The sequence below is a fragment of the Phyllobates terribilis genome, unplaced genomic scaffold, assembly GCF_046119375.1.
Source record: "Phyllobates terribilis strain yellow unplaced genomic scaffold, ASM4611937v1 Scaffold_12__6_contigs__length_324123572, whole genome shotgun sequence".
NCBI classification, from domain to species: domain Eukaryota; kingdom Metazoa; phylum Chordata; class Amphibia; order Anura; family Dendrobatidae; genus Phyllobates; species Phyllobates terribilis.
This window is the reverse complement of record NW_027362772.1, coordinates 25,716,944-25,789,032: the sequence shown is the minus strand read 5'-3', so window position 1 is coordinate 25,789,032 and position 72,089 is coordinate 25,716,944.

Here is a 72,089-nt window from a genome sequence, read left to right as displayed (position 1 = left end):
TATAGCACATCATAGTCCCTCACAGCATAGCGCTTTATATCACATCATAGTGCCTCACAGCATAGCGCTTTATATCACATTATAGTGCCTCACAGCATAGCGCTTTATATCACATCATAGTGCCTCACAGCATAGTGCTTTATATCACATCATAGTGCCTCACAGCATAGCGCTTTATATCACATCATAGTGCCTCATAGCATAGCGCTTTATAGCACATCATAGTGCCTCACAGCATAGCGCTTTATATCACATCATAGTGCCTCACAGCATAGCTCTTTATATCACATCATAGTGACTCACAGCATAGCGCTTTATATCACATCATAGTGACTCATAGCATAGCGCTTTATATCACATCATAGTGCCTCATAGCATAGCGCTTTATATCACATCATAGTGCCTCACAGCATAGCGCTTTATATCACATCATAGTGCCTCATAGCATAGCGCTTTATAGCACATCATAGTGCCTCACAGCATAGCGCTTTATATCACATCATAGTGCCTCACAGCATAGCGCTTTATATCACATCATAGTGCTTCACAGCATAGCGCTTTATATCACATCATAGTGCCTCATAGCATAGCGCTTTATAGCACATCATAGTGCCTCACAGCATAGCGCTTTATAGCACTTCATAGTGCCTCACAGCGTAGCGCTTTATAGCACATCATAGTGCCTCATAGCATAGCGCTTTATAGCACATCATAGTGCCTCACAGCATAGCTCTTTATATCACATCATAGTGCCTCACAGCATAGCGCTTTATATCACATCATAGTGCCTCATAGCATAGCGCTTTATATCACATCATAGTGCCTCACAGCATAGCGCTTTATAGCACATCATAGTGCCTCACAGCATAGCGCTTTATATCACATCATAGTCCCTCACAGCATAGCTCTTTATATCACATCATAGTGCCTCATAGCATAGCGCTTTATATCACATCATAGTGCCTCACAGCATAGCGCTTTATAGCACATCATAGTGCCTCACAGCATAGCGCTTTATATCACATCATAGTGCCTCACAGCATAGCGCTTTATATCACATCATAGTGCCTCACAGCATAGCGCTTTATATCACATCATAGTCCCTCACAGCATAGCTCTTTATATCACATCATAGTGCCTCATAGCATAGCGCTTTATATCACATCATAGTGCCTCACAGCATAGCGCTTTATAGCACATCATAGTGCCTCACAGCATAGCGCTTTATAGCACTTCATAGTGCCTCACAGCATAGCGCTTTATATCACATCATAGTGCCTCATAGCATAGCGCTTTATATCACATCATAGTGCCTCACAGCATAGCGCTTTATAGCACATCATAGTGCCTCACAGCATAGCGCTTTATAGCACATCATAGTGCCTCATAGCATAGCGCTTTATATCACATCATAGTGCCTCACAGCATAGCTCTTTATATCACATCATAGTGCCTCACAGCATAGCGCTTTATATCACATCATAGTGCCTCACAGCATAGCGCTTTATATCACATCATAGTGCTTCACAGCATAGCGCTTTATATCACATCACAGTGCCTCACAGCATAGCGCTTTATATCACATCATAGTGCCTCACAGCATAGCTCTTTATATCACATCATAGTGCCTCACAGCATAGCGCTTTATATCACATCATAGTGCCTCACAGCATAGCGCTTTATATCACATCATAGTGCCTCACAGCATAGCGCTTTATAGCACATCATAGTGCCTCACAGCATAGCGCTTTATATCACATCATAGTGCCTCACACCATAGCGCTTTATATCACATCATAGTGCCTCACAGCATAGCGCTTTATATCACATCATAGTGCCTCATAGCATAGCGCTTTATATCACATCATAGTGCCTCACAGCATAGCTCTTAATATCACATCATAGTGCCTCATAGCATAGCGCTTTATATCACATCATAGTGCCTCATATTATAGCGCTTTATATCACATCATAGTGCCTCACAGCATAGCGCTTTATATCACATCATAGTGCCTCACAGCATAGCGCTTTATATCACATCATAGTGCCTCACAGCATAGCTCTTAATATCACATCATAGTGCCTCACAGCATAGCGCTTTATATCACATCATAGTGCCTCACACCATAGCGCTTTATATCACATCATAGTGCCTCACAGCATAGCGCTTTATATCACATCATAGTGCCTCATAGCATAGCGCTTTATATCACATCATAGTGCCTCACAGCATAGCGCTTTATATCACATCATAGTGCCTCACAGCATAGCGCTTTATATCACATCATAGTGCCTCATAGCATAGCGCTTTATATCACATCATAGTGCCTCATAGCATAGCGCTTTATATCACATCATAGTGCCTCACAGCATAGCGCTTTATAGCACATCATAGTGCCTCATAGCATAGCGCTTTATATCACATCATAGTGCTTCACAGCATAGCGCTTTATATCACATCATAGTACCTCACAGCATAGCGCTTTATATCACATCATACTGCCTCACAGCATAGCGCTTTATATCACATCATAGTGCTTCATAGCATAGCGCTTTATATCACATCTTAATACCTCATAGCATAGCGCTTTATATCACATCATAGTGCTTCATAGCATAGCGCTTTATATCACATCATAGTGCCTCATAGCATAGCGCTTTATATCACATCATAGTGCCTCATAGCATAGCGCTTTATATCACATCATAGTGCCTCACAGCATAGCGCTTTATATCACATCATAGTGCCTCATAGCATAGCGCTTTATATCACATCATAGTGCCTCATAGCATAGCGCTTTATATCACATCATAGTGCCTCACAGCATAGCGCTTTATATCACATCATAGTGCCTCATAGCATAGCGCTTTATATCACATCATAGTGCCTCACAGCATAGCGCTTTATATCACATCATAGTGCCTGATAGCATAGCGCTTTATATCACTTCATAGTGCCTCACAGCATAGCGCTTTATATCACTTCATAGTGCCTCACAGCATAGCGCTTTATATCACATCATAGTGCCTCACAGCATAGCGCTTTATATCACATCATAGTGCCTCATAGCATAGCGCTTTATATCACATCATAGTGCTTCACAGCATAGCGCTTTATATCACATCATAGTGCCTCATGGCATAGCGCTTTATATCACATCTTAATACTGACGCGCCCCTGGGCCTGTGTCGCGCTGCGCTGCGCATGCGGGAGCTTACCCGGAGCCGGATCTGTGGAGGGTTGTAGTCTCGTGGCGGTGACCCGGTCCGTGCCCAGGGAGTCAAACTAGACGGCAGTCCATTAGTAGTAAATGGTTGATGACTACGCCACCCGTTGAGTGCAGCCAGGGGGCTGCTGCTGCAGGGCAGACCGCTGAGGCCGATGGTGGGATTGTGCAGCGTAGATGGTATAACCCCCAACGGGAGGGGTATGGCCTCAGGGCAGCAGATGTGGATGATGGGGGTAGCAGGAACCACTCAGAGACGGTACGGTGTAGTTCAGGGTCTTTACTGGTAACAACAAAAGACCCTCCCGGAGTACTTGCTAGCGGATGGGGCCTGGTCAGTCCTTGAGCAGATGGGATCTCCCCTGGCCAGGCGTAGTTGTAGGCCTCCCAAACTGACTGTACTCTTCTGGCTACCTTGCTAGGAGCTGATGTAAGTAGCCCACGTCCCTGAGTGTACCGTGTGGTGCTCACCCGTATGGCCGGTGACTCGGGGCCTTCTAATGGCTTCCGCTCCACGATGGCGGTGCTGGTCCCACGCGTGTGACCGTGCCTTCGGGCTTCTGGGCCAGAGGACCTGAAATCCCCTGCCTGACGGATTCTGCTGCTGGGCAGGAATTAGTCCCCACAGCCTCGGACTCCGGGTCCGGTAAAAAGTCTTCTTAGTCAGGGCGAACTCTGCAGCTGCCAGCCCCTGACTCCTTGTAACTGCTGTTTCTTCCTATGCTGTTTCTACTTCTTCTCTTCTTCTACTCACTCACCCTGCCTCAGCCCCAGGTTTATATAGGGGAAGTTCTTCCCCTCCCAAGACTGGGCAGGAGGTGTGGCATGCACAGGATCCCTGACTAAAGGACCTCCCACCTGCTCTCAGACATAACATTACGTTACTGTGGCAACCAGACCCCTGGGGTGTCACATTCCCCCCTAGTAAAATTTAGTACTCCGGGACTAAACACATTTAGAAAACATAACAAGGCAAAACATTAATAATACAATAAGAAAACACATAAAGATGGTTACGGCGTGTCCGCAACCGGGTGCAGTCTCTGAAGAAAGCAAGGTGTCCATTTCACCAACACAGGAAGACGTAACCAGGTAGGGGTCTGTTCTACCCCGAGTCCTTGACAGTCTTTAGTCCATCCTGGGTTACGCTCCAACTATATACAAGGATTCCCGGTAAATCCACCAAGGATTCCTAAAAACAACTAGAAATACAAAATTACACACAAGCAACTATAGACAGGTAAACATTATAAAATAGCTTAAACATTTAGATCCTCCAACGTGCGGGTAACTGGCCTCTAGTGGCCCTAGTGGACCTACGGAGCTGACTGTCTGGCCCTGAACTACAGGGTGTAGGAGCTGTCAAGGGTAAACTGGGCAGCTGTCTACCGGCTCTTTGTCTCACTAGGGGTACGGCAGGCTCACTATAAGCAGAGGGTTGATTCTCCTGTTCTACTTGTGTGGAGTCTTCTGCCTCCTGGACCGGCTGTTCTTCCAGCTCTACCCGTTGCTCCGTAGGTTCTTGGGATGATGGTTGGAGGAAGGTGAGTACGGGTACCACAACTGCACCATTGACTTGAGTCCAAGACCGAGGGAAGTCCCCGAGCACGGTACTAACCATATCTTCCCTTTCTCCCACGGGTCGATGGTCTTCTTGTTCCTCTTCAGGGTTCCTCAGTTGTTCGGGACACTTCTTCAGGTGGTCCCGGGATACAATGGCTGTGGTTTCCCCTCCGTCTTTACTGATGGTACAGACCTTCGGGTTCTCGTGGCTTGAGGGCAGTACGGTGTACGGGTCCTTCTCCCACTGGTCATCCAACTTGTGGAGCCGTCTTTTCCTCTTCAAGACCTGCTCTCCGGGTACCAGGGGAACAGCGGGAGCATACTGGTTGTAAGTCTTCTCTTGTCTTTCCCTAGCCTGACAGAGACTTCGCTCTACGCTCTCCTGTACTCTCCGGTACTGCTGCTGCCTCTCTGTGTCCCAGTCTGTTTCTGGTGAAGTGTCCTCAGGTGTCAGGACTCCCATTTCCAGGTCAACAGGTAACTTACCAGGTCTCGCCCTCATTAGGTAAGCCGGGGTACAGTTGGTGGAACCTACCGGGATGTGGTTGTATAGGTCCACCAGATCGGGCAACTTCTCAGGCCACAGACTGCGTTCTTCCAGGGGCAATGTTTTTAGAAGATCCATTACCACCTGGTTCATTTTTTCACAAAGTCCATTAGTTTGCGGATGGTAGGGTGTCGTCCTTATCTTCCGGCAGCCATACAGATTGCAGAATTCCTGGAAGACCTCCGCTTCAAAGGCAGGTCCCTGGTCCGTCAGCACTTGGTCCGGGTACCCGTGTGGACGGCAGAAGTGCTGCTGGAAGGCCCTAGTTGCTGTTTGAGCCGTTAAGTCCTTGACGGGGACGACAACCAAGAACCGGGAGTAATGATCCACGATGGTTAACGCGTAGACGTAGCCACTTCTGCTTGGGGTCAGTTTTACATGATCCAAGGCTACCAGTTCCAACGGTTGCCGGGTGACGATGGACTGCAGGGGAGTCTTCTGGCTGGCCCGGTCCTTCCTTCTCAGATTGCACGGGCCACAGTCTCTGCACCACTTCTCGATGGTTCCCCTCATGCCTACCCAGTGGAACCGCTCGCGCAGCAGGAACTCCAGCTTTTTCCACCCGAAGTGTCCAGCTCCGTCGTGGTATGCCTCCATCACCATGGCTGCGTCTCTTCGGGGCACCACTACTTGCCAGAGTAGTTCATGCGTCCGGGAGTTGACCATTCTGCGGCACAACTTCCCCTTGTAAAGGAATAGTCGACTCTTCTCCGCCCATAGTTGTTTGGCTTCCTCCGGAGCGTCTGGTTCAAGGCGAGCCTCCGGCCGAGTCAGCATCTCCTTCACCAGTCGGACGGCAGGGTCGCTGTCTTGCGTTTCCGCCCAGTTGTAGTGGGGTAAGGGGTTCAACGTAGCAGCCTGCTTACCCCTTACCCGGTGGGAATACTGGATAGTCCCATGACGGTGGAACGCAGGGAGTTCAACTTCTTCCAGTCCCTCCGGATCTTCTCCTTCGTCCGGCAGGTTGGGCATCCTGGACAGGGCGTCCGCGTTAGTATTGGAGCGTCCTGCCCGGTATTTGATTGTGAACTCGTAGTTGGACAGACGGGCCATCCACCTCTGCTCCAGGGCACCGAGTCTTGCCGTGTCCAGGTGTGTCAACGGGTTGTTATCCGTGTATACGGTGAACCGGGAAGAAGCGAGGTAATGCCTAAAGCGCTCGGTGACTGCCCATACCACGGCCAGGAACTCTAGCTTAAATGAGCTGTAATTTTCGGGGTTCCTTTCGGTGGGTCGCAGTTTTCGGCTGGCATAGGAGATTACTCGTTCTCTCCCCTGCTGAATCTGGGACAGTACGGCTCCTAGCCCGATGTTACTGGCGTCGGTGTAGAGGATGAAGGGCTGGCTATAGTCCGGGTACGCCAAGATTTCATCCCCCGTGAGGGCCATCTTCAGCTGGCGGAAGGACTCTTCTTCTAGCTTTTCCCATTTGAAGGGCGGCTTCTGGTTCTTGGCCTTCCTGGACTGGCCTATCAGGAGGTCCTGCATAGGTGCTGCCTTTTTGGTGAAACCGGGAATAAACCTTCGGTAGTAGCCTACCAACCCTAGGAACTGCCGCACTTCTTTTACGCTGGAGGGGCTTGGCCATCCCTTAATTGCGGTGATCTTATCGGGGTCGGGAGCCACTCCGTCAGCGCTCACCACGTGTCCCAGGTATTGCACCTTTGGTTTCAGGAGGTGACACTTGGAGGGTTTCACCTTTAGGCCGTAACTCGCCAGAGCTTCGAACACCTCCGCCAGGTGTTTCAGGTGGTCCTCATAAGTTTTGGAGTATACGATGACATCGTCCAGGTACAACAGGACCGTCTCGAAGTTTCTGTGGCCCAGACAGCACTCCATTAATCGTTGGAAGGTTCCTGGGGCGTTGCAGAGTCCGAACGGCATGCAGGTGAACTCGCTAAGTCCCATCGGGGTGGTGAATGCGGTCTTCTCCCGGTCCGCCTCTGCTACAGGAACCTGCCAGTACCCGCTAGTGAGATCCAAGGTAGAGAAGAAGTTAGCAGATCTTAAAGCAGCCAATGACTCCTCTATCCTTGGTAAGGGGTACGCATCCTTGTGTGTGATTCGGTTGATTTTCCGGTAATCTACACACATCCTCATGGTGTTGTCTTTCTTTTTGACTAAAACTAGTGGGGCTGCCCAGGGGCTACAGCTATCCCGGATTACCCCAGCCTCCTTCATGTCTCTAAGCATCCCCTTGGCGTGTTGGTAATGTGCAGGGGGTACGGGTCGATACCTCTCTTTTATGGGAGGATGATCTCCCGTGGGGATGCGGTGTTCTACCCCCTTGACTCGCCCGAAGTCTAACGGGTGTTTACTAAACACTCTCTCATACTCTTGAACCACCCGATAGACTCCTTGTTTCTGATGTGAGGGAGTGGAGTCAGTACCCAGATGTAGTTGCTGACACCAGTCCTCCATGTCTTTCTTAGAGCCGTTACCTTCCTCCGGGTGAGATGGAGGCAAGGGTTCCACAGATTGTATAAAATTTTGATTAGTGGTATATAATTTGGCTAGCGTGGCATACCGGGGCAGGTACACTTCCCTCTCCCCGATATTTATTATGCGAACGGGCACCCTCCCATGGCGTACATTGACCACCCCCCGTGCTGTCAAAATGGTGGGCCTACTGTCTGAGTAAACTGGTTCTACCATTGCCTGGTAATCTCTACCTCTCAGACCAATAGCTGCCCGGCACCAAATCATCATTTCACTTTTTGGGGGCATGGCAATAGGAAAAGGGTCACACATTCTTACGCTACCAATCTCACCGCCGGAGAGTTCCACTTGTTGCCGTTGCATCAGTGCCCGGATCTCTTTCTGGAGCACCCGCTGCTCGCCGGAGCTGGCGTTCTTGGCAACCTGCTGTAAAAGGAAAATCACCTCTGCAAGACAATTTTCAATTACGTTAGTTCCTAGAGTTATTTTTGGGTGACTCTCATGTTTATCAATATCTACAATGATCAGTCCCTGTGCGGCCAGTTCGACTCTACCGATTTTGAGGGTCACCTCTTTAAATCCGATCTGTGGCACGGGCTGGCCATTGCTGGCGATGATACTCAAGTCGTCGTCAGGGTAGCGGGTAATATCCGAGTCATTCCAGTACTGCTTGAAGAGCACGTACGGGATGGTGGTGACCTGTGACCCGGTATCCAGTAGGGCACTCATGGGAATGCCATCCAGTACCACAGGCAAGACTGGACGTCCTCCCACATATCTGTCGCGCCAGTTCGATGGGCCTGGTGATCTTTTTCCTGGGGGTTGGCCCTCTACCCCAGGTTGTGCCCGTTTAAAGAACAGTACCTTTCCATATGTCCGGGTTGATTGCAGCGGCGGCAGATGGGTCGTCCGTCCTCGCTGTATCGGTCACTGGGTCTTCCTCTGGCCGGTGGGGTCCTCCTTGGTCGACGCCACGGGATGTCCTCCGGTCCGGATGCCAGCTGGATCTTCCCTGGGGTGGAAACCTGTAAAGACTGCACAGTTCGGGTTAGCGCAGCAACGCTCTTAACTAGCTCTTGGACCTGATGGTGTAGGTCTGGAGCCGGGTCATTGTCCAAAGCCTGCGCATGAGCTCCCACAGGCCCTGTCGACAAGGGCGCCGCCTCCTGGTGGTAAGTGATAGCTGGGCGCCTGTGGGTCACAACGCCACCCGGTGCTGGTTCTCGGAGCACCCGGATAGCTCTATCCTTGAACTGTGCAAAGTCCAGATGGGGATCCTGTAAGGCCATTGCCTGCAACTGGGTTCGGTGGGCATTGCAATATAAACCCTCTATAAATTGTTCAGTCAACAGCCTGTCCTCGTTTCCCACCCCATCAGGGTCGGTCTGCTTTATGGCCCTCAGGGCCTCTTGTAGGTTTAGTGCATAGTCCCTTATACTCTCATGCGCTCGCTGCTTGCACCCGTAGAATCTAAGCTTGATCTCGGCTGAGGTGCGGGTATCGAAGGTGTCCCTCAGCCGGGTTAGTATCTCTGCGACAGTCCTCCTCCCAGGTGGCCAAGATTTTACTTCTCTTTTGGCTGCCCCGGTTAGTTGGGCCACCAGGATGCTCACTTTTTGCTCTTCTGTGAGGGGGTACACCTGGAAGAGGCTATCCAGCTTTTCTCTAAAGTCATGCAGGGTATGTGACTCCCCTGAGTACTGGGGTAGCCAAGCTGCTCCCGGGATATAGGGCATGGTGAAGGGCATAACTGCAGCAGCGGTAGCGCTGGTGGGGGTTGAGGCAGTGAAGCTCTCCTCCGTATCCGACATCTTCCTCCCCCCTAGTGGACCGTGGCCTACCTTGCGATGATCCTCTTCCGTAGGCCGCGGCTCCGCAGTGGATCGTCAGGGTTGAGGACCTTCCGTCGCGCTCCTGTGACGTCGGCGTCTGCTGGGCTCCTTCCAGGACCTTACGCAACGTCCGGACGTGAGGCGGGGCTTCAGTTCTCGCGCGCTTCCGGAGTCCACGCCCCTCTTCTTCCCGCGCGGCGTCCTCAAGATGGCGTCCAATGGCGGGAAAACTCCACGGATGGCGGGAAGAAGGTCGAAGATGGCGCCGGATGGCGGGAAACCTCCACGGATAGCGGGAATCTTCACCACTGGTAAGTTTGAACAGTCTTTGCTTTTCAGGCACGCAGTACCCGGTGGTTGCGGGCACGAGATCCTGCCGACTACGCCAAAGTTGACGCGCCCCTGGGCCTGTGTCGCGCTGCGCTGCGCATGCGGGAGCTTACCCGGAGCCGGATCTGTGGAGGGTTGTAGTCTCGTGGCGGTGACCCGGTCCGTGCCCAGGGAGTCAAACTAGACGGCAGTCCATTAGTAGTAAATGGTTGATGACTACGCCACCCGTTGAGTGCAGCCAGGGGGCTGCTGCTGCAGGGCAGACCGCTGAGGCCGATGGTGGGATTGTGCAGCGTAGATGGTATAACCCCCAACGGGAGGGGTATGGCCTCAGGGCAGCAGATGTGGATGATGGGGGTAGCAGGAACCACTCAGAGACGGTACGGTGTAGTTCAGGGTCTTTACTGGTAACAACAAAAGACCCTCCCGGAGTACTTGCTAGCGGATGGGGCCTGGTCAGTCCTTGAGCAGATGGGATCTCCCCTGGCCAGGCGTAGTTGTAGGCCTCCCAAACTGACTGTACTCTTCTGGCTACCTTGCTAGGAGCTGATGTAAGTAGCCCACGTCCCTGAGTGTACCGTGTGGTGCTCACCCGTATGGCCGGTGACTCGGGGCCTTCTAATGGCTTCCGCTCCACGATGGCGGTGCTGGTCCCACGCGTGTGACCGTGCCTTCGGGCTTCTGGGCCAGAGGACCTGAAATCCCCTGCCTGACGGATTCTGCTGCTGGGCAGGAATTAGTCCCCACAGCCTCGGACTCCGGGTCCGGTAAAAAGTCTTCTTAGTCAGGGCGAACTCTGCAGCTGCCAGCCCCTGACTCCTTGTAACTGCTGTTTCTTCCTATGCTGTTTCTACTTCTTCTCTTCTTCTACTCACTCACCCTGCCTCAGCCCCAGGTTTATATAGGGGAAGTTCTTCCCCTCCCAAGACTGGGCAGGAGGTGTGGCATGCACAGGATCCCTGACTAAAGGACCTCCCACCTGCTCTCAGACATAACATTACGTTACTGTGGCAACCAGACCCCTGGGGTGTCACAATACCTCATAGCATAGCTCTTTATATCACATCATAGTGCCTCATAGCATAGCGCTTTATATCACATCATAGTGCCTCATAGCATAGCTCTTTATATCACATCATAGTGCCTCACAGCATAGCGCTTTATATCACATCTTAATACCTCATAGCATAGCTCTTTATATCACATCATAGTGCCTCATAGCATAGCGCTTTATATCACATCATAGTGCCTCATAGCATAGCGCTTTATATCACATCATAGTGCCTCACAGCATAGCGCTTTATATCACATCATAGTTCCTCACAGCATAGCGCTTTATATCACTTCATAGTTCCTCACAGCATAGCGCTTTATATCACATCATAGTGCCTCGTAGCATAGCGCTTTATATCACATCATAGTGCCTCACAGCATAGCGCTTTATATCACTTCATAGTTCCTCACAGCATAGCTCTTTATATCACATCATAGTGCCTCACAGCATAGCGCTTTATATCACATCATAGTGCCTCACAGCATAGCGCTTTATATCACTTCATAGTTCCTCATAGCATAGCGCTTTATATCACATCATAGTTCCTCACAGCATAGCTCTTTATATCACATCATAGTGCCTCACAGCATAGCGCTTTATATCACATCATAGTGCCTCACAGCATAGCGCTTTATATTACATCATAGTGCCTCACAGCATAGCTCTTTATATCACATCATACTGCCTCACAGCATAGCGCTTTATATCACTTCATAGTTCCTCACAGCATAGCGCTTTATATCACATCATAGTGCCTCACAGCATAGCGCTTTATATTACATCATAGTGCCTCACAGCATAGCGCTTTATATCACATCATAGTGCCTCACAGCATAGCGCTTTATATTACATCATAGTGCCTCACAGCATAGCTCTTTATATCACATCATACTGCCTCACAGCATAGCGCTTTATATCACTTCATAGTTCCTCACAGCATAGCTCTTTATATCACATCATAGTGCCTCACAGCATAGCGCTTTATATCACATCATAGTGCCTCACAGCATAGCGCTTTATATCACATCATAGTGCCTCACAGCATAGCGCTTTATATCACATCATAGAGCCTCACAGCATAGCTCTTTATATCACATCATAGTCCCTCATAGCATAGCGCTTTATAGCACATCATAGTGCTTCACAGCATAGCGCTTTATAGCACATCATAGTGCCTCATAGCATAGCGCTTTATATCACATCATAGTGCCTCACAGCATAGCGCTTTATATCACATCATAGTGCCTCACAGCATAGCGCTTTATATCACATCATAGAGCCTCATAGCATAGCGCTTTATAGCACATCATAGTGCCTCATAGCATAGCGCTTTATATCACATCATAGTGCCTCACAGCATAGCGCTTTATATCACATCATAGTGCCTCATAGCATAGCGCTTTATATCACATCATAGTGCCTCATAGCATAGCGCTTTATATCACATCATAGTGCCTCACAGCATAGCGCTTTATATCACATCATAGAGCCTCATAGCATAGCGCTTTATAGCACATCATAGTGCCTCATAGCATAGCGCTTTATATCACATCATAGTGCTTCACAGCATAGCGCTTTATATCACATCATAGTGCCTCATAGCATAGCGCTTTATATCACATCATAGTGCCTCACAGCATAGCGCTTTATATCACATCATAGTGCTTCACAGCATAGCGCTTTATATCACATCATAGTACCTCATAGCATAGCGCTTTATATCACATCATAGTGCCTCACAGCATAGCGCTTTATATCACATCATAGTGCCTCACAGTATAGCGCTTTATATCACATCATAGTGCTTCACAGCATAGCGCTTTATATCACATCATAGTGCCTCATAGCATAGCGCTTTATATTACATCATAGTGCCTCACAGCATAGCGCTTTATATCACATCATAGTGCCTCACAGCATAGCGCTTTATATTACATCATAGTGCCTCACAGCATAGCGCTTTATATCACATCATAGTGCCTCACAGCATAGCGCTTTATATTACATCATAGTGCCTCACAGCATAGCTCTTTATATCACATCATACTGCCTCACAGCATAGCGCTTTATATCACTTCATAGTTCCTCACAGCATAGCGCTTTATATCACATCATAGTGCCTCACAGCATAGCGCTTTATATTACATCATAGTGCCTCACAGCATAGCGCTTTATATCACATCATAGTGCCTCACAGCATAGCGCTTTATATTACATCATAGTGCCTCACAGCATAGCTCTTTATATCACATCATACTGCCTCACAGCATAGCGCTTTATATCACTTCATAGTTCCTCACAGCATAGCGCTTTATATCACATCATAGTGCCTCATAGCATAGCTCTTTATATCACATCATAGTCCCTCATAGCATAGCTCTTTATATCACATCATAGTGCCTCACAGCATAGCGCTTTATATCACATCATAGTGCCTCACAGCATAGCGCTTTATATCACATCATAGTGCCTCACAGCATAGCGCTTTATATCACATCATAGAGCCTCACAGCATAGCTCTTTATATCACATCATAGTCCCTCATAGCATAGCGCTTTATAGCACATCATAGTGCTTCACAGCATAGCGCTTTATAGCACATCATAGTGCCTCATAGCATAGCGCTTTATATCACATCATAGTGCCTCACAGCATAGCGCTTTATATCACATCATAGTGCCTCACAGCATAGCGCTTTATATCACATCATAGAGCCTCATAGCATAGCGCTTTATATCACATCATAGTGCTTCACAGCATAGCGCTTTATATCACATCATAGTGCCTCATAGCATAGCGCTTTATAGCACATCATAGTGCCTCATAGCATAGCGCTTTATATCACATCATAGTGCCTCACAGCATAGCGCTTTATATCACATCATAGTGCCTCATAGCATAGCGCTTTATATCACATCATAGTGCCTCATAGCATAGCGCTTTATATCACATCATAGTGCCTCACAGCATAGCGCTTTATATCACATCATAGTGCCTCATAGCATAGCGCTTTATATCACATCATAGTGCTTCACAGCATAGCTCTTTATATCACATCATAGTGCCTCACAGCATAGCGCTTTATATCACATCATAGAGCCTCATAGCATAGCGCTTTATAGCACATCATAGTGCCTCATAGCATAGCGCTTTATATCACATCATAGTGCTTCACAGCATAGCGCTTTATATCACATCATAGTACCTCATAGCATAGCGCTTTATATCACATCATAGTGCCTCACAGCATAGCGCTTTATATCACATCATAGTGCTTCACAGCATAGCGCTTTATATCACATCATAGTACCTCATAGCATAGCGCTTTATATCACATCATAGTGCCTCACAGCATAGCGCTTTATATCACATCATAGTGCCTCACAGTATAGCGCTTTATATCACATCATAGTGCTTCATAGCATAGCGCTTTATATCACATCATAGTGCCTCATAGCATAGCGCTTTATATCACATCATAGTGCCTCACAGCATAGCGCTTTATATCACATCATAGTGCCTCACAGCATAGCGCTTTATATCACATCATAGTGCCTCACAGTATAGCGCTTTATATCACATCATAGTGCTTCATAGCATAGCGCTTTATATCACATCATAGTGCCTCATAGCATAGCGCTTTATATCACATCATAGTGCCTCACAGCATAGCGCTTTATATCACATCATAGTGCCTCACAGCATAGCGCTTTATATCACATCATAGTGCCTCACAGCATAGCGCTTTATATCACATCATAGTGCCTCATAGCATAGCGCTTTATATCACATCATAGTGCCTCACAGCATAGCGCTTTATATCACATCATAGTGCCTCATAGCATAGCGCTTTATATCACATCATAGTGCCTCATAGCATAGCGCTTTATATCACATCATAGTGCCTCAAAGCATAGCGCTTTATATCACATCATAGTGCCTCATAGCATAGCGCTTTATATCACATCATAGTGCCTCACAGCATAGCGCTTTATATCACATCATAGTGCCTCATAGCATAGCGCTTTATATCACATCATAGTGCCTCACAGCATAGCGCTTTATATCACATCATAGTACCTCACAGCATAGCGCTTTATATCACATCATAGTGCCTCATAGCATAGCGCTTTATATCACATCATAGTGCCTCATAGCATAGCTCTTTATATCACATCATAGTGCCTCATAGCATAGCGCTTTATATCACATCATAGTGCCTCATAGCATAGCGCTTTATATCACATCATAGTGCCTCACAGCATAGCGCTTTATATCACATCATAGAGCCTCATAGCATAGCGCTTTATATCACATCATAGTGCCTCACAGTATAGCGCTTTATATCACATCATAGAGCCTCATAGCATAGCTCTTTATATCACATCATAGTGCCTCATAGCATAGCGCTTTATATCACATCATAGTGCCTCACAGCATAGCGCTTTATATCACATCATAGTGCCTCATAGCATAGCGCTTTATATCACATCATAGTGCCTCATAGCATAGCGCTTTATATCACATCATAGTGCCTCAAAGCATAGCGCTTTATATCACATCATAGTGCCTCATAGCATAGCGCTTTATATCACATCATAGTGCCTCACAGCATAGCGCTTTATATCACATCATAGTGCCTCATAGCATAGCGCTTTATATCACATCATAGTGCCTCACAGCATAGCGCTTTATATCACATCATAGTACCTCACAGCATAGCGCTTTATATCACATCATAGTGCCTCATAGCATAGCGCTTTATATCACATCATAGTGCCTCATAGCATAGCTCTTTATATCACATCATAGTGCCTCATAGCATAGCGCTTTATATCACATCATAGTGCCTCATAGCATAGCGCTTTATATCACATCATAGTGCCTCACAGCATAGCGCTTTATATCACATCATAGAGCCTCATAGCATAGCGCTTTATATCACATCATAGTGCCTCACAGTATAGCGCTTTATATCACATCATAGTGCTTCATAGCATAGCGCTTTATATCACATCATAGTGCCTCACAGCATAGCGCTTTATATCACATCATAGTGCCTCACAGCATAGCGCTTTATATCACATCATAGTGCCTCACAGCATAGCGCTTTATATCACATCATAGTGCCTCACAGCATAGCGCTTTATATCACATCATAGTGCCTCACAGCATAGCGCTTTATATCACATCATAGTGCCTCACAGCATTGCGCTTTATATCACATCATAGTGCCTCACAGCATAGCGCTTTATATCACATCATAGTGCCTCATAGCATAGCGCTTTATAGCACATCATAGTGCCTCATAGCATAGCGCTTTATATCACATCATAGTGCCTCATAGCATAGCGCTTTATAGCACATCATAGTGCCTCATAGCATAGCGCTTCATAGCACATCATAGTGCCTCACAGCATAGCGCTTTATATCACATCATAGTGCCTCATAGCATAGCGCTTTATAGCACACCATAGTGCCTCACAGCATAGCTCTTTATATCACATCATAGTGCCTCACAGCATAGCGCTTTATATCACATCATAGTGCCTCATAGCATAGCGCTTTATATCACATCATAGTGCCTCATAGCATAGCGCTTTATATCACATCATAATGCTTCACAGCATAGCGCTTTATATCACATCATAGTACCTCATAGCATAGCGCTTTATATCACATCATAGTGCCTCACAGCATAGCGCTTTATATCACATCATAGAGCCTCATAGCATAGCGCTTTATATCACATCATAGTGCCTCATAGCATAGCGCTTTATATTACATCATAGTGCCTCATAGCATAGCGCTTTATAGCACATCATAGTGCCTCACAGCATAGCGCTTTATAGCACATCATAGTGCCTCACATATAATAATAGGAGAAACAGAGTACATATGGGCATAAAAACAGTATAGCTTTATTAGATATCAAATATAAAAAGGGCCACGACAGGTGGCGACATGAAGTAATAATAGATTACAAAATGCAGCACATAGTCATATGAATACAGGATATATATACTTTGAGAAAAATTTCCTCAGGAAAAAAGAGGAAAAGGGGGCAAGCACAAAAGGATATAAGACACACCATGCAAATGCACCGCTCCATACAAGTGTACGGGTAAATATGCAGTGTCAATGTAAATATCAGATGTCGCTTACCAAACGCAATAATAGATAAAAGTAAGAGACAGGCCAAGGACCAGGAGAGACAGAGATACCAGGTGGCCCTAATTGGAGCCTCGACGCGCGTTTCGCCCCTGGATAGAGGGCTTTCTCAAGAGGCATAGATGGGTAAAAGATCAGGACCTTTTTAAAGGTTGGTAACAGGTCACGTGACCGCATCGTAGGCCACGTGACCGGAAGTCCGGAAGTGATCAGCGCCGAGCGGCGCATGCGCCGGACGCCAGGCATCGTCGGCGCGGGCAGCGTCCGTCACCTGGCAACGCACATAGCGGAAGCACCTGGTATGTGCCCCGGAAGTACGTGGCGAGGAGCAAGACGGCCGTGCCCGGGCCGAGAACGGCGTGCCTCCGGCGCATGCGCACCGCAAACTGAGCACAAAAATGGAGATTGCCACTAGCAAAGAGAAAGCGAACCACGGGAAATAAACAGGGACCAGAGCAGAAGGGGAGAGGCATCATACATCACGAGTATAGTGCAACAAAATACAACATGAAATGATTCAATCCAATGTAAAAGTTGTATTAGAACAAACAGTGCTGTCACATATATGGCAGGCATCCAAATTCCGATGCATGACATCAGTCCCATAAGATCCAGCTTGGTCAACACGTGGGTCACAAATTGTTTTCTTTTATGGATTGTATCTTGGCAAAAATAAAAATAAGAAGAAAATAAAGTAAATAGGGTGAAAAGCACACACAAGTGATGTTAAAAGCAAAAAACAACAATTATTAGAAACAAAGAAAAGGAGGGCCACAAAAATAATACTAAAATAAAGTATAATAGCATAACATCTGAGGCGGAGAACGATCCATAGAAAAATTCATATCACAAAAAGGGAGCGAAACTGAGTGTCTCGTTAAGACCTAAAGGAGCACATCATAGTCCCTCACAGCATAGCGCTTTATATCACATCATAGTGCCTCATAGCATAGCGCTTTATATCACATCATAGTGCCTCATAGCATAGCGCTTTATATCACATCATAGTGCCTCACAGCATAGCGCTTTATATCACATCATAGAGCCTCATAGCATAGCGCTTTATAGCACATCATAGTGCCTCATAGCATAGCGCTTTATATCACATCATAGTGCTTCACAGCATAGCGCTTTATATCACATCATAGTGCCTCATAGCATAGCGCTTTATATCACATCATAGTGCCTCACAGCATAGCTCTTTATATCACATCATAGTGCCTCATAGCATAGCGCTTTATATCACATCATAGTGCCTCACAGCATAGCGCTTTATATCACATCATAGAGCCTCATAGCATAGCGCTTTATAGCACATCATAGTGCCTCATAGCATAGCGCTTTATATCACATCATAGTGCTTCACAGCATAGCGCTTTATATCACATCATAGTGCCTCACAGCATAGCGCTTTATATCACATCATAGTGCCTCACAGCATAGCGCTTTATAGCACATCATAGTGCCTCATAGCATAGCGCTTTATATCACATCATAGAGCCTCATAGCATAGCGCTTTATATCACATCATAGTGCCTCACAGCATAGCGCTTTATATCACATCATAGTGCCTCATAGCATAGCGCTTTATATCACATCATAGAGCCTCATAGCATAGCGCTTTATATCACATCATAGTGCTTCACAGCATAGGGCTTTATATCACATCATAGTGCCTCAGAGCATAGCGCTTTATATCACATCATAGTGCTTCACAGCATAGCGCTTTATAGCACATCATAGTGCCTCACAGCATAGCGCTTTATATCACATCATAGTGCCTCATAGCATAGCGCTTTATATCACATCATAATGCTTCACAGCATAGCGCTTTATATCACATCATAGTACCTCATAGCATAGCGCTTTAAATCACATCATAGTGCCTCACAGCATAGCGCTTTATATCACATCATAGTGCCTCACAGCATAGCACTTTATATCACATCATAGTGCTTCATAGCATAGCGCTTTATATCACATCATAGTGCCTCATAGCATAGCTCTTTATATCACATCATAGTGCCTCACAGCATAGCGCTTTATATCACATCATAGTGCTTCATAGCATAGCGCTTTATATCACATCATAGTGCCTCACAGCATAGCTCTTTATATCACATCATAGTGCCTCACAGCATAGCGCTTTATATCACATCATAGTGCCTCATAGCATAGCGCTTTATAGCACATCATAGTGCCTCATAGCATAGCGCTTTATATCACATCATAGTGCCTCATAGCATAGCGCTTTATAGCACATCATAGTGCCTCATAGCATAGCGCTTTATATCACATCATAGTGACTCATAGCATAGCGCTTTATAGCACACCATAGTGCCTCACAGCATAGCTCTTTATATCACATCATAGTGCCTCACAGCATAGCGCTTTATATCACATCATAGTGCCTCATAGCATAGCGCTTTATATCACATCATAGTGCCTCATAGCATAGCGCTTTATATCACATCATAGTGCTTCACAGCATATCGCTTTATATCACATCATAGTACCTCATAGCATAGCGCTTTATATCACATCATAGTGCCTCACAGCATAGCGCTTTATATCACATCATAGAGCCTCATAGCATAGCGCTTTATATCACATCATAGTGCCTCATAGCATAGCGCTTTATATTACATCATAGTGCCTCATAGCATAGCGCTTTATAGCACATCATAGTGCCTCACAGCATAGCGCTTTATAGCACATCATAGTGCCTCACAGCATAGCGCTTTATATCACATCATAGTGCCTCATAGCATAGCTCTTTATATCACATCATAGTGCCTCATAGCATAGCGCTTTATATTACATCATAGTGCCTCACAGCATAGCGCTTTATATCATATCATACTGCCTCACAGCATAGCGCTTTATAGCACATCATAGTGCCTCACAGCATAGCGCTTTATATCACATCATAGTGCCTCACAGCATAGCGCTTTATATGACATCATAGTGCCTCATAGCATAGCGCTTTATATCACATCATAGTGCTTCACAGCATAGCGCTTTATATCACATCATAGTGCCTCACAGCATAGCGCTTTATATCACATCATAGTGCCTCACAGCATAGCGCTTTATATCACATCATAGTGCCTCACAGCATAGCGCTTTATATCACATCATAGTGCCTCACAGCATAGCGCTTTATATCACATCATAGTGCCTCACAGCATAGCGCTTTATATCACATCATAGTGCCTCACAGCATAGCGCTTTATATCACATCATAGTACCTCACAGCATAGCGCTTTATATCACATCATAGTGCCTCACAGCATAGCGCTTTATATCACATCATAGTGCCTCACAGCATAGCGCTTTATATCACATCATAGTGCCTCACAGCATAGCTCTTTATATCACATCATACTGCCTCACAGCATAGCGCTTTATATCACTTCATAGTTCCTCACAGCATAGCGCTTTATATCACATCATAGTGCCTCACAGCATAGCGCTTTATATTACATCATAGTGCCTCACAGCATAGCGCTTTATATCACATCATAGTGCCTCACAGCATAGCGCTTTATATTACATCATAGTGCCTCACAGCATAGCTCTTTATATCACATCATACTGCCTCACAGCATAGCGCTTTATATCACTTCATAGTTCCTCACAGCATAGCGCTTTATATCACATCATAGTGCCTCATAGCATAGCTCTTTATATCACATCATAGTCCCTCATAGCATAGCTCTTTATATCACATCATAGTGCCTCACAGCATAGCGCTTTATATCACATCATAGTGCCTCACAGCATAGCGCTTTATATCACATCATAGTGCCTCACAGCATAGCGCTTTATATCACATCATAGAGCCTCACAGCATAGCTCTTTATATCACATCATAGTCCCTCATAGCATAGCGCTTTATAGCACATCATAGTGCTTCACAGCATAGCGCTTTATAGCACATCATAGTGCCTCATAGCATAGCGCTTTATATCACATCATAGTGCCTCACAGCATAGCGCTTTATATCACATCATAGTGCCTCACAGCATAGCGCTTTATATCACATCATAGAGCCTCATAGCATAGCGCTTTATATCACATCATAGTGCTTCACAGCATAGCGCTTTATATCACATCATAGTGCCTCATAGCATAGCGCTTTATATCACATCATAGTGCCTCACAGCATAGCGCTTTATATCACATCATAGAGCCTCATAGCATAGCGCTTTATATCACATCATAGTGCTTCACAGCATAGCGCTTTATATCACATCATAGTGCCTCATAGCATAGCGCTTTATAGCACATCATAGTGCCTCATAGCATAGCGCTTTATATCACATCATAGTGCCTCACAGCATAGCGCTTTATATCACATCATAGTGCCTCATAGCATAGCGCTTTATATCACATCATAGTGCCTCATAGCATAGCGCTTTATATCACATCATAGTGCCTCACAGCATAGCGCTTTATATCACATCATAGTGCCTCATAGCATAGCGCTTTATATCACATCATAGTGCTTCACAGCATAGCTCTTTATATCACATCATAGTGCCTCACAGCATAGCGCTTTATATCACATCATAGAGCCTCATAGCATAGCGCTTTATAGCACATCATAGTGCCTCATAGCATAGCGCTTTATATCACATCATAGTGCTTCACAGCATAGCGCTTTATATCACATCATAGTACCTCATAGCATAGCGCTTTATATCACATCATAGTGCCTCACAGCATAGCGCTTTATATCACATCATAGTGCTTCACAGCATAGCGCTTTATATCACATCATAGTACCTCATAGCATAGCGCTTTATATCACATCATAGTGCCTCACAGCATAGCGCTTTATATCACATCATAGTGCCTCACAGTATAGCGCTTTATATCACATCATAGTGCTTCATAGCATAGCGCTTTATATCACATCATAGTGCCTCATAGCATAGCGCTTTATATCACATCATAGTGCCTCACAGCATAGCGCTTTATATCACATCATAGTGCCTCACAGCATAGCGCTTTATATCACATCATAGTGCCTCACAGTATAGCGCTTTATATCACATCATAGTGCTTCATAGCATAGCGCTTTATATCACATCATAGTGCCTCATAGCATAGCGCTTTATATCACATCATAGTGCCTCACAGCATAGCGCTTTATATCACATCATAGTGCCTCACAGCATAGCGCTTTATATCACATCATAGTGCCTCACAGCATAGCGCTTTATATCACATCATAGTGCCTCATAGCATAGCGCTTTATATCACATCATAGTGCCTCACAGCATAGCGCTTTATATCACATCATAGTGCCTCATAGCATAGCGCTTTATATCACATCATAGTGCCTCATAGCATAGCGCTTTATATCACATCATAGTGCCTCAAAGCATAGCGCTTTATATCACATCATAGTGCCTCATAGCATAGCGCTTTATATCACATCATAGTGCCTCACAGCATAGCGCTTTATATCACATCATAGTGCCTCATAGCATAGCGCTTTATATCACATCATAGTGCCTCACAGCATAGCGCTTTATATCACATCATAGTACCTCACAGCATAGCGCTTTATATCACATCATAGTGCCTCATAGCATAGCGCTTTATATCACATCATAGTGCCTCATAGCATAGCTCTTTATATCACATCATAGTGCCTCATAGCATAGCGCTTTATATCACATCATAGTGCCTCATAGCATAGCGCTTTATATCACATCATAGTGCCTCACAGCATAGCGCTTTATATCACATCATAGAGCCTCATAGCATAGCGCTTTATATCACATCATAGTGCCTCACAGTATAGCGCTTTATATCACATCATAGAGCCTCATAGCATAGCTCTTTATATCACATCATAGTGCCTCATAGCATAGCGCTTTATATCACATCATAGTGCCTCACAGCATAGCGCTTTATATCACATCATAGTGCCTCATAGCATAGCGCTTTATATCACATCATAGTGCCTCATAGCATAGCGCTTTATATCACATCATAGTGCCTCAAAGCATAGCGCTTTATATCACATCATAGTGCCTCATAGCATAGCGCTTTATATCACATCATAGTGCCTCACAGCATAGCGCTTTATATCACATCATAGTGCCTCATAGCATAGCGCTTTATATCACATCATAGTGCCTCACAGCATAGCGCTTTATATCACATCATAGTACCTCACAGCATAGCGCTTTATATCACATCATAGTGCCTCATAGCATAGCGCTTTATATCACATCATAGTGCCTCATAGCATAGCTCTTTATATCACATCATAGTGCCTCATAGCATAGCGCTTTATATCACATCATAGTGCCTCATAGCATAGCGCTTTATATCACATCATAGTGCCTCACAGCATAGCGCTTTATATCACATCATAGAGCCTCATAGCATAGCGCTTTATATCACATCATAGTGCCTCACAGTATAGCGCTTTATATCACATCATAGTGCTTCATAGCATAGCGCTTTATATCACATCATAGTGCCTCACAGCATAGCGCTTTATATCACATCATAGTGCCTCACAGCATAGCGCTTTATATCACATCATAGTGCCTCACAGCATAGCGCTTTATATCACATCATAGTGCCTCACAGCATAGCGCTTTATATCACATCATAGTGCCTCACAGCATAGCGCTTTATATCACATCATAGTGCCTCACAGCATAGCGCTTTATATCACATCATAGTGCCTCACAGCATAGCGCTTTATATCACATCATAGTGCCTCATAGCATAGCGCTTTATAGCACATCATAGTGCCTCATAGCATAGCGCTTTATATCACATCATAGTGCCTCATAGCATAGCGCTTTATAGCACATCATAGTGCCTCATAGCATAGCGCTTCATAGCACATCATAGTGCCTCACAGCATAGCGCTTTATATCACATCATAGTGCCTCATAGCATAGCGCTTTATAGCACACCATAGTGCCTCACAGCATAGCTCTTTATATCACATCATAGTGCCTCACAGCATAGCGCTTTATATCACATCATAGTGCCTCATAGCATAGCGCTTTATATCACATCATAGTGCCTCATAGCATAGCGCTTTATATCACATCATAATGCTTCACAGCATAGCGCTTTATATCACATCATAGTACCTCATAGCATAGCGCTTTATATCACATCATAGTGCCTCACAGCATAGCGCTTTATATCACATCATAGAGCCTCATAGCATAGCGCTTTATATCACATCATAGTGCCTCATAGCATAGCGCTTTATATTACATCATAGTGCCTCATAGCATAGCGCTTTATAGCACATCATAGTGCCTCACAGCATAGCGCTTTATAGCACATCATAGTGCCTCACATATAATAATAGGAGAAACAGAGTACATATGGGCATAAAAACAGTATAGCTTTATTAGATATCAAATATAAAAAGGGCCACGACAGGTGGCGACATGAAGTAATAATAGATTACAAAATGCAGCACATAGTCATATGAATACAGGATATATATACTTTGAGAAAAATTTCCTCAGGAAAAAAGAGGAAAAGGGGGCAAGCACAAAAGGATATAAGACACACCATGCAAATGCACCGCTCCATACAAGTGTACGGGTAAATATGCAGTGTCAATGTAAATATCAGATGTCGCTTACCAAACGCAATAATAGATAAAAGTAAGAGACAGGCCAAGGACCAGGAGAGACAGAGATACCAGGTGGCCCTAATTGGAGCCTCGACGCGCGTTTCGCCCCTGGATAGAGGGCTTTCTCAAGAGGCATAGATGGGTAAAAGATCAGGACCTTTTTAAAGGTTGGTAACAGGTCACGTGACCGCATCGTAGGCCACGTGACCGGAAGTCCGGAAGTGATCAGCGCCGAGCGGCGCATGCGCCGGACGCCAGGCATCGTCGGCGCGGGCAGCGTCCGTCACCTGGCAACGCACATAGCGGAAGCACCTGGTATGTGCCCCGGAAGTACGTGGCGAGGAGCAAGACGGCCGTGCCCGGGCCGAGAACGGCGTGCCTCCGGCGCATGCGCACCGCAAACTGAGCACAAAAATGGAGATTGCCACTAGCAAAGAGAAAGCGAACCACGGGAAATAAACAGGGACCAGAGCAGAAGGGGAGAGGCATCATACATCACGAGTATAGTGCAACAAAATACAACATGAAATGATTCAATCCAATGTAAAAGTTGTATTAGAACAAACAGTGCTGTCACATATATGGCAGGCATCCAAATTCCGATGCATGACATCAGTCCCATAAGATCCAGCTTGGTCAACACGTGGGTCACAAATTGTTTTCTTTTATGGATTGTATCTTGGCAAAAATAAAAATAAGAAGAAAATAAAGTAAATAGGGTGAAAAGCACACACAAGTGATGTTAAAAGCAAAAAACAACAATTATTAGAAACAAAGAAAAGGAGGGCCACAAAAATAATACTAAAATAAAGTATAATAGCATAACATCTGAGGCGGAGAACGATCCATAGAAAAATTCATATCACAAAAAGGGAGCGAAACTGAGTGTCTCGTTAAGACCTAAAGGAGCACATCATAGTCCCTCACAGCATAGCGCTTTATATCACATCATAGTGCCTCATAGCATAGCGCTTTATATCACATCATAGTGCCTCATAGCATAGCGCTTTATATCACATCATAGTGCCTCACAGCATAGCGCTTTATATCACATCATAGAGCCTCATAGCATAGCGCTTTATAGCACATCATAGTGCCTCATAGCATAGCGCTTTATATCACATCATAGTGCTTCACAGCATAGCGCTTTATATCACATCATAGTGCCTCATAGCATAGCGCTTTATATCACATCATAGTGCCTCACAGCATAGCTCTTTATATCACATCATAGTGCCTCATAGCATAGCGCTTTATATCACATCATAGTGCCTCACAGCATAGCGCTTTATATCACATCATAGAGCCTCATAGCATAGCGCTTTATAGCACATCATAGTGCCTCATAGCATAGCGCTTTATATCACATCATAGTGCTTCACAGCATAGCGCTTTATATCACATCATAGTGCCTCACAGCATAGCGCTTTATATCACATCATAGTGCCTCACAGCATAGCGCTTTATAGCACATCATAGTGCCTCATAGCATAGCGCTTTATATCACATCATAGAGCCTCATAGCATAGCGCTTTATATCACATCATAGTGCCTCACAGCATAGCGCTTTATATCACATCATAGTGCCTCATAGCATAGCGCTTTATATCACATCATAGAGCCTCATAGCATAGCGCTTTATATCACATCATAGTGCTTCACAGCATAGGGCTTTATATCACATCATAGTGCCTCAGAGCATAGCGCTTTATATCACATCATAGTGCTTCACAGCATAGCGCTTTATAGCACATCATAGTGCCTCACAGCATAGCGCTTTATATCACATCATAGTGCCTCATAGCATAGCGCTTTATATCACATCATAATGCTTCACAGCATAGCGCTTTATATCACATCATAGTACCTCATAGCATAGCGCTTTAAATCACATCATAGTGCCTCACAGCATAGCGCTTTATATCACATCATAGTGCCTCACAGCATAGCACTTTATATCACATCATAGTGCTTCATAGCATAGCGCTTTATATCACATCATAGTGCCTCATAGCATAGCTCTTTATATCACATCATAGTGCCTCACAGCATAGCGCTTTATATCACATCATAGTGCTTCATAGCATAGCGCTTTATATCACATCATAGTGCCTCACAGCATAGCTCTTTATATCACATCATAGTGCCTCACAGCATAGCGCTTTATATCACATCATAGTGCCTCATAGCATAGCGCTTTATAGCACATCATAGTGCCTCATAGCATAGCGCTTTATATCACATCATAGTGCCTCATAGCATAGCGCTTTATAGCACATCATAGTGCCTCATAGCATAGCGCTTTATATCACATCATAGTGACTCATAGCATAGCGCTTTATAGCACACCATAGTGCCTCACAGCATAGCTCTTTATATCACATCATAGTGCCTCACAGCATAGCGCTTTATATCACATCATAGTGCCTCATAGCATAGCGCTTTATATCACATCATAGTGCCTCATAGCATAGCGCTTTATATCACATCATAGTGCTTCACAGCATATCGCTTTATATCACATCATAGTACCTCATAGCATAGCGCTTTATATCACATCATAGTGCCTCACAGCATAGCGCTTTATATCACATCATAGAGCCTCATAGCATAGCGCTTTATATCACATCATAGTGCCTCATAGCATAGCGCTTTATATTACATCATAGTGCCTCATAGCATAGCGCTTTATAGCACATCATAGTGCCTCACAGCATAGCGCTTTATAGCACATCATAGTGCCTCACAGCATAGCGCTTTATATCACATCATAGTGCCTCATAGCATAGCTCTTTATATCACATCATAGTGCCTCATAGCATAGCGCTTTATATTACATCATAGTGCCTCACAGCATAGCGCTTTATATCATATCATACTGCCTCACAGCATAGCGCTTTATAGCACATCATAGTGCCTCACAGCATAGCGCTTTATATCACATCATAGTGCCTCACAGCATAGCGCTTTATATGACATCATAGTGCCTCATAGCATAGCGCTTTATATCACATCATAGTGCTTCACAGCATAGCGCTTTATATCACATCATAGTGCCTCACAGCATAGCGCTTTATATCACATCATAGTGCCTCACAGCATAGCGCTTTATATCACATCATAGTGCCTCACAGCATAGCGCTTTATATCACATCATAGTGCCTCACAGCATAGCGCTTTATATCACATCATAGTGCCTCACAGCATAGCGCTTTATATCACATCATAGTGCCTCACAGCATAGCGCTTTATATCACATCATAGTGCCTCACAGCATAGCGCTTTATATCACATCATAGTACCTCACAGCATAGCGCTTTATATCACATCATAGTGCCTCACAGTATAGCGCTTTATATCACATCATAGTGCCTCACAGCATAGCGTTTTATATCACATCATAGTGCCTCATAGCACAGCGCTTTATATCACATCATAGTGCCTCATATTATAGCGCTTTATAGCACATCATAGTGCCTCACAGTATAGCGCTTTATATCACATCATAGTGCCTCATATTATAGCGCTTTATAGCACATCATAGTGCCTCACAGTATAGCGCTTTATATCACATCATAGTGCCTCACAGCATAGCGCTTTATATCACATCATAGTCCCTCACAGCATAGCGCTTTATATCACATCATAGTGCCTCATAGCATAGCGCTTTATAGCACATCATAGTGCCTCATAGCATAGCGCTTTATAGCACATCATAGTGCCTCATAGCATAGCGCTTTATATCACATCATAGTGCTTCACAGCATAGCGCTTTATATCACATCATAGTGCCTCACAGCATAGCGCTTTATATCACATCATAGTGCCTCACAGCATAGCGCTTTATATCACATCATAGTGCCTCACAGCATAGCGCTTTATATCACATCATAGTGCCTCATAGCATAGCGCTTTATATCACATCATAGTGCTTCATAGCATAGCGCTTTATATCACATCATAGTGCCTCACAGCATAGCGCTTTATATCACATCATAGTGCCTCACAGCATAGCGCTTTATATCACATCATAGTGCTTCACAGCATAGCGCTTTATATCACATCATAGTGCCTCACAGCATAGCGCTTTATATCACATCATAGTGCCTCATAGCATAGCGCTTTATATCACATCATAGTGCCTCACAGCATAGCGCTTTATATCACATCATAGTGCCTCACAGCATAGCGCTTTATATCACATCATAGTGCTTCACAGCATAGCGCTTTATATCACATCATACTGCCTCACAGCATAGCGCTTTATATCACATCATAGTGCCTCATAGCATAGCGCTTTATATCACATCATAGTGCCTCATAGCATAGCGCTTTATATCACATCATAGTGCTTCACAGCATAGCTCTTTATATCACATCATAGTGCCTCACAGCATAGCGCTTTATATCACATCATAGTGCCTCATAGCATAGCGCTTTATATCACATCATAGTGCCTCACAGCATAGCGCTTTATATCACATCATAGTGCCTCATAGCATAGCGCTTTATATCACATCATAGTGCCTCATAGCATAGCGCTTTATATCACATCATAGTGCCTCACAGCATAGCGCTTTATATCACATCATAGTGCCTCATAGCATAGCGCTTTATATCACATCATAGTGCCTCACAGCATAGCGCTTTATATCACATCATAGTGCCTCATAGCATAGCGCTTTATATCACATCATAGTGCCTCACAGCATAGCGCTTTATATCACATCATAGTGCCTCATAGCATAGCGCTTTATATCACATCATAGTGCCTCATAGCATAGCGCTTTATATCACATCATAGTGCCTCATAGCATAGCGCTTTATATCACATCATAGTGCCTCATAGCATAGCGCTTTATATCACATCATAGTGCCTCATAGCATAGCTCTTTATATCACATCATAGTGCCTCATAGCATAGCGCTTTATAGCACATCATAGTGCCTCATAGCATAGCGCTTTATATCACATCATAGAGCCTCATAGCATAGCGCTTTATATCACATCATAGTGCCTCACAGCATAGCTCTTTATATCACATCATAGTGCCTCACAGCATAGCGCTTTATATCACATCATAGAGCCTCACAGCATAGCTCTTTATATCACATCATAGTGCCTCACAGCATAGCTCTTTATAGCACATCATAGTGCCTCATAGCATAGCGCTTTATATCACATCATAGAGCCTCACAGCATAGCTCTTTATATCACATCATAGTGCCTCACAGCATAGCTCTTTATATCACATCATAGTGCCTCACAGCATAGCGCTTTATATCACATCATAGTGCCTCATAGCATAGCGCTTTATATCACATCATAGTGCCTCATAGCATAGCTCTTTATATCACATCATAGTGCCTCATAGCATAGCGCTTTATAGCACATCATAGTGCCTCATAGCATAGCGCTTTATATCACATCATAGAGCCTCATAGCATAGCGCTTTATATCACATCATAGTGCCTCACAGCATAGCGCTTTATATCACATCATAGTGCCTCATAGCATAGCGCTTTATATCACATCATAGTGCCTCACAGCATAGCGCTTTATATCACATCATAGTGCCTCATAGCATAGCGCTTTATATCACATCATAGTGCCTCACAGCATAGCGCTTTATATCACATCATAGTGCCTCACAGCATAGCGCTTTATAGCACATCATAGTGCCTCATAGCATAGCGCTTTATATCACATCATAGAGCCTCATAGCATAGCGCTTTATATCACATCATAGTGCCTCACAGCATAGCGCTTTATATCACATCATAGTGCTTCATAGCATAGCGCTTTATATCACATCATAGTGCCTCATAGCATAGCGCTTTATATCACATCATAGTGCTTCACAGCATAGCGCTTTATATCACATCATAGTGCCTCAGAGCATAGCGCTTTATATCACATCATAGTGCTTCACAGCATAGCGCTTTATAGCACATCATAGTGCCTCACAGCATAGCGCTTTATATCACATCATAGTGCCTCATAGCATAGCGCTTTATATCACATCATAATGCTTCACAGCATAGCGCTTTATATCACATCATAGTACCTCATAGCATAGCGCTTTAAATCACATCATAGTGCCTCACAGCATAGCGCTTTATATCACATCATAGTGCCTCACAGCATAGCACTTTATATCACATCATAGTGCTTCATAGCATAGCGCTTTATATCACATCATAGTGCCTCACAGCATAGCGCTTTATATCACATCATAGTGCCTCACAGCATAGCGCTTTATATCACATCATAGTGCCTCACAGCATAGCGCTTTATATCACATCATAGTGCCTCATAGCATAGCGCTTTATAGCACATCATAGTGCCTCATAGCATAGCGCTTTATATCACATCATAGTGCCTCATAGCATAGCGCTTTATAGCACATCATAGTGCCTCATAGCATAGCGCTTTATATCACATCATAGTGACTCATAGCATAGCGCTTTATAGCACACCATAGTGCCTCACAGCATAGCTCTTTATATCACATCATAGTGCCTCACAGCATAGCGCTTTATATCACATCATAGTGCCTCATAGCATAGCGCTTTATATCACATCATAGTGCCTCATAGCATAGCGCTTTATATCACATCATAGTGCTTCACAGCATACCGCTTTATATCACATCATAGTACCTCATAGCATAGCGCTTTATATCACATCATAGTGCCTCACAGCATAGCGCTTTATATCACATCATAGAGCCTCATAGCATAGCGCTTTATATCACATCATAGTGCCTCATAGCATAGCGCTTTATATTACATCATAGTGCCTCATAGCATAGCGCTTTATAGCACATCATAGTGCCTCACAGCATAGCGCTTTATAGCACATCATAGTGCCTCACAGCATAGCGCTTTATATCACATCATAGTGCCTCATAGCATAGCTCTTTATATCACATCATAGTGCCTCATAGCATAGCGCTTTATATTACATCATAGTGCCTCACAGCATAGCGCTTTATATCATATCATACTGCCTCACAGCATAGCGCTTTATAGCACATCATAGTGCCTCACAGCATAGCGCTTTATATCACATCATAGTGCCTCACAGCATAGCGCTTTATATGACATCATAGTGCCTCATAGCATAGCGCTTTATATCACATCATAGTGCTTCACAGCATAGCGCTTTATATCACATCATAGTGCCTCACAGCATAGCGCTTTATATCACATCATAGTGCCTCACAGCATAGCGCTTTATATCACATCATAGTGCCTCACAGCATAGCGCTTTATATCACATCATAGTGCCTCACAGCATAGCGCTTTATATCACATCATAGTGCCTCACAGCATAGCGCTTTATATCACATCATAGTGCCTCACAGCATAGCGCTTTATATCACATCATAGAGCCTCACAGCATAGCGCTTTATATCACATCATAGTGCCTCATAGCATAGCGCTTTATATCACATCATAGTGCCTCACAGGATAGCGCTTTATAGCACATCATAGTGCCTCATAGCATAGCGCTTTATATCACATCATAGTGCCTCATAGCATAGCTCTTTATATCACATCATAGTGCCTCACAGCATAGCGCTTTATATCACATCATAGTGCCTCACAGCATAGCGCTTTATATCACATCATAGTGCCTCACAGCATAGCGCTTTATATCACATCATAGTGCCTCACAGGATAGCGCTTTATAGCACATCATGGTGCCTCACAGCATAGCGCTTTATATCACATCATAGTGCCTCATAGCATAGCGCTTTATATCACATCATAGTGCCTCACAGCATAGCGCTTTATATCACATCATAGTGCCTCATAGCATAGCGCTTTATAGCACATCATAGTGCCTCATAGCATAGCGCTTTATATCACATCATAGTGCCTCATAGCATAGCGCTTTATAGCACATCATAGTGACTCATAGCATAGCGCTTTATATCACATCATAGTGCCTCATAGCATAGCGCTTTATAGCACATCATAGTGACTCATAGCATAGCGCTTCATAGCACATCATAGTGCCTCACAGCATAGCGCTTTATATCACATCATAGTGCCTCATAGCATAGCGCTTTATAGCACACCATAGTGCCTCACAGCATAGCGCTTTATAGCACATCATAGTGCCTCACAGCATAGCGCTTTATATCACATCATATAGCCTCATAGCATAGTGCTTTATATCACATCATAGTGCCTCATAGCATAGCGCTTTATATTACATCATAGTGCCTCACAGCATAGCGCTTTATATCACATCATAGTGCCTCACAGCATAGCGCTTTATAGCACATCATAGTGCCTCACAGCATAGCGCTTTATATCACATCATAGAGCCTCATAGCATAGTGCTTTATATCACATCATAGTGCCTCATAGCATAGCGCTTTATATTACATCATAGTGCCTCACAGCATAGCGCTTTATATCACATCATAGTGCCTCACAGCATAGCGCTTTATATCACATCATAGTGCCTCACAGCATAGCGCTTTATATCACATCATAGTGCCTCATAGCATAGCGCTTTATATTACATCATAGTGCCTCACAGCATAGCGCTTTATATCACATCATAGTGCCTCACAGCATAGCGCTTTATATCACATCATAGTGCCTCACAGCATAGCGCTATATATCACATCATAGTGCCTCACAGCATAGCGCTTTATATCACATCATAGTGCCTCACAGCATAGCGCTTTATATCACATCATAGTGCTTCACAGCATAGCGCTTTATATCACATCATAGTGCCTCATAGCATAGCGCTTTATATCACATCATAGTGCCTCACAGCATAGCGCTTTATATCACATCATAGTGCCTCATAGCATAGCGCTTTATAGCACATCATAGTGCCTCATAGCATAGCTCTTTATATCACATCATAGTGCCTCACAGCATAGCTCTTTATATCACATCATAGTGCCTCACAGCATAGCTCTTTATATCACATCATAGTGCCTCATAGCATAGCGCTTTATAGCACATCATAGTGCCTCATAGCATAGCTCTTTATATTACATCATAGTGCCTCACAGCATAGCGCTTTATATCACATCATAGTGCCTCATAGCATAGCGCTTTATAGCACATCATAGTGCCTCATAGCATAGCGCTTCATAGCACATCATAGTGCCTCACAGCATAGCGCTTTATATCACATCATAGTGCCTCATAGCATAGCGCTTTATATCACATCATAGTGCCTCATAGCATAGCGCTTTATAGCACATCATAGTGCCTCATAGCATAGCGCTTTATATCACATCATAGTGCCTCACAGCATAGCGCTTTATATCACATCATAGTACCTCATAGCATAGCGCTTTATATCACATCATAGTGCCTCATAGCATAGCGCTTTATATCACATCATAGTGCCTCATAGCATAGCGCTTTATATCACATCATAGTGCTTCACAGCATAGCGCTTTATATCACATCATAGTACCTCATAGCATAGCGCTTTATATCACATCATAGTGCCTCACAGCATAGCGCTTTATATCACATCATAGAGCCTCATAGCATAGCGCTTTATATCACATCATAGTGCCTCACAGCATAGCGCTTTATATCACATCATAGTGCCTCATAGCATAGCGCTTTATAGCACACCATAGTGCCTCACAGCATAGCTCTTTATATCACATCATAGTGCCTCACAGCATAGCGCTTTATAGCACATCATAGTGCCTCACAGCATAGCGCTTTATATCACATCATAGTGCCTCATAGCATAGCGCTTTATATCACATCATAGTGCCTCATAGCATAGCGCTTTATATCACATCATAGTGCCTCACAGCATAGCGCTTTATATCACATCATAGTGCCTCACAGCATAGCGCTTTATATCACATCATAGTGCCTCACAGCATAGCGCTTTATATCACATCATAGTGCCTCATAGCATAGCGCTTTATATCACATCATAGTGCCTCATAGCATAGCGCTTTATATCACATCATAGTGCCTCATAGCATAGCGCTTTATATCACATCATAGTGCCTCATAGCATAGCGCTTTATATCACATCATAGTGCCTCATAGCATAGCGCTTTATATCACATCATAGTGCCTCATAGCATAGCGCTTCATAGCACACCATAGTGCCTCACAGCATAGCTCTTTATATCACATCATAGTGCCTCACAGCATAGCGCTTTATAGCACATCATAGTGCCTCACAGCATAGCGCTTTATATCACATCATAGTGCCTCATAGCATAGCGCTTTATAGCACATCATAGTGCCTCATAGCATAGCGCTTCATAGCACATAATAGTGCCTCACAACATAGCGCTTTATAGCACATCATAGTGCCTCATAGCATAGCGCTTTATATCACATCATAGTGCTTCACAGCATAGCGCTTTATATCACATCATAGTGCCTCACAGCATAGCGCTTTATATCACATCATAGTGCCTCACAGCATAGCGCTTTATATCACATCATAGTGCCTCACAGCATAGCGCTTTATATCACATCATAGTGCCTCATAGCATAGCGCTTTATATCACATCATAGTGCCTCACAGCATAGCGCTTTATAGCACATCATAGTGTCTCACAGCATAGCGCTTTATATCACATCATAGTGCTTCACAGCATAGCGCTTTATATCACATCATAGTGCCTCACAGTATAGCGCTTTATATCACATCATAGTGCCTCACAGCATAGCGCTTTATATCACATCATAGTGCCTCACAGCATAGCGCTTTATATCACATCATAGTGCCTCATAGCATAGCGCTTTATATCACATCATAGTGCCTCATATTATAGCGCTTTATATCACATCATAGTTCCTCACAGCATATCGCTTTATATCACATCATAGTGCCTCACAGCATAGCGCTTTATATCACATCATAGTGCCTCACAGCATAGCGCTTTATATCACATCATAGTGCCTCACAGCCTAGCGCTTTATATCACATCATAGTGCCTCACAGCATAGCGCTTTATATCACATCATAGTGCCTCACAGCATAGCGCTTTATATCACATCATAGTGCCTCACAGCATAGCGCTTTATATCACATCATAGTGCCTCATAGCATAGCGCTTTATAGCACATCATAGTGCCTCATAGCACAGCGCTTTATATCACATCATAGTGCCTCATAGCATAGCGCTTTATAGCACATCATAGTGCCTCATAGCATAGCGCTTTATATCACATCATAGTGCCTCACAGCATAGCGCTTTATATCACATCATAGTGCCTCATAGCATAGCGCTTTATAGCACATCATAGTGCCTCATAGCATAGCTCTTTATATCACATCATAGTGCCTCACAGCATAGCTCTTTATATCACATCATAGTGCCTCACAGCATAGCTCTTTATATCACATCATAGTGCCTCATAGCATAGCGCTTTATAGCACATCATAGTGCCTCATAGCATAGCTCTTTATATTACATCATAGTGCCTCACAGCATAGCGCTTTATATCACATCATAGTGCCTCATAGCATAGCGCTTTATAGCACATCATAGTGCCTCATAGCATAGCGCTTCATAGCACATCATAGTGCCTCACAGCATAGCGCTTTATATCACATCATAGTGCCTCATAGCATAGCGCTTTATATCACATCATAGTGCCTCATAGCATAGCGCTTTATAGCACATCATAGTGCCTCATAGCATAGCGCTTTATATCACATCATAGTGCCTCACAGCATAGCGCTTTATATCACATCATAGTGCCTCATAGCATAGCGCTTTATATCACATCATAGTGCTTCACAGCATAGCGCTTTATATCACATCATAGTACCTCATAGCATAGCGCTTTATATCACATCATAGTGCCTCACAGCATAGCGCTTTATATCACATCATAGAGCCTCATAGCATAGCGCTTTATATCACATCATAGTGCCTCACAGCATAGCGCTTTATATCACATCATAGTGCCTCATAGCATAGCGCTTTATAGCACACCATAGTGCCTCACAGCATAGCTCTTTATATCACATCATAGTGCCTCACAGCATAGCGCTTTATAGCACATCATAGTGCCTCACAGCATAGCGCTTTATATCACATCATAGTGCCTCATAGCATAGCGCTTTATATCACATCATAGTGCCTCATAGCATAGCGCTTTATATCACATCATAGTGCCTCACAGCATAGCGCTTTATATCACATCATAGTGCCTCACAGCATAGCGCTTTATATCACATCATAGTGCCTCACAGCATAGCGCTTTATATCACATCATAGTGCCTCATAGCATAGCGCTTTATATCACATCATAGTGCCTCATAGCATAGCGCTTTATATCACATCATAGTGCCTCATAGCATAGCGCTTTATATCACATCATAGTGCCTCATAGCATAGCGCTTTATATCACATCATAGTGCCTCATAGCATAGCGCTTTATATCACATCATAGTGCCTCATAGCATAGCGCTTCATAGCACACCATAGTGCCTCACAGCATAGCTCTTTATATCACATCATAGTGCCTCACAGCATAGCGCTTTATAGCACATCATAGTGCCTCACAGCATAGCGCTTTATATCACATCATAGTGCCTCATAGCATAGCGCTTTATAGCACATCATAGTGCCTCATAGCATAGCGCTTCATAGCACATAATAGTGCCTCACAACATAGCGCTTTATAGCACATCATAGTGCCTCATAGCATAGCGCTTTATATCACATCATAGTGCTTCACAGCATAGCGCTTTATATCACATCATAGTGCCTCACAGCACAGCGCTTTATATCACATCATAGTGCCTCACAGCATAGCGCTTTATATCACATCATAGTGCCTCACAGCATAGCGCTTTATATCACATCATAGTGCCTCACAGCATAGCGCTTTATAGCACATCATAGTGTCTCACAGCATAGCGCTTTATATCACATCATAGTGCTTCACAGCATAGCGCTTTATATCACATCATAGTGCCTCACAGTATAGCGCTTTATATCACATCATAGTGCCTCACAGCATAGCGCTTTATATCACATCATAGTGCCTCACAGCATAGCGCTTTATATCACATCATAGTGCCTCATAGCATAGCGCTTTATATCACATCATAGTGCCTCATATTATAGCGCTTTATATCACATCATAGTGCCTCACAGCATATCGCTTTATATCACATCATAGTGCCTCACAGCATAGCGCTTTGTATCACATCATAGTGCCTCACAGCATAGCGCTTTATATCACATCATAGTGCCTCACAGCCTAGCGCTTTATATCACATCATAGTGCCTCACAGCATAGCGCTTTATATCACATCATAGTGCCTCACAGCATAGCGCTTTATATCACATCATAGTGCCTCACAGCATAGCGCTTTATATCACATCATAGTGCCTCATAGCATAGCGCTTTATAGCACATCATAGTGCCTCATAGCATAGCGCTTTATATCACATCATAGTGCCTCATAGCATAGCGCTTTATATCACATCATAGTGCCTCATAGCATAGCGCTTTATATCACATCATAGTGCCTCATAGCATAGCGCTTCATAGCACATCATAGTGCCTCACAGCATAGCGCTTTATATCACATCATAGTGCCTCATAGCATAGCGCTTTATAGCACACCATAGTGCCTCACAGCATAGCTCTTTATATCACATCATAGTGCCTCACAGCATAGCGCTTTATAGCACATCATAGTGCCTCACAGCATAGCGCTTTATATCACATCATAGTGCCTCACAGCATAGCGCTTTATATCACATCATAGTGCTTCACAGCATAGCGCTTTATATCACATCATAGTGCCTCACAGCATAGCGCTTTATATCACATCATAGTGCTTCACAGCATAGCGCTTTATATCACATCATAGTGCCTCACAGCATAGCGCTTTATATCACATCATAGAGCCTCATAGCATAGCGCTTTATATCACATCATAGTGCCTCATAGCATAGCGCTTTATATTACATCATAGTGCCTCACACCATAGCGCTTTATATCACATCATAGTGCCTCACAGCATAGCGCTTTATATCACATCATAGTGCCTCACAGCATAGCGCTTAATATCACATCATAGTGCCTCATAGCATAGCGCTTTATAGCACATCATAGTGCCTCACAGCATAGCGCTTTATATCACATCATAGTGCCTCACAGCATAGCGCTTTATATCACATCATAGTGCCTCATAGCATAGCGCTTTATATCACATCATAGTGCTTCACAGCATAGCGCTTTATAGCACATCATAGTGTCTCACAGCATAGCGCTTTATATCACATCATAGTGCCTCATAGCATAGCGCTTTATATCACATCATAGTGCTTCACAGCATAGCGCTTTATATCACATCATAGTGCCTCACAGTATAGCGCTTTATATCACATCATAGTGCCTCACAGCATAGCGCTTTATATCACATCATAGTGCCTCACAGCATAGCGCTTTATATCACATCATAGTGCCTCATATTATAGCGCTTTATATCACATCATAGTGCCTCACAGCATATCGCTTTATATCACATCATAGTGCCTCACAGCATAGCGCTTTATATCACATCATAGTGCCTCACAGCATAGCGCTTTATATCACATCATAGTGCCTCACAGCATAGCGCTTTATATCACATCATAGTGCCTCACAGCATAGCGCTTTATATCACATCATAGTGCCTCACAGCATAGCGCTTTATATCACATCATAGTGCCTCACAGCATAGCTCTCTATATCACATCATAGTGCCTCACAGCATAGCGCTTTATAGCACATCATAGTGCCTCACAGCATAGCGCTTTATATCACATCATAGTGCCTCACAGCATAGCGCTTTATATCACATCATAGTGCTTCACAGCATAGCGCTTTATATCACATCATAGTGCCTCACAGCATAGCGCTTTATATCACATCATAGTGCCTCACAGCATAGCGCTTTATATCACATCATAGTGCCTCACAGCATAGCGCTTTATATCACATCATAGTGCCTCACAGCATAGCGCTTTATATCACATCATAGTGCCTCACAGCATAGCGCTTTATATCACATCATAGTGCCTCACAGCATAGCGCTTTATATCACATCATAGTGCCTCACAGCATAGCGCTTTATATCACATCATAGAGCCTCATAGCATAGCGCTTTATATCACATCATAGTGCCTCATAGCATAGCGCTTTATATTACATCATAGTGCCTCACACCATAGCGCTTTATATCACATCATAGTGCCTCACAGCATAGCGCTTTATATCACATCATAGTGCCTCACAGCATAGCGCTTTATATCACATCATAGTGCCTCATAGCATAGCGCTTTATAGCACATCATAGTGCCTCACAGCATAGCGCTTTATAGCACATCATAGTGCCTCACAGCATAGCGCTTTATATCACATCATAGTGCCTCACAGCATAGCGCTTTATATCACATCATAGTGCCTCATAGCATAGCGCTTTATATCACATCATAGTGCTTCACAGCATAGCGCTTTATAGCACATCATAGTGTCTCACAGCATAGCGCTTTATATCACATCATAGTGCCTCATAGCATAGCGCTTTATATCACATCATAGTGCTTCACAGCATAGCGCTTTATAGCACATCATAGTGTCTCACAGCATAGCGCTTTATATCACATCATAGTGCCTCACAGCATAGCGCTTTATATCACATCATAGTGCCTCACAGCATAGCGCTTTATATCACATCATAGTGCTTCACAGCATAGCGCTTTATAGCACATCATAGTGTCTCACAGCATAGCGCTTTATATCACATCATAGTGCCTCACAGCATAGCGCTTTATATCACATCATAGTGCCTCACAGCATAGCGCTTTATATCACATCATAGTGCTTCACAGCATAGCGCTTTATATCACATCATAGTGCCTCACAGCATAGCGCTTTATATCACATCATAGTGCCTCACAGCATAGCGCTTTATATCACATCATAGTGCCTCACAGCATAGCGCTTTATAGCACATCATAGTGTCTCACAGCATAGCGCTTTATATCACATCATAGTGCCTCACAGCATAGCGCTTTATATCACATCATAGTGCCTCACAGCATAGCGCTTTATATCACATCATAGTGCCTCACAGCATAGCGCTTTATATCACATCATAGTGCCTCATAGCATAGCGCTTTATATCACATCATAGTGCCTCACAGCATAGCGCTTTATATCACATCATAGTGCCTCATAGCATAGCGCTTTATAGCACATCATAGTGCCTCATAGCATAGCGCTTTATATCACATCATAGTGCCTCATAGCATAGCGCTTTGTAGCACATCATAGTGACTCATAGCATAGCGCTTCATAGCACATCATAGTGCCTCACAGCATAGCGCTTTATATCACATCATAGTGCCTCATAGCATAGCGCTTTATAGCACACCATAGTGCCTCACAGCATAGCGCTTTATAGCACATCATAGTGCCTCACAGCATAGCGCTTTATATCACATCATAGAGCCTCATAGCATAGTGCTTTATATCACATCATAGTGCCTCATAGCATAGCGCTTTATATTACATCATAGTGCCTCACAGCATAGCGCTTTATATCACATCATAGTGCCTCACAGCATAGCGCTTTATATCACATCATAGTGCCTCACAGCATAGCGCTTTATATCACATCATAGTGCCTCATAGCATAGCGCTTTATATTACATCATAGTGCCTCACAGCATAGCGCTTTATATCACATCATAGTGCCTCACAGCATAGCGCTTTATATCACATCATAGTGCCTCACAGCATAGCGCTATATATCACATCATAGTGCCTCACAGCATAGCGCTTTATATCACATCATAGTGCCTCACAGCATAGCGCTTTATATCACATCATAGTGCTTCACAGCATAGCGCTTTATATCACATCATAGTGCCTCATAGCATAGCGCTTTATATCACATCATAGTGCCTCACAGCATAGCGCTTTATATCACATCATAGTGCCTCATAGCATAGCGCTTTATAGCACATCATAGTGCCTCATAGCATAGCTCTTTATATCACATCATAGTGCCTCACAGCATATCTCTTTATATCACATCATAGTGCCTCACAGCATAGCTCTTTATATCACATCATAGTGCCTCATAGCATAGCGCTTTATAGCACATCATAGTGCCTCATAGCATAGCTCTTTATATTACATCATAGTGCCTCACAGCATAGCGCTTTATATCACATCATAGTGCCTCATAGCATAGCGCTTTATAGCACATCATAGTGCCTCATAGCATAGCGCTTCATAGCACATCATAGTGCCTCATAGCATAGCGCTTTATATCACATCATAGTGCCTCACAGCATAGCGCTTTATATCACATCATAGTGCCTCATAGCATAGCGCTTTATATCACATCATAGTGCCTCACAGCATAGCGCTTTATATCACATCATAGTGCCTCACAGCATAGCGCTTTATATCACATCATAGTGCCTCATAGCATAGCGCTTTATATCACATCATAGTGCCTCATAGCATAGCGCTTTATAGCACATCATAGTGCCTCATAGCATAGCGCTTTATATCACATCATAGTGCCTCACAGCATAGCGCTTTATATCACATCATAGTGCCTCATAGCATAGCGCTTTATATCACATCATAGTGCTTCACAGCATAGCGCTTTATATCACATCATAGTACCTCATAGCATAGCGCTTTATATCACATCATAGTGCCTCACAGCATAGCGCTTTATATCACATCATAGAGCCTCATAGCATAGCGCTTTATATCACATCATAGTACCTCATAGCATAGCGCTTTATATCACATCATAGTGCTTCACAGCATAGCGCTTTATATCACATCATAGTGCCTCACAGCATAGCGCTTTATATCACATCATAGTGCCTCATAGCATAGCGCTTTATAGCACACCATAGTGCCTCACAGCATAGCGCTTTATATCACATCATAGTGCCTCACAGCATAGCGCTTTATATCACATCATAGTGCCTCACAGCATAGCGCTTTATATCACATCATAGTGCCTCATAGCATAGCGCTTTATATCACATCATAGTGCCTCATAGCATAGCGCTTTATATCACATCATAGTGCCTCACAGCATAGCGCTTTATATCACATCATAGTGCCTCACAGCATAGCGCTTTATATCACATCATAGTGCCTCACAGCATAGCGCTTTATATCACATCATAGTGCCTCACAGCATAGCGCTTTATATCACATCATAGTGCCTCATAGCATAGCGCTTTATAGCACATCATAGTGCCTCATAGCATAGCGCTTTATATCACATCATAGTGCTTCACAGCATAGCGCTTTATATCACATCATAGTGCCTCACAGCATAGCGCTTTATATCACATCATAGTGCCTCATAGCATAGCGCTTTATATCACATCATAGTGCCTCATAGCATAGCGCTTTATATCACATCATAGTGCCTCATAGCATAGCGCTTTATATCACATCATAGTACCTCATAGCATAGCGCTTTATATCACATCATAGTGCTTCACAGCATAGCGCTTTATATCACATCATAGTGCCTCATAGCATAGCGCTTTATAGCACATCATAGTACCTCATAGCATAGCGCTTTATATCACATCATAGTGCTTCACAGCATAGCGCTTTATATCACATCATAGTGCCTCACAGCATAGCGCTTTATATCACATCATAGTGCCTCATAGCATAGCGCTTTATAGCACACCATAGTGCCTCACAGCATAGCGCTTTATATCACATCATAGTGCCTCACAGCATAGCGCTTTATATCACATCATAGTGCCTCACAGCATAGCGCTTTATATCACATCATAGTGCCTCATAGCATAGCGCTTTATATCACATCATAGTGCCTCATAGCATAGCGCTTTATATCACATCATAGTGCCTCACAGCATAGCGCTTTATATCACATCATAGTGCCTCACAGCATAGCGCTTTATATCACATCATAGTGCCTCACAGCATAGCGCTTTATATCACATCATAGTGCCTCACAGCATAGCGCTTTATATCACATCATAGTGCCTCATAGCATAGCGCTTTATATCACATCATAGTGCCTCACAGCATAGCGCTTTATATCACATCATAGTGCCTCACAGCATAGCGCTTTATATCACATCATAGTGCCTCACAGCATAGCGCTTTATATCACATCATAGTGCCTCATAGCATAGCGCTTTATATCACATCATAGTGCCTCATAGCATAGCGCTTTATATCACATCATAGTGCCTCATAGCATAGCGCTTTATATCACATCATAGTGCCTCATAGCATAGCGCTTTATATCACATCATAGTGCCTCATAGCATAGCGCTTTATATCACATCATAGTGCCTCATAGCATAGCGCTTCATAGCACACCATAGTGCCTCACAGCATAGCTCTTTATATCACATCATAGTGCCTCACAGCATAGCGCTTTATAGCACATCATAGTGCCTCACAGCATAGCGCTTTATATCACATCATAGTGCCTCATAGCATAGCGCTTTATAGCACATCATAGTGCCTCATAGCATAGCGCTTCATAGCACATAATAGTGCCTCACAACATAGCGCTTTATAGCACATCATAGTGCCTCATAGCATAGCGCTTTATATCACATCATAGTGCTTCACAGCATAGCGCTTTATATCACATCATAGTGCCTCACAGCATAGCGCTTTATATCACATCATAGTGCCTCACAGCATAGCGCTTTATATCACATCATAGTGCCTCACAGCATAGCGCTTTATATCACATCATAGTGCCTCATAGCATAGCGCTTTATATCACATCATAGTGCCTCACAGCATAGCGCTTTATAGCACATCATAGTGTCTCACAGCATAGCGCTTTATATCACATCATAGTGCTTCACAGCATAGCGCTTTATATCACATCATAGTGCCTCACAGTATAGCGCTTTATATCACATCATAGTGCCTCACAGCATAGCGCTTTATATCACATCATAGTGCCTCACAGCATAGCGCTTTATATCACATCATAGTGCCTCATAGCATAGCGCTTTATATCACATCATAGTGCCTCATATTATAGCGCTTTATATCACATCATAGTTCCTCACAGCATATCGCTTTATATCACATCATAGTGCCTCACAGCATAGCGCTTTATATCACATCATAGTGCCTCACAGCATAGCGCTTTATATCACATCATAGTGCCTCACAGCCTAGCGCTTTATAGCACATCATAGTGTCTCACAGCATAGCGCTTTATATCACATCATAGTGCTTCACAGCATAGCGCTTTATATCACATCATAGTGCCTCACAGTATAGCGCTTTATATCACATCATAGTGCCTCACAGCATAGCGCTTTATATCACATCATAGTGCCTCACAGCATAGCGCTTTATATCACATCATAGTGCCTCATAGCATAGCGCTTTATATCACATCATAGTGCCTCATATTATAGCGCTTTATATCACATCATAGTTCCTCACAGCATATCGCTTTATATCACATCATAGTGCCTCACAGCATAGCGCTTTATATCACATCATAGTGCCTCACAGCATAGCGCTTTATATCACATCATAGTGCCTCACAGCATAGCGCTTTATATCACATCATAGTGCCTCACAGCATAGCGCTTTATAGCACATCATAGTGTCTCACAGCATAGCGCTTTATATCACATCATAGTGCTTCACAGCATAGCGCTTTATATCACATCATAGTGCCTCACAGTATAGCGCTTTATATCACATCATAGTGCCTCACAGCATAGCGCTTTATATCACATCATAGTGCCTCACAGCATAGCGCTTTATATCACATCATAGTGCCTCATAGCATAGCGCTTTATATCACATCATAGTGCCTCATATTATAGCGCTTTATATCACATCATAGTTCCTCACAGCATATCGCTTTATATCACATCATAGTGCCTCACAGCATAGCGCTTTATATCACATCATAGTGCCTCACAGCATAGCGCTTTATATCACATCATAGTGCCTCACAGCCTAGCGCTTTATATCACATCATAGTGCCTCACAGCATAGCGCTTTATATCACATCATAGTGCCTCACAGCATAGCGCTTTATATCACATCATAGTGCCTCACAGCATAGCGCTTTATATCACATCATAGTGCCTCATAGCATAGCGCTTTATAGCACATCATAGTGCCTCATAGCATAGCGCTTTATATCACATCATAGTGCCTCATAGCATAGCGCTTTATAGCACATCATAGTGCCTCATAGCATAGCGCTTTATATCACATCATAGTGCCTCACAGCATAGCGCTTTATATCACATCATAGTGCCTCATAGCATAGCGCTTTATAGCACATCATAGTGCCTCATAGCATAGCTCTTTATATCACATCATAGTGCCTCACAGCATAGCTCTTTATATCACATCATAGTGCCTCACAGCATAGCTCTTTATATCACATCATAGTGCCTCATAGCATAGCGCTTTATAGCACATCATAGTGCCTCATAGCATAGCTCTTTATATTACATCATAGTGCCTCACAGCATAGCGCTTTATATCACATCATAGTGCCTCATAGCATAGCGCTTTATAGCACATCATAGTGCCTCATAGCATAGCGCTTCATAGCACATCATAGTGCCTCACAGCATAGCGCTTTATATCACATCATAGTGCCTCATAGCATAGCGCTTTATATCACATCATAGTGCCTCATAGCATAGCGCTTTATAGCACATCATAGTGCCTCATAGCATAGCGCTTTATATCACATCATAGTGCTTCACAGCATAGCGCTTTATAGCACATCATAGTGTCTCACAGCATAGCGCTTTATATCACATCATAGTGCCTCACAGCATAGCGCTTTATATCACATCATAGTGCCTCACAGCATAGCGCTTTATATCACATCATAGTGCTTCACAGCATAGCGCTTTATAGCACATCATAGTGTCTCACAGCATAGCGCTTTATATCACATCATAGTGCCTCACAGCATAGCGCTTTATATCACATCATAGTGCCTCACAGCATAGCGCTTTATATCACTTCATAGTGCTTCACAGCATAGCGCTTTATAGCACATCATAGTGTCTCACAGCATAGCGCTTTATATCACATCATAGTGCCTCACAGCATAGCGCTTTATATCACATCATAGTGCCTCACAGCATAGCGCTTTATATCACATCATAGTGCCTCACAGCATAGCGCTTTATATCACATCATAGTGCCTCATAGCATAGCGCTTTATATCACATCATAGTGCCTCACAGCATAGCGCTTTATATCACATCATAGTGCCTCATAGCATAGCGCTTTATAGCACATCATAGTGCCTCATAGCATAGCGCTTTATATCACATCATAGTGCCTCATAGCATAGCGCTTTATAGCACATCATAGTGACTCATAGCATAGCGCTTCATAGCACATCATAGTGCCTCACAGCATAGCGCTTTATATCACATCATAGTGCCTCATAGCATAGCGCTTTATAGCACACCATAGTGCCTCACAGCATAGCGCTTTATAGCACATCATAGTGCCTCACAGCATAGCGCTTTATATCACATCATAGAGCCTCATAGCATAGTGCTTTATATCACATCATAGTGCCTCATAGCATAGCGCTTTATATTACATCATAGTGCCTCACAGCATAGCGCTTTATATCACATCATAGTGCCTCACAGCATAGCGCTTTATATCACATCATAGTGCCTCACAGCATAGCGCTTTATATCACATCATAGTGCCTCATAGCATAGCGCTTTATATTACATCATAGTGCCTCACAGCATAGCGCTTTATATCACATCATAGTGCCTCACAGCATAGCGCTTTATATCACATCATAGTGCCTCACAGCATAGCGCTATATATCACATCATAGTGCCTCACAGCATAGCGCTTTATATCACATCATAGTGCCTCACAGCATAGCGCTTTATATCACATCATAGTGCTTCACAGCATAGCGCTTTATATCACATCATAGTGCCTCATAGCATAGCGCTTTATATCACATCATAGTGCCTCACAGCATAGCGCTTTATATCACATCATAGTGCCTCATAGCATAGCGCTTTATAGCACATCATAGTGCCTCATAGCATAGCTCTTTATATCACATCATAGTGCCTCACAGCATAGCTCTTTATATCACATCATAGTGCCTCACAGCATAGCTCTTTATATCACATCATAGTGCCTCATAGCATAGCGCTTTATAGCACATCATAGTGCCTCATAGCATAGCTCTTTATATTACATCATAGTGCCTCACAGCATAGCGCTTTATATCACATCATAGTGCCTCATAGCATAGCGCTTTATAGCACATCATAGTGCCTCATAGCATAGCGCTTCATAGCACATCATAGTGCCTCATAGCATAGCGCTTTATATCACATCATAGTGCCTCACAGCATAGCGCTTTATATCACATCATAGTGCCTCATAGCATAGCGCTTTATATCACATCATAGTGCCTCACAGCATAGCGCTTTATATCACATCATAGTGCCTCACAGCATAGCGCTTTATATCACATCATAGTGCCTCATAGCATAGCGCTTTATATCACATCATAGTGCCTCATAGCATAGCGCTTTATAGCACATCATAGTGCCTCATAGCATAGCGCTTTATATCACATCATAGTGCCTCACAGCATAGCGCTTTATATCACATCATAGTGCCTCATAGCATAGCGCTTTATATCACATCATAGTGCTTCACAGCATAGCGCTTTATATCACATCATAGTGCTTCACAGCATAGCGCTTTATATCACATCATAGTGCCTCATAGCATAGCGCTTTATAGCACATCATAGTGCTTCACAGCATAGCGCTTTATATCACATCATAGTGCCTCACAGCATAGCGCTTTATATCACATCATAGTACCTCATAGCATAGCGCTTTATATCACATCATAGTGCCTCACAGCATAGCGCTTTATATCACATCATAGAGCCTCATAGCATAGCGCTTTATATCACATCATAGTACCTCATAGCATAGCGCTTTATATCACATCATAGTGCTTCACAGCATAGCGCTTTATATCACATCATAGTGCCTCACAGCATAGCGCTTTATATCACATCATAGTGCCTCATAGCATAGCGCTTTATAGCACACCATAGTGCCTCACAGCATAGCGCTTTATATCACATCATAGTGCCTCACAGCATAGCGCTTTATATCACATCATAGTGCCTCACAGCATAGCGCTTTATATCACATCATAGTGCCTCATAGCATAGCGCTTTATATCACATCATAGTGCCTCATAGCATAGCGCTTTATATCACATCATAGTGCCTCACAGCATAGCGCTTTATATCACATCATAGTGCCTCACAGCATAGCGCTTTATATCACATCATAGTGCCTCACAGCATAGCGCTTTATATCACATCATAGTGCCTCACAGCATAGCGCTTTATATCACATCATAGTGCCTCATAGCATAGCGCTTTATAGCACACCATAGTGCCTCACAGCATAGCTCTTTATATCACATCATAGTGCCTCACAGCATAGCGCTTTATAGCACATCATAGTGCCTCACAGCATAGCGCTTTATATCACATCATAGTGCCTCATAGCATAGCGCTTTATATCACATCATAGTGCCTCATAGCATAGCGCTTTATATCACATCATAGTGCCTCACAGCATAGCGCTTTATATCACATCATAGTGCCTCACAGCATAGCGCTTTATATCACATCATAGTGCCTCACAGCATAGCGCTTTATATTACATCATAGTGCCTCATAGCATAGCGCTTTATATCACATCATAGTGCCTCATAGCATAGCGCTTTATATCACATCATAGTGCCTCATAGCATAGCGCTTTATATCACATCATAGTGCCTCATAGCATAGCGCTTTATATCACATCATAGTGCCTCATAGCATAGCGCTTTATATCACATCATAGTGCCTCATAGCATAGCGCTTCATAGCACACCATAGTGCCTCACAGCATAGCTCTTTATATCACATCATAGTGCCTCACAGCATAGCGCTTTATAGCACATCATAGTGCCTCACAGCATAGCGCTTTATATCACATCATAGTGCCTCATAGCATAGCGCTTTATAGCACATCATAGTGCCTCATAGCATAGCGCTTCATAGCACATAATAGTGCCTCACAACATAGCGCTTTATAGCACATCATAGTGCCTCATAGCATAGCGCTTTATATCACATCATAGTGCTTCACAGCATAGCGCTTTATATCACATCATAGTGCCTCACAGCATAGCGCTTTATATCACATCATAGTGCCTCACAGCATAGCGCTTTATATCACATCATAGTGCCTCACAGCATAGCGCTTTATATCACATCATAGTGCCTCATAGCATAGCGCTTTATATCACATCATAGTGCCTCACAGCATAGCGCTTTATAGCACATCATAGTGTCTCACAGCATTGCGCTTTATATCACATCATAGTGCTTCACAGCATAGCGCTTTATATCACATCATAGTGCCTCACAGTATAGCGCTTTATATCACATCATAGTGCCTCACAGCATAGCGCTTTATATCACATCATAGTGCCTCACAGCATAGCGCTTTATATCACATCATAGTGCCTCATAGCATAGCGCTTTATATCACATCATAGTGCCTCACAGTATAGCGCTTTATATCACATCATAGTGCCTCACAGCATAGCGCTTTATATCACATCATAGTGCCTCACAGCATAGCGCTTTATATCACATCATAGTGCCTCATAGCATAGCGCTTTATATCACATCATAGTGCCTCATATTATAGCGCTTTATATCACATCATAGTTCCTCACAGCATATCGCTTTATATCACATCATAGTGCCTCACAGCATAGCGCTTTATAGCACATCATAGTGCCTCATAGCATAGCGCTTTATATCACATCATAGTGCCTCACAGCATAGCGCTTTATATCACATCATAGTGCCTCACAGCCTAGCGCTTTATAGCACATCATAGTGCCTCACAGCATAGCGCTTTATATCACATCATAGTGCTTCACAGCATAGCGCTTTATATCACATCATAGTGCCTCACAGTATAGCGCTTTATATCACATCATAGTGCCTCACAGCATAGCTCTTTATATCACATCATAGTGCCTCACAGCATAGCGCTTTATATCACATCATAGTGCCTCACAGCCTAGCGCTTTATAGCACATCATAGTGTCTCACAGCATAGCGCTTTATATCACATCATAGTGCTTCACAGCATAGCGCTTTATATCACATCATAGTGCCTCACAGTATAGCGCTTTATATCACATCATAGTGCCTCACAGCATAGCGCTTTATATCACATCATAGTGCCTCACAGCATAGCGCTTTATATCACATCATAGTGCCTCATAGCATAGCGCTTTATATCACATCATAGTGCCTCATATTATAGCGCTTTATATCACATCATAGTTCCTCACAGCATATCGCTTTATATCACATCATAGTGCCTCACAGCATAGCGCTTTATATCACATCATAGTGCCTCACAGCATAGCGCTTTATATCACATCATAGTGCCTCACAGCATAGCGCTTTATATCACATCATAGTGCCTCACAGCATAGCGCTTTATAGCACATCATAGTGTCTCACAGCATAGCGCTTTATATCACATCATAGTGCTTCACAGCATAGCGCTTTATATCACATCATAGTGCCTCACAGTATAGCGCTTTATATCACATCATAGTGCCTCACAGCATAGCGCTTTATATCACATCATAGTGCCTCACAGCATAGCGCTTTATATCACATCATAGTGCCTCATAGCATAGCGCTTTATATCACATCATAGTGCCTCATATTATAGCGCTTTATATCACATCATAGTTCCTCACAGCATATCGCTTTATATCACATCATAGTGCCTCACAGCATAGCGCTTTATATCACATCATAGTGCCTCACAGCATAGCGCTTTATATCACATCATAGTGCCTCACAGCCTAGCGCTTTATATCACATCATAGTGCCTCACAGCATAGCGCTTTATATCACATCATAGTGCCTCACAGCATAGCGCTTTATATCACATCATAGTGCCTCACAGCATAGCGCTTTATATCACATCATAGTGCCTCATAGCATAGCGCTTTATAGCACATCATAGTGCCTCATAGCATAGCGCTTTATATCACATCATAGTGCCTCATAGCATAGCGCTTTATAGCACATCATAGTGCCTCATAGCATAGCGCTTTATATCACATCATAGTGCCTCACAGCATAGCGCTTTATATCACATCATAGTGCCTCATAGCATAGCGCTTTATAGCACATCATAGTGCCTCATAGCATAGCTCTTTATATCACATCATAGTGCCTCACAGCATAGCTCTTTATATCACATCATAGTGCCTCACAGCATAGCTCTTTATATCACATCATAGTGCCTCATAGCATAGCGCTTTATAGCACATCATAGTGCCTCATAGCATAGCTCTTTATATTACATCATAGTGCCTCACAGCATAGCGCTTTATATCACATCATAGTGCCTCATAGCATAGCGCTTTATAGCACATCATAGTGCCTCATAGCATAGCGCTTCATAGCACATCATAGTGCCTCACAGCATAGCGCTTTATATCACATCATAGTGCCTCATAGCATAGCGCTTTATATCACATCATAGTGCCTCATAGCATAGCGCTTTATAGCACATCATAGTGCCTCATAGCATAGCGCTTTATATCACATCATAGTGCCTCACAGCATAGCGCTTTATATCACATCATAGTGCCTCATAGCATAGCGCTTTATATCACATCATAGTGCTTCACAGCATAGCGCTTTATATCACATCATAGTACCTCATAGCATAGCGCTTTATATCACATCATAGTGCCTCACAGCATAGCGCTTTATATCACATCATAGAGCCTCATAGCATAGCGCTTTATATCACATCATAGTGCCTCACAGCATAGCGCTTTATATCACATCATAGTGCCTCATAGCATAGCGCTTTATAGCACACCATAGTGCCTCACAGCATAGCTCTTTATATCACATCATAGTGCCTCACAGCATAGCGCTTTATAGCACATCATAGTGCCTCACAGCATAGCGCTTTATATCACATCATAGTGCCTCATAGCATAGCGCTTTATATCACATCATAGTGCCTCATAGCATAGCGCTTTATATCACATCATAGTGCCTCACAGCATAGCGCTTTATATCACATCATAGTGCCTCACAGCATAGCGCTTTATATCACATCATAGTGCCTCACAGCATAGCGCTTTATATCACATCATAGTGCCTCATAGCATAGCGCTTTATATCACATCATAGTGCCTCATAGCATAGCGCTTTATATCACATCATAGTGCCTCATAGCATAGCGCTTTATATCACATCATAGTGCCTCATAGCATAGCGCTTTATATCACATCATAGTGCCTCATAGCATAGCGCTTTATATCACATCATAGTGCCTCATAGCATAGCGCTTCATAGCACATCATAGTGCCTCACAGCATAGCTCTTTATATCACACCATAGTGCCTCACAGCATAGCTCTTTATATCACATCATAGTGCCTCACAGCATAGCGCTTTATAGCACATCATAGTGCCTCACAGCATAGCGCTTTATATCACATCATAGTGCCTCATAGCATAGCGCTTTATAGCACATCATAGTGCCTCATAGCATAGCGCTTCATAGCACATAATAGTGCCTCACAACATAGCGCTTTATAGCACATCATAGTGCCTCATAGCATAGCGCTTTATATCACATCATAGTGCTTCACAGCATAGCGCTTTATATCACATCATAGTGCCTCACAGCACAGCGCTTTATATCACATCATAGTGCCTCACAGCATAGCGCTTTATATCACATCATAGTGCCTCACAGCATAGCGCTTTATATCACATCATAGTGCCTCACAGCATAGCGCTTTATAGCACATCATAGTGTCTCACAGCATAGCGCTTTATATCACATCATAGTGCTTCACAGCATAGCGCTTTATATCACATCATAGTGCCTCACAGTATAGCGCTTTATATCACATCATAGTGCCTCACAGCATAGCGCTTTATATCACATCATAGTGCCTCACAGCATAGCGCTTTATATCACATCATAGTGCCTCATAGCATAGCGCTTTATATCACATCATAGTGCCTCATATTATAGCGCTTTATATCACATCATAGTGCCTCACAGCATATCGCTTTATATCACATCATAGTGCCTCACAGCATAGCGCTTTGTATCACATCATAGTGCCTCACAGCATAGCGCTTTATATCACATCATAGTGCCTCACAGCCTAGCGCTTTATATCACATCATAGTGCCTCACAGCATAGCGCTTTATATCACATCATAGTGCCTCACAGCATAGCGCTTTATATCACATCATAGTGCCTCACAGCATAGCGCTTTATAGCACATCATAGTGCCTCACAGCATATCGCTTTATATCACATCATAGTGCCTCACAGCATAGCGCTTTGTATCACATCATAGTGCCTCACAGCATAGCGCTTTATATCACATCATAGTGCCTCACAGCCTAGCGCTTTATATCACATCATAGTGCCTCACAGCATAGCGCTTTATATCACATCATAGTGCCTCACAGCATAGCGCTTTATATCACATCATAGTGCCTCATAGCATAGCGCTTTATAGCACATCATAGTGCCTCATAGCATAGCGCTTTATATCACATCATAGTGCCTCATAGCATAGCGCTTTATAGCACATCATAGTGCCTCATAGCATAGCGCTTCATAGCACATCATAGTGCCTCACAGCATAGCGCTTTATATCACATCATAGTGCCTCATAGCATAGCGCTTTATAGCACACCATAGTGCCTCACAGCATAGCTCTTTATATCACATCATAGTGCCTCACAGCATAGCGCTTTATAGCACATCATAGTGCCTCACAGCATAGCGCTTTATATCACATCATAGTGCCTCACAGCATAGCGCTTTATATCACATCATAGTGCTTCACAGCATAGCGCTTTATATCACATCATAGTGCCTCACAGCATAGCGCTTTATATCACATCATAGTGCTTCACAGCATAGCGCTTTATATCACATCATAGTGCCTCACAGCATAGCGCTTTATATCACATCATAGAGCCTCATAGCATAGCGCTTTATATCACATCATAGTGCCTCATAGCATAGCGCTTTATATTACATCATAGTGCCTCACACCATAGCGCTTTATATCACATCATAGTGCCTCACAGCATAGCGCTTTATATCACATCATAGTGCCTCACAGCATAGCGCTTTATATCACATCATAGTGCCTCATAGCATAGCGCTTTATAGCACATCATAGTGCCTCACAGCATAGCGCTTTATATCACATCATAGTGCCTCACAGCATAGCGCTTTATATCACATCATAGTGCCTCATAGCATAGCGCTTTATATCACATCATAGTGCTTCACAGCATAGCGCTTTATAGCACATCATAGTGTCTCACAGCATAGCGCTTTATATCACATCATAGTGCCTCATAGCATAGCGCTTTATATCACATCATAGTGCTTCACAGCATAGCGCTTTATATCACATCATAGTGCCTCACAGTATAGCGCTTTATATCACATCATAGTGCCTCACAGCATAGCGCTTTATATCACATCATAGTGCCTCACAGCATAGCGCTTTATATCACATCATAGTGCCTCATATTATAGCGCTTTATATCACATCATAGTGCCTCACAGCATATCGCTTTATATCACATCATAGTGCCTCACAGCATAGCGCTTTATATCACATCATAGTGCCTCACAGCATAGCGCTTTATATCACATCATAGTGCCTCACAGCATACCGCTTTATATCACATCATAGTGCCTCACAGCATAGCGCTTTATATCACATCATAGTGCCTCACAGCATAGCGCTTTATATCACATCATAGTGCCTCACAGCATAGCGCTTTATATCACATCATAGTGCTTCACAGCATAGCTCTTTATATCACATCATAGTGCCTCACAGCATAGCGCTTTATAGCACATCATAGTGCCTCATAGCATAGCGCTTTATATCACATCATAGTGCCTCATAGCATAGCGCTTTATATCACATCATAGTGCCTCACAGCATAGCGCTTTATAACACATCATAGTGCCTCATAGCATAGCGCTTTATAGCACACCATAGTGCCTCACAGCATAGCTCTCTATATCACATCATAGTGCCTCACAGCATAGCGCTTTATAGCACATCATAGTGCCTCACAGCATAGCGCTTTATATCACATCATAGTGCCTCACAGCATAGCGCTTTATATCACATCATAGTGCTTCACAGCATAGCGCTTTATATCACATCATAGTGCCTCACAGCATAGCGCTTTATATCACATCATAGTGCCTCACAGCATAGCGCTTTATATCACATCATAGTGCCTCACAGCATAGCGCTTTATATCACATCATAGTGCCTCACAGCATAGCGCTTTATATCACATCATAGTGCCTCACAGCATAGCGCTTTATATCACATCATAGTGCCTCACAGCATAGCGCTTTATATCACATCATAGTGCCTCACAGCATAGCGCTTTATATCACATCATAGAGCCTCATAGCATAGCGCTTTATATCACATCATAGTGCCTCATAGCATAGCGCTTTATATTACATCATAGTGCCTCACACCATAGCGCTTTATATCACATCATAGTGCCTCACAGCATAGCGCTTTATATCACATCATAGTGCCTCACAGCATAGCGCTTTATATCACATCATAGTGCCTCATAGCATAGCGCTTTATAGCACATCATAGTGCCTCACAGCATAGCGCTTTATAGCACATCATAGTGCCTCACAGCATAGCGCTTTATATCACATCATAGTGCCTCATAGCATAGCGCTTTATATCACATCATAGTGCTTCACAGCATAGCGCTTTATAGCACATCATAGTGTCTCACAGCATAGCGCTTTATATCACATCATAGTGCCTCATAGCATAGCGCTTTATATCACATCATAGTGCTTCACAGCATAGCGCTTTATAGCACATCATAGTGTCTCACAGCATAGCGCTTTATATCACATCATAGTGCCTCACAGCATAGCGCTTTATATCACATCATAGTGCCTCACAGCATAGCGCTTTATATCACATCATAGTGCTTCACAGCATAGCGCTTTATAGCACATCATAGTGTCTCACAGCATAGCGCTTTATATCACATCATAGTGCCTCACAGCATAGCGCTTTATATCACATCATAGTGCCTCACAGCATAGCGCTTTATATCACATCATAGTGCTTCACAGCATAGCGCTTTATAGCACATCATAGTGTCTCACAGCATAGCGCTTTATATCACATCATAGTGCCTCACAGCATAGCGCTTTATATCACATCATAGTGCCTCACAGCATAGCGCTTTATATCACATCATAGTGCCTCACAGCATAGCGCTTTATATCACATCATAGTGCCTCATAGCATAGCGCTTTATATCACATCATAGTGCCTCACAGCATAGCGCTTTATATCACATCATAGTGCCTCATAGCATAGCGCTTTATAGCACATCATAGTGCCTCATAGCATAGCGCTTTATATCACATCATAGTGCCTCATAGCATAGCGCTTTATAGCACATCATAGTGACTCATAGCATAGCGCTTCATAGCACATCATAGTGCCTCACAGCATAGCGCTTTATATCACATCATAGTGCCTCATAGCATAGCGCTTTATAGCACACCATAGTGCCTCACAGCATAGCGCTTTATAGCACATCATAGTGCCTCACAGCATAGCGCTTTATATCACATCATAGAGCCTCATAGCATAGTGCTTTATATCACATCATAGTGCCTCATAGCATAGCGCTTTATATTACATCATAGTGCCTCACAGCATAGCGCTTTATATCACATCATAGTGCCTCACAGCATAGCGCTTTATATCACATCATAGTGCCTCACAGCATAGCGCTTTATATCACATCATAGTGCCTCATAGCATAGCGCTTTATATTACATCATAGTGCCTCACAGCATAGCGCTTTATATCACATCATAGTGCCTCACAGCATAGCGCTTTATATCACATCATAGTGCCTCACAGCATAGCGCTATATATCACATCATAGTGCCTCACAGCATAGCGCTTTATATCACATCATAGTGCCTCACAGCATAGCGCTTTATATCACATCATAGTGCTTCACAGCATAGCGCTTTATATCACATCATAGTGCCTCATAGCATAGCGCTTTATATCACATCATAGTGCCTCACAGCATAGCGCTTTATATCACATCATAGTGCCTCATAGCATAGCGCTTTATAGCACATCATAGTGCCTCATAGCATAGCTCTTTATATCACATCATAGTGCCTCACAGCATAGCTCTTTATATCACATCATAGTGCCTCACAGCATAGCTCTTTATATCACATCATAGTGCCTCATAGCATAGCGCTTTATAGCACATCATAGTGCCTCATAGCATAGCTCTTTATATTACATCATAGTGCCTCACAGCATAGCGCTTTATATCACATCATAGTGCCTCATAGCATAGCGCTTTATAGCACATCATAGTGCCTCATAGCATAGCGCTTCATAGCACATCATAGTGCCTCATAGCATAGCGCTTTATATCACATCATAGTGCCTCACAGCATAGCGCTTTATATCACATCATAGTGCCTCATAGCATAGCGCTTTATATCACATCATAGTGCCTCACAGCATAGCGCTTTATATCACATCATAGTGCCTCACAGCATAGCGCTTTATATCACATCATAGTGCCTCATAGCATAGCGCTTTATATCACATCATAGTGCCTCATAGCATAGCGCTTTATAGCACATCATAGTGCCTCATAGCATAGCGCTTTATATCACATCATAGTGCCTCACAGCATAGCGCTTTATATCACATCATAGTGCCTCATAGCATAGCGCTTTATATCACATCATAGTGCTTCACAGCATAGCGCTTTATATCACATCATAGTACCTCATAGCATAGCGCTTTATATCACATCATAGTGCCTCACAGCATAGCGCTTTATATCACATCATAGAGCCTCATAGCATAGCGCTTTATATCACATCATAGTACCTCATAGCATAGCGCTTTATATCACATCATAGTGCTTCACAGCATAGCGCTTTATATCACATCATAGTGCCTCACAGCATAGCGCTTTATATCACATCATAGTGCCTCACAGCATAGCGCTTTATAGCACATCATAGTGCCTCACAGCATAGCGCTTTATATCACATCATAGTGCCTCATAGCATAGCGCTTTATATCACATCATAGTGCCTCATAGCATAGCGCTTTATATCACATCATAGTGCCTCACAGCATAGCGCTTTATATCACATCATAGTGCCTCACAGCATAGCGCTTTATATCACATCATAGTGCCTCACAGCATAGCGCTTTATATCACATCATAGTGCCTCATAGCATAGCGCTTTATATCACATCATAGTGCCTCATAGCATAGCGCTTTATATCACATCATAGTGCCTCATAGCATAGCGCTTTATATCACATCATAGTGCCTCATAGCATAGCGCTTTATATCACATCATAGTGCCTCATAGCATAGCGCTTTATATCACATCATAGTGCCTCATAGCATAGCGCTTCATAGCACACCATAGTGCCTCACAGCATAGCTCTTTATATCACATCATAGTGCCTCACAGCATAGCGCTTTATAGCACATCATAGTGCCTCACAGCATAGCGCTTTATATCACATCATAGTGCCTCATAGCATAGCGCTTTATAGCACATCATAGTGCCTCATAGCATAGCGCTTCATAGCACATAATAGTGCCTCACAACATAGCGCTTTATAGCACATCATAGTGCCTCATAGCATAGCGCTTTATATCACATCATAGTGCCTCACAACATAGCGCTTTATAGCACATAATAGTGCCTCACAACATAGCGCTTTATATCACATCATAGTGCTTCACAGCATAGCGCTTTATATCACATCATAGTGCCTCACAGCATAGCGCTTTATATCACATCATAGTGCCTCACAGCATAGCGCTTTATATCACATCATAGTGCCTCACAGCATAGCGCTTTATATCACATCATAGTGCCTCATAGCATAGCGCTTTATATCACATCATAGTGCCTCACAGCATAGCGCTTTATAGCACATCATAGTGTCTCACAGCATAGCGCTTTATATCACATCATAGTGCCTCACAGCATAGCGCTTTATATCACATCATAGTGCTTCATAGCATAGCGCTTTATATCACATCATAGTGCCTCACAGCATAGCGCTTTATATCACATCATAGTGCTTCATAGCATAGCGCTTTATATCACATCATAGTGCCTCACAGCATAGCGCTTTATATCACATCATAGTGCCTCACAGCATAGCGCTTTATATCACATCATAGTGCCTCACAGTATAGCGCTTTATATCACATCATAGTGCCTCACAGCATAGCGCTTTATATCACATCATAGTGCCTCACAGCATAGCGCTTTATATCACATCATAGTGCCTCATAGCATAGCGCTTTATATCACATCATAGTGCCTCATATTATAGCGCTTTATATCACATCATAGTGCCTCACAGCATATCGCTTTATATCACATCATAGTGCCTCACAGCATAGCGCTTTATATCACATCATAGTGCCTCATAGCATAGCGCTTTATATCACATCATAGTGCCTCACAGCATAGCGCTTTATATCACATCATAGTGCCTCACAGCCTAGCGCTTTATATCACATCATAGTGCCTCACAGCATAGCGCTTTATATCACATCATAGTGCCTCACAGCATAGCGCTTTATATCACATCATAGTGCCTCACAGCATAGCGCTTTATATCACATCATAGTGCCTCATAGCATAGCGCTTTATAGCACATCATAGTGCCTCATAGCATAGCGCTTTATATCACATCATAGTGCCTCATAGCATAGCGCTTTATAGCACATCATAGTGCCTCATAGCATAGCGCTTCATAGCACATCATAGTGCCTCACAGCATAGCGCTTTATATCACATCATAGTGCCTCATAGCATAGCGCTTTATAGCACACCATAGTGCCTCACAGCATAGCTCTTTATATCACATCATAGTGCCTCACAGCATAGCGCTTTATAGCACATCATAGTGCCTCACAGCATAGCGCTTTATATCACATCATAGTGCCTCACAGCATAGCGCTTTATATCACATCATAGTGCTTCACAGCATAGCGCTTTATATCACATCATAGTGCCTCACAGCATAGCGCTTTATATCACATCATAGTGCTTCACAGCATAGCGCTTTATATCACATCATAGTGCCTCACAGCATAGCGCTTTATATCACATCATAGAGCCTCATAGCATAGCGCTTTATATCACATCATAGTGCCTCATAGCATAGCGCTTTATATTACATCATAGTGCCTCACACCATAGCGCTTTATATCACATCATAGTGCCTCACAGCATAGCGCTTTATATCACATCATAGTGCCTCACAGCATAGCGCTTTATATCACATCATAGTGCCTCATAGCATAGCGCTTTATAGCACATCATAGTGTCTCACAGCATAGCGCTTTATATCACATCATAGTGCCTCATAGCATAGCGCTTTATATCACATCATAGTGCTTCACAGCATAGCGCTTTATATCACATCATAGTGCCTCACAGTATAGCGCTTTATATCACATCATAGTGCCTCACAGCATAGCGCTTTATATCACATCATAGTGCCTCACAGCATAGCGCTTTATATCACATCATAGTGCCTCATATTATAGCGCTTTATATCACATCATAGTGCCTCACAGCATATCGCTTTATATCACATCATAGTGCCTCACAGCATAGCGCTTTATATCACATCATAGTGCTTCACAGCATAGCTCTTTATATCACATCATAGTGCCTCACAGCATAGCGCTTTATATCACATCATAGTGCTTCACAGCATAGCTCTTTATATCACATCATAGTGCCTCACAGCATAGCGCTTTATAGCACATCATAGTGCCTCATAGCATAGCGCTTTATATCACATCATAGTGCCTCATAGCATAGCGCTTTATATCACATCATAGTGCCTCACAGCATAGCGCTTTATATCACATCATAGTGCCTCACAGCATAGCGCTTTATATCACATCATAGTGCCTCACAGCATAGCGCTTTATATCACATCATAGTGCCTCACAGCATAGCGCTTTATATCACATCATAGTGCCTCACAGCATAGCGCTTTATATCACATCATAGTGCCTCACAGCATAGCGCTTTATATCACATCATAGTGCCTCACAGCATAGCGCTTTATATCACATCATAGAGCCTCATAGCATAGCGCTTTATATCACATCATAGTGCCTCATAGCATAGCGCTTTATATTACATCATAGTGCCTCACACCATAGCGCTTTATATCACATCATAGTGCCTCACAGCATAGCGCTTTATATCACATCATAGTGCCTCACAGCATAGCGCTTTATATCACATCATAGTGCCTCATAGCATAGCGCTTTATAGCACATCATAGTGCCTCACAGCATAGCGCTTTATAGCACATCATAGTGCCTCACAGCATAGCGCTTTATATCACATCATAGTGCCTCACAGCATAGCGCTTTATATCACATCATAGTGCCTCATAGCATAGCGCTTTATATCACATCATAGTGCCTCATAGCATAGCGCTTTATATCACATCATAGTGCCTCATAGCATAGCGCTTTATATCACATCATAGTGCCTCATAGCATAGCGCTTTATATCACATCATAGTGCCTCATAGCATAGCGCTTCATAGCACATCATAGTGCCTCACAGCATAGCGCTTTATATCACATCATAGTGCCTCATAGCATAGCGCTTTATATCACATCATAGTGCCTCATAGCATAGCGCTTTATATCACATCATAGTGCCTCATAGCATAGCGCTTTATATCTCATCATAGTGCCTCATAGCATAGCGCTTTATATCACATCATAGTGCCTCATAGCATAGCGCTTTATATCACATCATAGTGCCTCACAGCATAGCTCTTTATATCACATCATAGTGCCTCACAGCATAGCGCTTCATAGCACATCATTGTGCCTCACAACATAGCGCTTTATAGCACATCATAGTGCTTCACAGCATAGCGCTTTATATCACATCATAGTGCCTCACAGCATAGCGCTTTATATCACATCATAGTGCCTCATAGCATAGCGCTTTATATCACATCATAGTGCCTCATAGCATAGCGCTTTATATCACATCATAGTGCCTCATAGCATAGCGCTTTATATCACATCATAGTGCCTCATAGCATAGCTCTTTATATCACATCATAGTGCCTCACAGCATAGCGCTTCATAGCACATCATAGTGCCTCACAACATAGCGCTTTATATCACATCATAGTGCCTCATAGCATAGCGCTTTATATCACATCATAGTGCCTCATAGCATAGCGCTTTATAGCACACCATAGTGCCTCACAGCATAGCTCTTTATATCACATCATAGTGCCTCACAGCATAGCGCTTTATAGCACATCATAGTGCCTCACAGCATAGCGCTTTATATCACATCATAGTGCCTCACAGCATAGCGCTTTATATCACATCATAGTGCTTCACAGCATAGCGCTTTATATCACATCATAGTGCCTCACAGCATAGCGCTTTATATCACATCATAGAGCCTCATAGCATAGCGCTTTATATCACATCATAGTGCCTCATAGCATAGCGCTTTATATTACATCATAGTGCCTCACACCATAGCGCTTTATATCACATCATAGTGCCTCACAGCATAGCGCTTTATATCACATCATAGTGCCTCACAGCATAGCGCTTTATATCACATCATAGTGCCTCATAGCATAGCGCTTTATAGCACATCATAGTGCCTCACAGCATAGCGCTTTATATCACATCATAGTGCCTCACAGCATAGCGCTTTATATCACATCATAGTGCCTCATAGCATAGCGCTTTATATCACATCATAGTGCCTCACAGCATAGCGCTTTATATCACATCATAGTGCCTCACACCATAGCGCTTTATATCACATCATAGTGCCTCACAGCATAGCGCTTTATATCACATCATAGTGCCTCACAGCATAGCGCTTTATATCACATCATAGTGCCTCACAGCATAGCGCTTTATATCACATCATAGTGCCTCATAGCATAGCGCTTTATATCACATCATAGTGCCTCATAGCATAGCGCTTTATATCACATCATAGTGCCTCACAGCATAGCTCTTTATATCACATCATAGTGCCTCACAGTATAGCGCTTTATATCACATCATAGTGCTTCACAGCATAGCGCTTTATAGCACATCATAGTGTCTCACAGCATAGCGCTTTATATCACATCATAGTGCCTCATAGCATAGCGCTTTATATCACATCATAGTGCTTCACAGCATAGCGCTTTATATCACATCATAGTGCCTCACAGTATAGCGCTTTATATCACATCATAGTGCCTCACAGCATAGCGCTTTATATCACATCATAGTGCCTCACAGCATAGCGCTTTATATCACATCATAGTGCCTCATATTATAGCGCTTTATATCACATCATAGTGCCTCACAGCATATCGCTTTATATCACATCATAGTGCCTCACAGCATAGCGCTTTATATCACATCATAGTGCCTCACAGCATAGCGCTTTATATCACATCATAGTGCCTCATAGCATAGCGCTTTATATCACATCATAGTGCCTCACAGCATAGCGCTTTATATCACATCATAGTGCCTCACAGCATAGCGCTTTATATCACATCATAGTGCCTCACAGCATAGCGCTTTATATCACATCATAGTGCCTCACAGCATAGCTCTTTATATCACATCATAGTGCCTCACAGCATAGCGCTTTATAGCACATCATAGTGCCTCATAGCATAGCGCTTTATATCACATCATAGTGCCTCATAGCATAGCGCTTTATATCACATCATAGTGCCTCATAGCATAGCGCTTTATATCACATCATAGTGCCTCACAGCATAGCGCTTTATATCACATCATAGTGCCTCACAGCATAGCTCTTTATATCACATCATAGTGCCTCACAGCATAGCGCTTTATAGCACATCATAGTGCCTCATAGCATAGCGCTTTATATCACATCATAGTGCCTCACAGCATAGCGCTTTATATCACATCATAGTGCTTCACAGCATAGCGCTTTATATCACATCATAGTGCCTCACAGCATAGCGCTTTATATCACATCATAGTGCCTCACAGCATAGCGCTTTATATCACATCATAGAGCCTCATAGCATAGCGCTTTATATCACATCATAGTGCCTCATAGCATAGCGCTTTATATTACATCATAGTGCCTCACACCATAGCGCTTTATATCACATCATAGTGCCTCACAGCATAGCGCTTTATATCATATCATAGTGCCTCACAGCATAGCGCTTTATATCACATCATAGTGCCTCATAGCATAGCGCTTTATAGCACATCATAGTGCCTCACAGCATAGCGCTTTATAGCACATCATAGTGCCTCACAGCATAGCGCTTTATATCACATCATAGTGCCTCACAGCATAGCGCTTTATATCACATCATAGTGCCTCATAGCATAGCGCTTTATATCACATCATAGTGCTTCACAGCATAGCGCTTTATATCACATCATAGTGCCTCATAGCATAGCGCTTTATATCACATCATAGTGCCTCATAGCATAGCGCTTTATATCACATCATAGTGCCTCATAGCATAGCGCTTTATATCACATCATAGTGCCTCATAGCATAGCGCTTCATAGCACATCATAGTGCCTCACAGCATAGCGCTTTATATCACATCATAGTGCCTCATAGCATAGCGCTTTATATCACATCATAGTGCCTCATAGCATAGCGCTTTATATCACATCATAGTGCCTCATAGCATAGCGCTTTATATCACATCATAGTGCCTCATAGCATAGCGCTTTATATCACATCATAGTGCCTCATAGCATAGCGCTTTATATCACATCATAGTGCCTCACAGCATAGCTCTTTATATCACATCATAGTGCCTCACAACATAGCGCTTTATAGTACATCATAGTGCTTCACAGCATAGCGCTTTATATCACATCATAGTGCCTCACAGCATAGCGCTTTATATCATATCTTAATACCTCATAGCATAGCGCTTTATATCACATCATAGTGCCTCATAGCATAGCGCTTTATATCACATCATAGTGCCTCATAGCATAGCGCTTTATATCACATCATAGTGTCTCATAGCATAGCGCTTTATATCACATCATAGTGCCTCACAACATAGCGCTTTATAGCACATCATAGTGCTTCACAGCATAGCGCTTTATATCACATCATAGTGCCTCACAGCATAGCGCTTTATATCACATCATAGTGCCTCATAGCATAGCGCTTTATATCACATCATAGTGCCTCATAGCATAGCGCTTTATATCACATCATAGTGCCTCATAGCATAGCGCTTTATATCACATCATAGTGCCTCATAGCATAGCTCTTTATATCACATCATAGTGCCTCACAGCATAGCGCTTCATAGCACATCATAGTGCCTCACAACATAGCGCTTTATAGCACATCATAGTGCTTCACAGCATAGCGCTTTATATCACATCATAGTGCCTCACAGCATAGCGCTTTATATCACATCATAGTGCCTCATAGCATAGCGCTTTATATCACATCATAGTGCCTCATAGCATAGCGCTTTATATCACATCATAGTGCCTCATAGCATAGCGCTTTATATCACATCATAGTGCCTCATAGCATAGCGCTTTATATCACATCATAGTGCCTCATAGCATAGCGCTTCATAGCACATCATAGTGCCTCACAGCATAGCGCTTTATATCACATCATAGTGCCTCATAGCATAGCGCTTTATATCACATCATAGTGCCTCATAGCATAGCGCTTTATATCACATCATAGTGCCTCATAGCATAGCGCTTTATATCACATCATAGTGCCTCATAGCATAGCGCTTTATATCACATCATAGTGCCTCATAGCATAGCGCTTTATATCACATCATAGTGCCTCACAGCATAGCTCTTTATATCACATCATAGTGCCTCACAACATAGCGCTTTATAGTACATCATAGTGCTTCACAGCATAGCGCTTTATATCACATCATCGTGCCTCACAGCATAGCGCTTTATATCATATCTTAATACCTCATAGCATAGCGCTTTATATCACATCATAGTGCCTCATAGCATAGCGCTTTATATCACATCATAGTGCCTCATAGCATAGCGCTTTATATCACATCATAGTGTCTCATAGCATAGCGCTTTATATCACATGATAGTGCCTCACAGCATAGCGCTTCATAGCACATCATAGTGCCTCACAACATAGCGCTTTATAGCACATCATAGTGCTTCACAGCATAGCGCTTTATATCACATCATAGTGCCTCACAGCATAGCGCTTTATATCACATCATAGTGCCTCATAGCATAGCGCTTTATATCACATCATAGTGCCTCATAGCATAGCGCTTTATATCACATCATAGTGCCTCATAGCATAGCGCTTTATATCACATCATAGTGCCTCATAGCATAGCTCTTTATATCACATCATAGTGCCTCACAGCATAGCGCTTCATAGCACATCATAGTGCCTCACAACATAGCGCTTTATAGCACATCATAGTGCTTCACAGCATAGCGCTTTATATCACATCATAGTGCCTCACAGCATAGCTCTTTATATCACATCATAGTGCCTCACAGCATAGCGCTTTATATCACATCTTAATACCTCATAGCATAGCGCTTTATATCACATCATAGTGCTTCACAGCATAGCGCTTTATATCACATCATAGTGCCTCACAGCATAGCACTTTATATCACATCATAGTGCCTCATAGCATAGCGCTTTATATCACATCATAGTGCCTCACAGCATAGCGCTTTATAGCACATCATAGTGCCTCACATCATAGCGCTTTATATCACATCATAGTGCCTCCTAGCATAGCGCTTTATAGCACATCATAGTGCCTCACAGCATAGCGTTTTATAGCACATCATAGTGCCTCACAGCATAGCGCTTTATATCACATCATAGTGCCTCACAGCATAGCTCTTTATATCACATCATAGTGCCTCATAGCATAGCGCTTTATATCACATCATAGTGCCTCACAGCATAGCGCTTTATATCACATCATAGTGCCTCACAGCATAGCGCTTTATATCACATCATAGTGCCTCACAGCATAGCGCTTTATATCACATCATAGTGCTTCACAGCATAGCGCTTTATATCACATCATAGTGCCTCATAGCATAGCTCTTTATAGCACATCATAGTCCCTCATGGCACGGCGCCTCATAGCACATCTTAGTGCCTCATGGCATAGCACCTCATAGCGCCTCATGGCACATCTTAGTGCATCATAGCATAGTGCCTCATAGCACATCTTAGTACCTCATAGCATAGCGTTTAATAGCACATTATAGTGCCTCATGGCACATTGTAGCATAGTGCCTCATGGCACATTGTAGCATTGTGCCTCATGGCACATTGTAGCATAGTGCCTCTTGGCACATTGTAGCATAGTGCCTCATGGCACATTGTAGCATAGCGCTTCATGGCACATTGTAGCATAGCACCTCATGGCACATTGTAGCCTAGCGCCTCATGGCACATTGTAGCATAGCGCCTCATGGCACATTGTAGCATAGCGCCTCATAGCATAACATCATAGTGCCTTATGATGCATTCATAGTGCCGTATAGTGCCTGTTAGTACCTCATAGTGCCTCATAACACTTCACAGTGTCTCATAACGCATCATAGTATCTCATAGCACATCATAGTGCCGTATAGCGTCTTATAGTGCCTCATAGCATAACATATCATAGTGACTCATAGCATATCATAGTGCCATATAGTGCCTGTTAGTACCTCATAGTGCCTCATAGCATTTCACAGTGCCTTTTAGTACCTAATGGGGCCTTATAGCGTCTCTCGGTGCTTCAGGGTGCCCCTGTGCCTTGTAGCGCCCCTGTGCCTCATAGTCCCTCTTTGTAAAGGTACTGGTTGCACAACTAAGTTCATGTCTGACAAAACCAAGTTCAACAACTGTAAACTGTTCATGGCAAGCTTACCGAATTCAGGGGGAAAAATATCCTAGTCTCTATTTTGAGACAGAGGGTGGGTGTATTTCTGGCTGGTGCTCAGCTGGCTCGGTGGAAGGCCGGTTGGAGGCAGGTGACCATAAGAGCGCTTCCTAAGTTTTGCACGTTAATAATAAACCTTGTAGGGTTTCACTCTTAAAGGTAGGAGGCATCATGTAGTGCTCATACAGCCATTGTGGGTTTGGTCCAATCGAGCGCAGTTTTATTGCTTTTTACAGGTTGCACAGAAGTCATAAACATTAATATTTCTGGTCTTGTCCAAGCTCTGACTAAATAAGACAGACCCTGACTACTCATAAACAGCTCAGCTTGATCAAACAGAACAATATTTATACAGGGCAACCACTGATACTTGTGGAGTCTGGCCTGTGTCTCTGATTAGCTCCAAGACACATACCATCTGCTCTGCTCTCCAGCAGTCTGACTAAGGTGAATGCCTAGCCTGCTCTGGTGCTTAGCTCTCCAGGGGCCCTAATCAAGACTTGTAAAGCTATTATTTAACCCAGGCCTACCTAGGTTTTGCTACAACCCCAAAAATGGGCTGTACAGATTCCTGAGTTAGATCATTGTAAATGGACTCTATAAGAACTGCTAGTAAATCTGCAGTTCCAGATTTTACCTCCTTAAACGCCTATACTACTATATAGCAATCAGGGTCCAATTCACATGCAACATCAAAATTCCTGAGAATAGTTCTTGGCATAAAATGAGGATTTAGGCTTTCAGTTTGTGTCCTTCCATTCAGATGTTAATGAGCGTTAAGGCTTTATGGAGAATTATAGTAGTTAGGACAACTCTCATATCGAAGGAAGAGGCATTGAGAATAGTTACCTCAACTATTTCAGGATTATGGGCAGATCCATCGAGCACTGCAGAACTTACTGGGCAGTGAGTAAGAGTTGTGGTCTCCCAAGGTAGAATAAGGAGTCCTGCTATATGTCAAAGGTAATAAGCAGTCTGGCCACAACTCTGAACAAGGCAATATTGCTGTTAATAAGTAATCTCCTACATTCCAGTAGTAGCATGGTCACAGGTACACACCCGGGGGCTGCCTCTAAAGACCCCGTTCCTCTAACCTAAAGAAGCTTTAGGCAGTATATAAGAAAGCTCCATTCATCTATACATGGTCACCATGTAAAGGTCTTGTCATACAACAGAGTAGCTTTATCTTACATAATCCATTATGGAGGAACTCTGCCAAGATCCCTAATGACACTTATGTCTAATCAGTTCAGATGGTGAAGTCTCACCTTTTATCTTTAACAGCACCTCATATAAAGAGGAAGAGAATTGCAAGTGGACCTTTTTATCCGTAGGCTACTGGAACAGTGTCCAACCTGCATTGAATAAGCAAGGAATGTGAAAGTGAGCTTTAGATCTAGGCCCATTTTCAATCCAAAGATGGCACCCTGGGATGTGAATCCAGTGCTTACGGCTGTAACAAGCCTTCGCTTGAACCCATGGACTTAGGGTCTTCACATTAAAGACTATTATCCCGGTGGCCCTGACTTCAGCATGGTAAGTTAGTGACATTCAAGCTTTGTCGGTTAATCCTTTGTTTATACAGATCCTAGAAGATGGGTCGGTTCCGGAGCTACCCTATCTTCCGAAGATGGCTTCCAATTTCCATAGAAGTCAGGAAATTGTGCACCCTACTTTCTGTGCTAATCCGGGGAATCCATGGCAGAACAATAAGAAAGCGGATGTCCCCATCAAGCATTTTGTATGGTTGCGATTCAGTCTTCACCTTGCACCTTCTATAGACACTATAGGCTTGACCTTGGATCTTCTGCTGTCCTTTCCTTTAGGAAAACTGTTCTACAGGCTGTGGTCCCACATTAACTTTAAAGTTTTTTCTCTGTAAATCTCTCGTTGTGGTGCTGTCATGGGTGATAGGAAAACACTAAATTACTTACCGGTAATGTGATTTTCCTGAGCCCATGACAGCACCCTTACATTCCCTTCCATCACAGGTAGAAGTTGTTCACTTCTTTTCCTTCATGGTGTTTGATTCACGCGGTGTGTAGAAGGAAAAATCATGGGATATATAACTATTAAGTAGTATCCTCTCATGCTCTGTAAACAACTGAGGTGGTGGAGAGGCGTCGCCCTTTTATTCTGTAGGTTTCCTGTCCTGGAAGGGCGGATCCCCTCTCTCGTTGTGGTGCTGTCATGGGCTCAGGAAAATCACATTACCGGTAAGTAATTTAGTGTTTCTTGGTTACTGTGGTCCCAGCTGCCTTGAGATCATTAACAAGTTCCCACCCGTGTAGTTTTAGGCTGATCTCTCACCTTTCTCATGATCAAGGATACCCCACGAGGTGAGATTTTGCATGGTGCCCCAGATCGATGTCGATTGACAGTCATTTTGTATTTCTTCCATTTTCTTAGTATTGCACTAACAGTTGTCTCCTTCTCACCCAGCATCTTACTTATGGTTTTGTAGCCCATTCCAGCTTTGTGCAGGTCTATGATCTTGTCCCTGACATCCTTAGAAAGCTCTTTGGTCTTGCCCATGTTGTAGAGATTACAGTCTGACTGATTAATTGAGTCTGTGGACAGGAGTCTTTTATACAGGTGACTATGTAAGACAGCTGTCTTTAATGCAGGTAATGAGTCGATTAGGAGCATCTAACTGGTCTGTAGGAGCCAGAACTCATAATGGTTTTTAAGGGATCAAATACTTATTTCTCACTGCAAAATGCAAAAAAATGTATCTAATTTATACAATGTGATTTTCTTTTTTTTTTTTTTTTTTGGAATATTCTATATCTCAATGTTAAAATTTACCTACCCTTAAAATTATAGACTGTTCATGCCTTTGTCAGTGGGCAAACTTACAAAAACAGCAAGGGATCAAATAATTATTTCCTCCACTGTACATACTGTGCACATACATACAATTATGTGCAAAATAGCAGACTAACATCACTGTGTTTTTATTACTGTTTTTGGCCAAAAAAATCATGATTAGGTGTAAG